Source organism: Oncorhynchus kisutch, linkage group LG7, assembly GCF_002021735.2.
Source record: "Oncorhynchus kisutch isolate 150728-3 linkage group LG7, Okis_V2, whole genome shotgun sequence".
Lineage (NCBI taxonomy): Eukaryota > Metazoa > Chordata > Actinopteri > Salmoniformes > Salmonidae > Oncorhynchus > Oncorhynchus kisutch.
Genome location: NC_034180.2, coordinates 53,825,830 through 53,897,918, shown reverse-complemented (window position 1 = coordinate 53,897,918; position 72,089 = coordinate 53,825,830). Strand labels below are relative to the sequence as shown.

Sequence of the window (72,089 nt, the reverse complement as noted above, 5' to 3'; positions counted from 1 at the left end):
TAACAGATGTCAGGGATTTGGGCCTAGTCTATGGATTTCACATGATATGCATCTGTTGGTAACAGATGGCGGGGATTTGGGCCTAGTCTATGGATTTCACATGATATGCATCTGTTGGTAACAGATGACAGGGATTTGGGCCTAGTCTATGGATTTCACATGATATGCATCTGTTGGTAACAGATGACGGGGATTTGGGCCTAGTCTATGGATTTCACATGACATGCATCTGTTGGTAACAGATGATGGGGATTTGGGCCTAGTCTATGGATTTCACATGATATGCATCTGTTGGTAACAGATGACGGGGATTTGGGCCTAGTCTATGGATTTCACATGATATTCATCTGTTGGTAACAGATGACGGGGATTTGGGCCTAGTCTAGGGATTTCACATGATATGCATCTGTTGGTAACAGATGACGGGGATTTGGGCCTAGTCTATGGATTTCACATGATATGCATCTGTTGGTAACAGATGATGGGGATTTGGGCCTAGTCTATGGATTTCACATGATATGCATCTGTTGGTAACAGATGACGGGGATTTGGGCCTAGTCTATGGATTTCACATGATATGCATCTGTTGGTAACAGATGATGGGGATTTGGGCCTAGTCTATGGATTTCACATGATATGCATCTGTTGGTAACAGATGACGGGGATTTGGGCCTAGTCTATGGATTTCACATGATATGCATCTGTTGGTAACAGATGATGGGGATTTGGGCCTAGTCTATGGATTTCACATGATATGCATCTGTTGGTAACAGATGACGGGGATTTGGTTCTAGTCTATGGATTTCACATGATATGCATCTGTTGGTAACAGATGACTGGGATTTGGGCCTAGTCTATGGATTTCACATGACATGCATCTGTTGGTAACAGATGACGGGGATTTGGGCCTTTGTCTATGGATTTCACATGATATGCATCTGTTGGTAACAGATGACGGGGTTTTGGGCCTAGTCTATGGATTTCACATGATATGCATCTGTTGGTAACAGATGACGGGGATTTGGGCCTAGTCTATGGATTTCACATGATATGCATCTGTTGGTAACAGATGACTGGGGATTGGGGCCTAGTCTATGGATTTCACATGATATGCATCTGTTGGTAACAGATGTCAGGGATTTGGGCCTAGTCTATGGATTTCACATGATATGCATCTGTTGGTAACAGATGGCGGGGATTTGGGCCTAGTCTATGGATTTCACATGATATGCATCTGTTGGTAACAGATGACAGGGATTTGGGCCTAGTCTATGGATTTCACATGATATGCATCTGTTGGTAACAGATGACGGGGATTTGGGCCTAGTCTATGGATTTCACATGACATGCATCTGTTGGTAACAGATGATGGGGATTTGGGCCTAGTCTATGGATTTCACATGATATGCATCTGTTGGTAACAGATGACGGGGATTTGGGCCTAGTCTATGGATTTCACATGATATTCATTTGTTGGTAACAGATGACGGGGATTTGGGCCTAGTCTAGGGATTTCACATGATATGCATCTGTTGGTAACAGATGACGGGGATTTGGGCCTAGTCTATGGATTTCACATGATATGCATCTGTTGGTAACAGATGATGGGGATTTGGGCCTAGTCTATGGATTTCACATGATATGCATCTGTTGGTAACAGATGACGGAGATTTGGGCCTAGTCTATGGATTTCACATGATATGCATCTGTTGGTAACAGATGACGGGGATTTGGGCCTAGTCTATGGATTTCACATGATATGCATCTGTTGGTAACAGATGATGGGGATTTGGGCCTAGTCTATGGATTTCACATGATATGCATCTGTTGGTAACAGATGACGGGGATTTGGGCCTAGTCTATGGATTTCACATGATATGCATCTGTTGGTAACAGATGACGGGGATTTGGGCCTAGTCTAGGGATTTCACATGATATGCATCTGTTGGTAACAGATGACAGGGATTTGGGCCTAGTCTATGGATTTCACATGATATGCATCTGTTGGTAACAGATGACGGGGATTTCGGCCTAGTCTATGGATTTCACATGATATGCATCTGTTGCTAACAGATGACGGGGATTTGGGCCTAGTCTATGGATTTCACATGATATGCATCTGTTGGTAACAGATGACGGGGATTTGGGCCTAGTCTATGGATTTCACATGATATGCATCTGTTGGTAACAGATGACGGGGATTTGGGCCTAGTCTATGGATTTCACATGATATGCATCTGTTGGTAACAGATGACTGGGGATTGGGGCCTAGTCTATGGATTTCACATGAAATGCATCTGTTGGGAACAGATGATGGGGATTTGGGCCTAGTCTATGGATTTCACATGATATGCATCTGTTGGTAACAGATGACAGGGATTTGGGCCTAGTCTATGGATTTCACATGATATGCATCTGTTGGTAACAGATGACGGGGATTTGGGCCTAGTCTATGGATTTCACATGATATTCATCTGTTGGTAACAGATGACTGGGGATTGGGGCCTAGTCTATGGATTTCACATGATATGCATCTGTTGGTAACAGATGACAGGGATTTGGGCCTAGTCTATGGATTTCACATGATATGCATCTGTTGGTAACAGATGATGGGGATTTGGGCCTAGGTCTATGGATTTCACATGATATGCATCTGTTGGTAACAGATGACGGGGATTTGGGCCTAGTCTATGGATTTCACATGATATGCATCTGTTGGTAACAGATGACTGGGGATTTGGACCTAGTCTATGGATTTCACATGATATGCATCTGTTGGTAACAGATGATGGGGATTTGGGCCTAGTCTATGGATTTCACATGATATTCATCTGTTGGTAACAGATGACGGGGATTTGGGCCTAGTCTATGGATTTCACATGATATGCATCTGTTGGTAACAGATGACGGGGATTTGGGCCTAGTCTATGGATTTCACATGATATGCATCTGTTGGTAACAGATGACGGGGATTTGGGCCTAGTCTATGGATTTCACATGATATTCATCTGTTGGTAACAGATGATGGGGATTTGGGCCTAGTCTATGGATTTCACATGATATGCATCTGTTGGTAACAGATGACGGGTATTTGGGCCTAGTCTATGGATTTCACATGATATGCATCTGTTGGTAACAGATGACGGGGATTTGGGCCTAGTCTATGGATTTCACATGACATGCATCTGTTGGTAACAGATGACGGGGATTTGGGCCTAGTCTATGGATTTCACATGATATGCATCTGTTGGTAACAGATGACGGGGATTTGGGCCTAGTCTATGGATTTCACATGATATGCATCTGTTGGTAACAGATGACGGGGATTTGGGCCTAGTCTATGGATTTCACATGATATGCATCTGTTGGTAACAGATGACTGGGGATTGGGGCCTAGTCTATGGATTTCACATGATATGCATCTGTTGGTAACAGATGACGGGGATTTGGTCCTAGTCTATGGATTTCACATGATATGCATCTGTTGGTAACAGATGATGGGGATTTGGGCCTAGTCTATGGATTTCACATGATATGCATCTGTTGGTAACAGATGACGGGGTTTTGGGCCTAGTCTATGGATTTCACATGATATGCATCTGTTGGTAACAGATGACGGGGATTTGGGCCTAGTCTATGGATTTCACATGATATGCATCTGTTGGTAACAGACGACTGGGGATTGGGGCCTAGTCTATGGATTTCACATGATATGCATCTGTTGGTAACAGATGTCGGGGATTTGGGCCTAGTCTATGGATTTCACATGATATGCATCTGTTGGTAACAGATGGCGGGGATTTGGGCCTAGTCTATGGATTTCACATGATATGCATCTGTTGGTAACAGATGATGGGGATTTGGGCCTAGTCTATGGATTTCACATGATATGCATCTGTTGGTAACAGATGACGGGGATTTGGGCCTAGTCTATGGATTTCACATGATATTCATCTGTTGGTAACAGATGACGGGGATTTGGGCCTAGTCTAGGGATTTCACATGATATGCATCTGTTGGTAACAGATGACGGGGATTTGGGCCTAGTCTATGGATTTCACATGATATGCATCTGTTGGTAACAGATGATGGGGATTTGGGCCTAGTCTATGGATTTCACATGATATGCATCTGTTGGTAACAGATGACGGGGATTTGGGCCTAGTCTATGGATTTCACATGATATGCATCTGTTGGTAACAGATGACGGGGATTTGGGCCTAGTCTATGGATTTCACATGATATGCATCTGTTGGTAACAGATGACTGGGGATTTGGGCCTAGTCTATGGAATTCACATGATATGCATCTGTTGGTAACAGATGACTGGGGATTTGGGCCTAGTCTATGGATTTCACATGATATGCATCTGTTGGTAACAGATGACTGGGGATTTGGGCCTAGTCTATGGATTTCACATGATATGCTTCTGTTGGTAACAGATGTCGGGGATTTGGGCCTAGTCTATGGATTTCACATGATATGCATCTGTTGGTAACAGATGACTGGGGATTTGGGCCTAGTCTATGGATTTCACATTATATGCATCTGTTGGTAACAGATGATGGGGATTTGGGCCTAGTCTATGGATTTCACATGATATGCATCTGTTGGTAACAGATGACGGGGATTTGGGCCTAGTCTATGGATTTCACATGATATGCATCTGTTGGTAACAGATGTCGGGGATTTGGGCCTAGTCTATGGATTTCACATGATATGCATCTGTTGGTAACAGATGGCGGGGATTTGGGCCTAGTCTATGGATTTCACATGATATGCATCTGTTGGTAACAGATGACGGGGATTTGGGCCTAGTCTATGGATTTCACATGATATGCATCTGTTGGTAACAGATGACGGGGATTTGGGCCTAGTCTATGGATTTCACATGATATGCATCTGTTGGTAACAGATGATGGGGATTTGGGCCTAGTCTATGGATTTCACATGATATGCATCTGTTGGTAACAGATGACGGGGATTTGGGCCTAGTCTATGGATTTCACATGATATGCATCTGTTGGTAACAGATGACTGGGGATTGGGGCCTAGTCTATGGATTTCACATGAAATGCATCTGTTGGGAACAGATGATGGGGATTTGGGCCTAGTCTATGGATTTCACATGATATGCATCTGTTGGTAACAGATGACGGGGATTTGGGCCTAGTCTATGGATTTCACATGATATGCATCTGTTGGTAACAGATGACTGGGGATTTGGGCCTAGTCTATGGATTTCACATGATATGCATCTGTTGGTAACAGATGACTGGGGATTTGGGCCTAGTCTATGGATTTCACATGATATGCTTCTGTTGGTAACAGATGTCGGGGATTTGGGCCTAGTCTATGGATTTCACATGATATGCATCTGTTGGTAACAGATGACTGGGGATTTGGGCCTAGTCTATGGATTTCACATTATATGCATCTGTTGGTAACAGATGACGGGGATTTGGGCCTAGTCTATGGATTTCACATGATATGCATCTGTTGGTAACAGATGACTGGGGATTTGGGCCTAGTCTATGGATTTCACATGATATGCATCTGTTGGTAACAGATGACGGGGATTTGGGCCTAGTCTATGGATTTCACATGATATGCATCTGTTGGTAACAGATGATGGGGATTTGGGCCTAGTCTATGGATTTCACATGATATGCATCTGTTGGTAACAGATGATGGGGATATGGGCCTAGTCTATGGATTTCACATGATATGCATCTGTTGGTAACAGATGACAGGGATTTGGGCCTAGTCTATGGATTTCACATGATATGCATCTGTTGGGAACAGATGACGGGGATTTGGGCCTAGTCTATGGATTTCACATGATATGCATCTGTTGGTAACAGATGACGGGGATTTGGGCCTAGTCTATGGATTTCACATGATATGCATCTGTTGGTAACAGATGACTGGGGATTGGGGCCTAGTCTATGGATTTCACATGAAATGCATCTGTTGGGAACAGATGATGGGGATTTGAGCCTAGTCTATGGATTTCACATGATATGCATCTGTTGGTAACAGATGACGGGGATTTGGGCCTAGTCTATGGATTTCACATTATATGCATCTGTTGGTAACAGATGACGGGGATTTGGGCCTAGTCTATGGATTTCACATGATATTCATCTGTTGGTAACAGATGACTGGGGATTGGGGCCTAGTCTATGGATTTCACATGATATGCATCTGTTGGTAACAGATGACGGGGATTTGGGCCTAGTCTATGGATTTCACATGATATGCATCTGTTGGTAACAGATGACGGGGATTTGGGCCTAGTCTATGGATTTCACATGATATGCATCTGTTGGTAACAGATGACTGGGGATTGGGGCCTAGTCTATGGATTTCACATGATATGCATCTGTTGGTAACAGATGATGGGGATTTGGGCCTAGTCTATGGATTTCACATGATATGCATCTGTTGGTAACAGATGATGGGGATTTGGGCCTAGTCTATGGATTTCACATGATATGCATCTGTTGGTAACAGATGACGGGGATTTGGTTCTAGTCTATGGATTTCACATGATATGCATCTGTTGGTAACAGATGACTGGGATTTGGGCCTAGTCTATGGATTTCACATGACATGCATCTGTTGGTAACAGATGACGGGGATTTGGGCCTAGTCTATGGATTTCACATGATATGCATCTGTTGGTAACAGATGACGGGGTTTTGGGCCTAGTCTATGGATTTCACATGATATGCATCTGTTGGTAACAGATGACGGGGATTTGGGCCTAGTCTATGGATTTCACATGATATGCATCTGTTGGTAACAGATGACTGGGGATTGGGGCCTAGTCTATGGATTTCACATGATATGCTTCTGTTGGTAACAGATGTCGGGGATTTGGGCCTAGTCTATGGATTTCACATGATATGCATCTGTTGGTAACAGATGACTGGGGATTTGGGCCTAGTCTATGGATTTCACATTATATGCATCTGTTGGTAACAGATGACGGGGATTTGGGCCTAGTCTATGGATTTCACATGATATGCATCTGTTGGTAACAGATGACTGGGGATTTGGGCCTAGTCTATGGATTTCACATGATATGCATCTGTTGGTAACAGATGACGGGGATTTGGGCCTAGTCTATGGATTTCACATGATATGCATCTGTTGGTAACAGATGATGGGGATTTGGGCCTAGTCTATGGATTTCACATGATATGCATCTGTTGGTAACAGATGATGGGGATATGGGCCTAGTCTATGGATTTCACATGATATGCATCTGTTGGTAACAGATGACAGGGATTTGGGCCTAGTCTATGGATTTCACATGATATGCATCTGTTGGGAACAGATGACGGGGATTTGGGCCTAGTCTATGGATTTCACATGATATGCATCTGTTGGTAACAGATGACGGGGATTTGGGCCTAGTCTATGGATTTCACATGATATGCATCTGTTGGTAACAGATGACTGGGGATTGGGGCCTAGTCTATGGATTTCACATGAAATGCATCTGTTGGGAACAGATGATGGGGATTTGAGCCTAGTCTATGGATTTCACATGATATGCATCTGTTGGTAACAGATGACGGGGATTTGGGCCTAGTCTATGGATTTCACATTATATGCATCTGTTGGTAACAGATGACGGGGATTTGGGCCTAGTCTATGGATTTCACATGATATTCATCTGTTGGTAACAGATGACTGGGGATTGGGGCCTAGTCTATGGATTTCACATGATATGCATCTGTTGGTAACAGATGACGGGGATTTGGGCCTAGTCTATGGATTTCACATGATATGCATCTGTTGGTAACAGATGACGGGGATTTGGGCCTAGTCTATGGATTTCACATGATATGCATCTGTTGGTAACAGATGACTGGGGATTGGGGCCTAGTCTATGGATTTCACATGATATGCATCTGTTGGTAACAGATGATGGGGATTTGGGCCTAGTCTATGGATTTCACATGATATGCATCTGTTGGTAACAGATGATGGGGATTTGGGCCTAGTCTATGGATTTCACATGATATGCATCTGTTGGTAACAGATGACGGGGATTTGGTTCTAGTCTATGGATTTCACATGATATGCATCTGTTGGTAACAGATGACTGGGATTTGGGCCTAGTCTATGGATTTCACATGACATGCATCTGTTGGTAACAGATGACGGGGATTTGGGCCTAGTCTATGGATTTCACATGATATGCATCTGTTGGTAACAGATGACGGGGTTTTGGGCCTAGTCTATGGATTTCACATGATATGCATCTGTTGGTAACAGATGACGGGGATTTGGGCCTAGTCTATGGATTTCACATGATATGCATCTGTTGGTAACAGATGACTGGGGATTGGGGCCTAGTCTATGGATTTCACATGATATGCATCTGTTGGTAACAGATGTCAGGGATTTGGGCCTAGTCTATGGATTTCACATGATATGCATCTGTTGGTAACAGATGGCGGGGATTTGGGCCTAGTCTATGGATTTCACATGATATGCATCTGTTGGTAACAGATGACAGGGATTTGGGCCTAGTCTATGGATTTCACATGATATGCATCTGTTGGTAACAGATGACGGGGATTTGGGCCTAGTCTATGGATTTCACATGACATGCATCTGTTGGTAACAGATGATGGGGATTTGGGCCTAGTCTATGGATTTCACATGATATGCATCTGTTGGTAACAGATGACGGGGATTTGGGCCTAGTCTATGGATTTCACATGATATTCATCTGTTGGTAACAGATGACGGGGATTTGGGCCTAGTCTAGGGATTTCACATGATATGCATCTGTTGGTAACAGATGACGGGGATTTGGGCCTAGTCTATGGATTTCACATGATATGCATCTGTTGGTAACAGATGATGGGGATTTGGGCCTAGTCTATGGATTTCACATGATATGCATCTGTTGGTAACAGATGACGGAGATTTGGGCCTAGTCTATGGATTTCACATGATATGCATCTGTTGGTAACAGATGACGGGGATTTGGGCCTAGTCTATGGATTTCACATGATATGCATCTGTTGGTAACAGATGATGGGGATTTGGGCCTAGTCTATGGATTTCACATGATATGCATCTGTTGGTAACAGATGACGGGGATTTGGGCCTAGTCTATGGATTTCACATGATATGCATCTGTTGGTAACAGATGATGGGGATTTGGGCCTAGTCTATGGATTTCACATGATATGCATCTGTTGGTAACAGATGACGGGGATTTGGTTCTAGTCTATGGATTTCACATGATATGCATCTGTTGGTAACAGATGACTGGGATTTGGGCCTAGTCTATGGATTTCACATGACATGCATCTGTTGGTAACAGATGACGGGGATTTGGGCCTTTGTCTATGGATTTCACATGATATGCATCTGTTGGTAACAGATGACGGGGTTTTGGGCCTAGTCTATGGATTTCACATGATATGCATCTGTTGGTAACAGATGACGGGGATTTGGGCCTAGTCTATGGATTTCACATGATATGCATCTGTTGGTAACAGATGACTGGGGATTGGGGCCTAGTCTATGGATTTCACATGATATGCATCTGTTGGTAACAGATGTCAGGGATTTGGGCCTAGTCTATGGATTTCACATGATATGCATCTGTTGGTAACAGATGGCGGGGATTTGGGCCTAGTCTATGGATTTCACATGATATGCATCTGTTGGTAACAGATGACAGGGATTTGGGCCTAGTCTATGGATTTCACATGATATGCATCTGTTGGTAACAGATGACGGGGATTTGGGCCTAGTCTATGGATTTCACATGACATGCATCTGTTGGTAACAGATGATGGGGATTTGGGCCTTGGGCCTAGTCTATGGATTTCACATGATATTCATCTGTTGGTAACAGATGACGGGGATTTGGGCCTAGTCTAGGGATTTCACATGATATGCATCTGTTGGTAACAGATGACGGGGATTTGGGCCTAGTCTATGGATTTCACATGATATGCATCTGTTGGTAACAGATGATGGGGATTTGGGCCTAGTCTATGGATTTCACATGATATGCATCTGTTGGTAACAGATGACGGAGATTTGGGCCTAGTCTATGGATTTCACATGATATGCATCTGTTGGTAACAGATGACGGGGATTTGGGCCTAGTCTATGGATTTCACATGATATGCATCTGTTGGTAACAGATGATGGGGATTTGGGCCTAGTCTATGGATTTCACATGATATGCATCTGTTGGTAACAGATGACGGGGATTTGGGCCTAGTCTATGGATTTCACATGATATGCATCTGTTGGTAACAGATGACGGGGATTTGGGCCTAGTCTAGGGATTTCACATGATATGCATCTGTTGGTAACAGATGACAGGGATTTGGGCCTAGTCTATGGATTTCACATGATATGCATCTGTTGGTAACAGATGACGGGGATTTGGGCCTAGTCTATGGATTTCACATGATATGCATCTGTTGGTAACAGATGACGGGGATTTGGGCCTAGTCTCAGAGAAGCAGTATATCCTTCACGTAGGACTCATTAAAGAAAAAAATCTTTGTCTAATCTGAGGTGAGTTTATCGCTGTTCTGATTTCCAGAAGCTCTTTCGGTCATAAGAGATGGTAACAGCAACAATTATATACAAGATAACTTACAAACTGGTACTATCATTATCATTGACTCAGTACTGGTACTCTGTGTATAGAGCCATGTTATCATTGACTCAGTACTGGTACTCTGTGTATAGAGCCATGTTATCATTGACTCAGTACTGGTACTCTGTGTATAGAGCCATGTTATCATTGACTCAGTACTGGTACTCTGTGTATAGAGCCATGTTATCATTGACTCAGTACTGGTACTCTGTGTATAGAGCCATGTTATCATTGACTCAGTACTGGTACTCTGTGTATAGAGCCATGTTATCATTGACTCAGTACTGGTACTCTGTGTATAGAGCCATGTTATCATTGACTCAGTACTAGTACTCTGTGTATAGAGCCATGTTATCATTGACTCAGTACTGGTACTCTGTGTATAGAGCCATGTTATCATTGACTCAGTACTGGTACTCTGTGTATAGAGCCATGTTATCATTGACTCAGTACTGGTACTCTGTGTATAGAGCCATGTTATCATTGACTCAGCACTGGTACTCTGTGTATAGAGCCATGTTATCATTGACTCAGTACTGGTACTCTGTGTATAGAGCCATGTTATCATTGACTCAGCACTGGTACTCTGTGTATAGAGCCATGTTATCATTGACTCAGTACTGGTACTCTGTGTATAGAGCCATGTTATCATTGACTCAGCACTGGTACTCTGTGTGTAGAGCCATGTTATCATTGACTCAGTACTGGTACTCTGTGTATAGAACCATGTTATCATTGACTTAGTACTGGTACTCTGTGTATAGAGCCATGTTATCATTGACTCAGCACTGGTACTCTGTGTATAGAGCCATGTTATCATTGACTCAGTACTGGTACTCTGTGTATAGAGCCATGTTATCATTGACTCAGTACTGGTACTCTGTGTATAGAGCCATGTTATCATTGACTCAGTACTGGTACTCTGTGTATAGAGCCATGTTATCATTGACTCAGTACTAGTACTCTGTGTATAGAGCCATGTTATCATTGACTCAGTACTGGTACTCTGTGTATAGAGCCATGTTATCATTGACTCAGTACTAGTACTCTGTGTATAGAGCCATGTTATCATTGACTCAGTACTGGTACTCTGTGTATAGAGCCATGTTATCATTGACTCAGTACTGGTACTCTGTGTATAGAGCCATGTTATCATTGACTCAGTACTGGTACTCTGTGTATAGAGCCATGTTATCATTGACTCAGTACTGGTACTCTGTGTATAGAGCCATGTTATCATTGACTCAGTACTGGTACTCTGTGTATAGAGCCATGTTATCATTGACTCAGCACTGGTACTCTGTGTATAGAGCCATGTTATCATTGACTCAGTACTGGTACTCTGTGTATAGAGCCATGTTATCATTGACTCAGTACTGGTACTCTGTGTGTAGAGCCATGTTATCATTGACTCAGTACTGGTACTCTGTGTATAGAACCATGTTATCATTGACTCAGTACTGGTACTCTGTGTCTACAGCCATGTTATCATTGACTCAGCACTGGTACTCTGTGTATAGAGCCATGTTATCATTGACTCAGTACTGGTACTCTGTGTATAGAGCCATGTTATCATTGACTCAGTACTGGTACTCTGTGTATAGAGCCATGTTATCATTGACTCAGTACTGGTACTCTGTGTATAGAGCCATGTTATCATTGACTCAGTACTGGTACTCTGTGTATAGAGCCATGTTATCATTGACTCAGTACTGGTACTCTGTGTATAGAGCCATGTTATCATTGACTCAGTACTGGTACTCTGTGTATAGAGCCATGTTATCATTGACTCAGTACTGGTACTCTGTGTATAGAGCCATGTTATCATTGACTCAGTACTAGTACTCTGTGTATAGAGCCATGTTATCATTGACTCAGTACTGGTACTCTGTGTATAGAGCCATGTTATCATTGACTCAGTACTAGTACTCTGTGTATAGAGCCATGTTATCATTGACTCAGTACTGGTACTCTGTGTATAGAGCCATGTTATCATTGACTCAGTACTGGTACTCTGTGTATAGAGCCATGTTATCATTGATTCAGTACTGGTACTCTGTGTATAGAGCCATGTTATCATTGACTCAGTACTGGTACTCTGTGTATAGAGCCATGTTATCATTGACTCAGTACTGGTACTCTGTGTATAGAGCCATGTTATCATTGACTCAGCACTGGTACTCTGTGTATAGAGCCATGTTATCATTGACTCAGTACTGGTACTCTGTGTATGGAGACATGTTATCATTGAATCAGTACTGGTACTCTGTGTATAGAGCCATGTTATCATTGACTCAGTACTGGTACTCTGTGTATAGAGCCATGTTATCATTGACTCAGTACTGGTACTCTGTGTATAGAGCCATGTTATCATTGACTCAGTACTAGTACTCTGTGTATAGAGCCATGTTATCATTGACTCAGTACTAGTACTCTGTGTATAGAGCCATGTTATCATTGACTCAGTACTGGTACTCTGTGTATAGAGCCATGTTATCATTGACTCAGTACTAGTACTCTGTGTATAGAGCCATGTTATCGTTACTCATTGTGTATTTATTATTACGTGTTTTACTTTTCTATTATTTCTCTATTTTCTTTCTCTCTGCGTTGTTGGAAAAGGGCCCGTAAGTAAGCATTTCACTGTTAGTCTACACCTGTTGTTTACACAGTATGTGACAAATAAAATTCGATTTTGATCTCCGGTGGACCGGTTCGTACTTTAAAAAAATTCTCCATTCAGGCTGCAAAGGAGTCGATTTTCTCCTTAAGTCGATATAATGGTGAGAAGGCGGAAACAAACAAACCAAAAATAAGCATACTTTCTTTATGAAACATAATTTCCCGCCACCATGCTAGGGTGGCTAATGCTACTTCCTTGCATTGCATACAGACCAAGGGTAAACAACAGACACCAGCAAACTGATTGTATGAACACTATCCACAATGACTTTGTGGCTGTGCTATCTAGTCTAAACCCTTTCAAAGCGGCAGTACTGAATGTGTTTACCAGACGCCAGCGGCAAGATCGGTGGGACCATTCTAGCCAATGAGAGGGCGGATACGCGTGTGAACAATAAGCGCAACTCCTTTATTGTGCTTTTTCTCAAAGTTGCCGGGATGACACGTGTTCTACCTATATCATCAGTAAGTTACACTAGTAAAAACCTAAGCGTTACAAAACTTATATTCGATCAAATCATGTAGCAAATAAGCATTTACATTTTTTTTTGCATGCTAGCAGACACCCATAGGTTATCAGTCGTTGCGCTAACGCTAGTTAGCATTGGCTCGCAAAACTACCACTAACTTTCTTAGTGGTAAAAACAGTATCCACGAGTTCATCTGGGAAGAGCCAGGGGCTTGCATTCCAAAGACACACCTTAACCCCTTCAGCCCTCAAATTAAGTGGACACTTCTGATGATGTATCATGACGTCTGATGAGTATATACTTGAAAGAGGAGAGAGGAAGGAATGTTTTTTTAAACGGACCGGCCTTGCCCGGAACTTCGTCACTCCCTCATTGTGTTTTCAGCCACCACTTGCTTGACATGCGCTACAGTCAATTATGAGTGCATGTCTACTTATATTAACTATATGATTATTAATTTACGTCTACTGTATGATAGCTAGCAAATTAATCATCTTTAGCCTGCCTAGCTGGAACTTCTGAAGAAGGGACATTTTTTATTTTCTACAATTTCCAAAAGATAACCAAACAAAAACATAATTACTTTTACGAGACGTGTTTGTGCCATAATGTGCAGATTTAATTAATTAGTAGCACAATTTCTAACCACTTTACATTTGTTTTTACTTACACCTGTATGTTGACTTATCCATATTCACGTTGAGGCTTTAAGTTTCGACTGACTTTTCTTAGCGGATGTACGATCATCGCGAATTGAATTATGGGGCATTTCAGGCCCCGAAGTGAACATAGTTGTACACTCGCAAACTCGATCAAAAACGAGGGCTGAGGTACTTATGTTGTGAACTTCCCTTGTTTTCGAATCGTTTGGGACGATGTCCAAGATGTTGACGGGATTCCCCTAAAGGTAAGTGTCTTTTTTGAAACGCAGCAAAAGCCTCAAAATCCCCAAGTATCACTTTAACCAAATTCGACACTCTCTCATTGACTCCACCTGTCGGAGAAGACAGATTTTGGGCCCAGTTATCCCTCTCGCTTCGCCTCTTCCTCTCTGACCAGACATTTTCATTAGTTGACGTCATAGAGCATTTAGAAAAACGTTTTGCAACAGAAAAGAAAGCAGGTGTTTCTTATTGGACATAAGTAACCAATACTGTTCATAGTACCTCCCACAATTTCAGCTCAACACCCGTTGAATATGGCTGGTGTCAGTAAAGCGTCGTCAAAAAAAACAAATTAAATGATTGCTGTTGTGGAAAATATGTAAAAATAAATACTAGTCAGATACCGGAGCTTGTGAATTCAATTAGACTTTTATTACAGAGAACCACAAAAGCAGAGCACCTCCATGGAAGAACTGCCTCCTCATTCTTAGCGCTTGGCTTTTATACAGTTTCACCTTTACATAATGATGTCATCACCCCATTTGCTTTGTTACATAGTTTCCATTCTCTTATTGGCTCAGATCTTGGGGCATAGATTCTATTGGTGGCATGACATGCCCCTTAGCTAATGTTCCTGTCCAAAGGTTTTTAGAAGTTCAGACCTACAATATCAATGTATGTTTAACTTATATGCGTGTCCAGTAGCCTTCACAAGATCAGATATGGCCCAGACCAGTCACGTCTTGTTAGTTTACCTTGCCTCATCTATACAGATTCTGCTCACGTTCTGTTCTTTGCATGTCCAATAGTCAATTCGATGTTGATCCAGCCTTGTACACTCACATGCCTTCATTCTGCTTACACATGTCTAATATTTAAGCTTATATTGATTATTCTTTCTACTTCAAAGAGAACAGTATATCATCAGACGACTGGAAAATCTCTAACACCAGCAGCACAGTTACAGTCACCAACACTCTGGATAATACAAAAACAACCTAATCAGCTCTGCTGGGGGGGAGTAAAATGGTCAGAGTGAGGTGTTCTCTCATTAGGTTACCCCTGGGGTGGCAGGGTAGCCTAGTGGTTAGAGCGTTGGACTAGTAACCGGAAGGTTGCAAGTTCAAACCCCCGAGCTGACAAGGTACAAATCTGTCGTTCTGCCCCTGAACAGGCAGTTAACCCACTGTTCCTAGACCAGTTAACCCACTGTTCCTAGACCAGTTAACCCACTGTTCCTAGACCAGTTAACCCACTGTTCCTAGACCAGTTAACCCACTGTTCCTAGACCAGTTAACCCACTGTTCCTAGACCAGTTAACCCACTGTTCCTAGACCAGTTAACCCACTGTTCCTAGACCAGTTAACCCACTGTTCCTAGACCAGTTAACCCACTGTTCCTAGACCAGTTAACCCACTGTTCCTAGACCAGTTAACCCACTGTTCCTAGACCAGTTAACCCACTGTTCCTAGACCAGTTAACCCACTGTTCCTAGACCAGTTAACCCACTGTTCCTAGGCCAGTTAACCCACTGTTCCTAGACCAGTTAACACACTGTTCCTAGGCCAGTTAACCCACTGTTCCTAGACCAGTTAACCCACTGTTCCTAGACCAGTTAACCCACTGTTCCTAGACCAGTTAACCCACTGTTCCTAGACCAGTTAACCCACTGTTCCTAGACCAGTTAACCCACTGTTCCTAGGCCAGTTAACCCACTGTTCCTAGACCAGTTAACCCACTGTTCCTAGGCCAGTTAACCCACTGTTCCTAGACCAGTTAACCCACTGTTCCTAGGCCAGTTAACCCACTGTTCCTAGACCAGTTAACCCACTGTTCCTAGGCCAGTTAACCCACTGTTCCTAGGCCAGTTAACCCACTGTTCCTAGGCCAGTTAACCCACTGTTCCTAGACCAGTTAACCCACTGTTCCTAGACCAGTTAACCCACTGTTCCTAGACCAGTTAACCCACTGTTCCTAGACCAGTTAACCCACTGTTCCTAGACTAGTTAACCCACTGTTCCTAGACCAGTTAGCCCACTGTTCCTAGACCAGTTAACCCACTGTTCCTAGACCAGTTAACCCACTGTTCCTAGACCAGTTAACCCACTGTTCCTAGGCCAGTTAACCCACTGTTCCTAGACCAGTTAACCTACTGTTCCTAGACCAGTTAACCCACTGTTCCTAGACCAGTTAACCCACTGTTCCTAGATCAGTTAACCCACTGTTCCTAGATCAGTTAACCCCACTGTTCCCAGGCCGTCATTGAAAATAAGAATTTGTTCTTAACTGACTTGCCTGGTTAAATATAAATAAAAAATACATTAAAATTAAATATAATATATGGATTTCACATGACTGGGCAGGGGCGCAGCCATGGGTGGACCTGGGAGCGCATAGGCCCACCCACTGGGGAGTCAGGCCCAGCCAATCGAAATGCGTTTTTTCATAGTTGCGTTTTTTCACTATGTTACAATGCAACCTGTCTTTTTTATTTATAAATCCATTGTTTAACATTGTGTGTGTATAGAGTGAAATTTATATTTAAAGACATTGTAACCATTGTTTGCACAATACTCAGCCCTGCTGTGGTAGTTCACTAAACTACAGAGGATGTTGTCCTGCTATAGTAGTTCACTAAACTACGGAGGATGTTGTCCTGCTATGGTAGTTCACTAAACTACAGAGCATGTTGTCCTGCTATGGTAGTTCACTAAACTACAGAGGATGTTGTCCTGCTATAGTAGTTCACTAAACTACAGAGGATGTTGTCCTGCTATAGTAGTTCACTAAACTACAGAGCATGTTGTCCAGCCCTGCTATGGTAGTTCACTAAACTACAGAGGATGTTGTCCTGCTATAGTAGTTCACTAAACTACAGAGGATGTTGTCCTGCTATAGTAGTTCACTAAACTACAGAGCATGTTGTCCAGCCCTGCTATAGTAGTTCACTAAACTACAGAGCATGTTGCCCAGCCCTGCTATGGTAGTTCACTAAACTACAGAGCATGTTGCCCTGCTATAGTAGTTCAGCCCTGCTGTGGTAGTTCACTAAACTACAGAGGATGTTGTCCTGCTATAGTAGTTCACAACACTACAGAGGATGTTGTCCTGCTATAGTAGTTCACTAAACTACAGAGCATGTTGTCCAGCCCTGCTATGGTAGTTCACTAAACTACAGAGCATGTTGCCCTGCTATGGTAGTTCACTAAACTACAGAGGATGTTGTCCAGCCCTGCTGTGGTAGTTCACTAAACTACAGAGCATGTTGTCCAGCCCTGCTATGGTAGTTCACTAAACTACAGAGCATGTTGCCCTGCTATAGTAGTTCACTAAACTACAGAGCATGTTGTCCTGCTATAGTAGTTCACTAAACTACAGAGCATGTTGTCCTGCTATAGTAGTTCACTAAACTACAGAGCATGTTGTCCTGCTATAGTAGTTCACTAAACTACAGAGCATGTTGTCCTGCTATAGTAGTTCACTAAACTACAGAGGATGTTGTCCTGCTATAGTAGTTCACTAAACTACAGAGCATGTTGTCCTGCTATAGTAGTTCACTAAACTACAGAGCATGTTGTCCTGCTATAGTAGTTCACTAAACTACAGAGCATGTTGTCCTGCTATAGTAGTTCACTAAACTACAGAGCATGTTGTCCTGCTATAGTAGTTCACTAAACTACAGAGCATGTTGTCCTGTTATAGTCGTTTTAACGTTCAAGGAATGTTCTAAGAATGTTTTTTTTAAACATACATTCCATTCTCAGCATCAACAAAAAACACTATCTTTTATCTTGTTAAGTCTGGGCTACCATTGTACGTTTTGCCACAGTATGCTATGCCTAATGAATTCCAGCTAGCACATTTGGTTCCCTGGACGTTGTGGGAAGTTTTTGGTTTCCCATTGTTTCTGGGAACAAAGTCGTAAGTTTCCAGACTGGTAAAACATAACGTTTTTAAAAAAATACGTTATGAGAAAGGAAGTGACACTTTATCCTGTTCTGGGAACATACATTTTTAGGTTGCATGGAGGTTCTGAGAACATTTTACTATGATTTCCCTTAAAGGTTACCTGGGAGGTTTTAACATTCTGAGATTGGAAATTATTAGGTTATTTTGAAGGTAATTAAATAACATTCTGAGAACATGTTTCAAAAACACTTTTTAATAACACTGCTAGCTTAGTTTGGGTTAAGTATTTTAAACTTGAAGCACAGATAGGACACATTTACATTTATTCTCTTTGGCATTAATCATGCAAACACCTCTTTTTTTAATGTGTCACGGCATCAATCTTCTGTTCTCTATCCATGGAATTATTAGTCCACTGTGCCACCAGGATGGAGAAAGCATGGCAAGTTTGATGTTTTTTTTAACTCATACAAAGTTGTTCATTTTAGTGTATTCAAACAGACCCCATTTCCAAGGAAACAAGCCCTATTAATTAAGATCAGGTGTGGCCAATTAGTGGGCACGGCGAAAAACACCTGAACACACTTAGCAAGATAGAGGATAGAGTTTTGTTGACGCTAAGAATGGAATCTGTTTTTTTTTTTAAATAACATTCTTAGACGTTTTCTTGTCGTTTTTATGGAACGTCTTCTTAACGTTCTCGTAACAATTTAAGAACACAACTTGAAATAGAACCACGAGGAAACCTGTAGGAAACCTTATGCAGAATGTTTTTAAAATATTTATTTATATTTTTTACATTCTCTGATTTCTTAACGTTCTCTGAACTTTTTGAGATCTTTCCCAATGTCAAACCAGTTGGAGAATGTTCCTACAACATTACCAAAATTGAAATTAAATGCAACCATCTTGGATCCTTTAAGCAGCGTTCTGTTAAAGTAACGAAATACCAGGATTATTATTATTTTTTGTTTGTTGTCAAGTTCCTTGCCAAAGTGCTGAGAATGTTCCAAAGCCAAGCATCTATCCTGCACCATTCCCAGAAAGTTGTGGGAAGATTGTATGCAAAATAACCAAAGGACAACCCCACTCTCACCAAACTCTAGGAAACATATGGTTCTCAGAACTTTATGTGTTAGCTGGGAGTCACACTTGGACAAGTTCAGGTACATAAGAATGAGAAGCCTACTCTTTTTTAGGATTGAATGAAATAGGGAGACAAAATATATATATATATTTGACTTAATTATATTTAGGGTTTAGTCTCTGAATAGAGGATTGTGTACATTCCCTTGGCCTCCTGTTGATTAACTCTCGATGCCTTGTCTTGTTTAAAGAGACTGAATACAGCAGGATTATTGATAGATTTATTTTGTCTTCAATGTTTTAATTGACTAGCCAAACTAAACTACCTTTAAGAGCCTCTGTAGAATAACCTCTGTTATTTTTTTGTTAGAAAATAAGAAGACGAAACAAGGATATTTAATTTTCAAATTAAGAGTAGGCTATGCATTTGTGAAATAATCTACTTTGAAGGAATAATGATTTTATTTAATGTAAAGACTATTTTTGTTGTTTTTCTTCTGTTTTTTTTGTGGCAAAATTAAGAAAAGACACTGCATCAAGACCTATTTTGAACATGGACTTATTCTACCATCAAATATGAAGTAAGTGGAAGTGCACTTTAAAAAAAAGAAGGAATTATTCCACTGGCATTCTCCGCTTTAGTAGCCCTCCAGGCGCACCCTCTCCAACTTCTGATTCAGAACCACTGGCATTCTCCGCTTTAGTAGCCCTCCAGGCGCACCCTCTCCAACTTCTGATTCAGAACCACTGGCATTCTCCGCTTTAGTAGCCCTCCAGGCGCACCCTCTCCAACTTCTGATTCAGAACCACTGGCATTCTCCGCTTTAGTAGCCCTCCAGGCGCACCCTCTCCAACTTCTGATTCAGAACCACTGGCATTCTCCGCTTTAGTAGCCCTCCAGGCGCACCCTCTCCAACTTCTGATTCAGAACCACTGGCATTCTCCGCTTTAGTAGCCCTCCAGGCGCACCCTCTCCAACTTCTGATTCAGAACCACTGGCATTCTCCGCTTTAGTAGCCCTCCAGGCGCACCCTCTCCAACTTCTGATTCAGAACCACTGGCATTCTCCGCTTTAGTAGCCCTCCAGGCGCACCCTCTCCAACTTCTGATTCAGAACCACTGGAATTCTCCGCTTTAGTAGCCCTCCAGGCGCACCCTCTCCAACTTCTGATTCAGAACCACTGGCATTCTCCGCTTTAGTAGCCCTCCAGGCGCACCCTCTCCAACTTCTGATTCAGAACCACTGGCATTCTCCGCTTTAGTAGCCCTCCAGGCGCACCCTCTCCAACTTCTGATTCAGAACCACTGGCATTCTCCGCTTTAGTAGCCCTCCAGGCGCACCCTCTCCAACTTCTGATTCAGAACCACTGGCATTCTCCGCTTTAGTAGCCCTCCAGGCGCACCCTCTCCAACTTCTGATTCAGAACCACTGGCATTCTCCGCTTTAGTAGCCCTCCAGGCGCACCCTCTCCAACTTCTGATTCAGAACCACTGGCATTCTCCGCTTTAGTAGCCCTCCAGGCGCACCCTCTCCAACTTCTGATTCAGAACCACTGGCATTCTCCGCTTTAGTAGCCCTCCAGGCGCACCCTCTCCAACTTCTGATTCAGAACCACTGGCATTCTCCGCTTTAGTAGCCCTCCAGGCGCACCCTCTCCAACTTCTGATTCAGAACCACTGGCATTCTCCGCTTTAGTAGCCCTCCAGGCGCACCCTCTCCAACTTCTGATTCAGAACCACTGGCATTCTCCGCTTTAGTAGCCCTCCAGGCGCACCCTCTCCAACTTCTGATTCAGAACCACTGGCACTCTCTGCTTTAGTAGCCCCCCAGGCGCACCCTCTCCAACTTCTGATTCAGAACCACTGGCATTCTCCGCTTTAGTAGCCCTCCAGGCGCACCCTCTCCAACTTCTGATTCAGAACCACTGGCATTCTCCGCTTTAGTAGCCCTCCAGGCGCACCCTCTCCAACTTCTGATTCAGAACCACTGGCATTCTCCGCTTTAGTAGCCCTCCAGGCGCACCCTCTCCAACTTCTGATTCAGAACCACTGGCATTCTCCGCTTTAGTAGCCCTCCAGGCGCACCCTCTCCAACTTCTGATTCAGAACCACTGGCATTCTCCGCTTTAGTAGCCCTCCAGGCGCACCCTCTCCAACTTCTGATTCAGAACCACTGGCATTCTCCGCTTTAGTAGCCCTCCAGGCGCACCCTCTCCAACTTCTGATTCAGAACAACTGGCTTGAAGGAGGGTCGGAAGCAACCGTTCCCAATAGGGCAGTGTCTCGTAATGCGTAAATATCTACGTCAGCCCTGCCAAGCCTCTCCCACATCTGGGCAACCACCCAGGGGGAACAACCCCCTACCCCCCCGGATAGCAGATTCGCATCCGAGGTGAGGCAACTGGGAACATACATCGCCCGAAGTCAGAGAAAATGCACACTGCTCCACAGTTTCGCCACTGTTGCATGATCCAGAGCAACATTGCGCATGGACGACATTGGTTGAAGCAGACAGCGAGCCTCCCGCCAGGTGCCATTGGTTCAAGCAGACAGCGAGCCTCCTGCCAGGTGCCATTGGTTGGTACATCTGAAGGGGCGGGATGCCATCTTGAGGACTGAGAAATAATTTTTATTTTTCCCTTTCCAACACTCTCGACCATTATGTCTGAATATGAAGAAGGGACACTTTTTCATTGCAACCACACGTGTAAGATGCAAATCTTTTGACATACATAAACACTGTGAAACTTTGGATTGACAAAACTGTGTATATATGCACCAAGGTTAGCCTAAAACCCGGTAGCACAATTGATATACTTCTGTCACAACGAAAGGCTCGGTTTAGACGGTAAGATGCGTCCTGGTAACCGCTTGGCACCCAGCGCTGGACTCCACGCATTAAAAATAAACCTGGGGGAAAAACGCTCTCACGAATGTTATCATACCCATCAGTCTTCAGCACCAGTATGGGTACCACAGGACCTTGTAACCCAGCTGGAAAAGGGACAGCTCTGAGAAACTGACCCCTTCTGTGGTATCAGACAGGGGCAATTCATAATTCAATCAAATTCACAGGAATGAAACCAATCGCCTACAGGAATCCATAACCAATATCAACAAGCACCTCAAAGGGACTAGTGAACTTCAAGCAGGAATCAGCAATGAAGGCCAGAAATGAGCCATCCATGGGGAAGGAGTGCCCCCTTGTGGAAAGAGAGCGACTCACACAACTTTTTACTCCCACTCTGGGGAGATTGATATACCTTTTGAACATCATGGAATTCGGGGTGGGGGAGAGGGGGCTTTAAAAATGGACAAGCTTCCAAACTCAGTTGTGCTCCCCCTCCCCTGAAATACAGAGCTTGATAAGAGGAATAGATTAATAGGGAGACCGTGAATGACCTCACACTCCAGTACAATAGGTGACGGTGTATGCACCTTTTGCTATCCTGACCTAAAATACCTTACAATCAAATACCGACTGTACTACCTCCCAAGAGAATTCTCTTCGGCTATCAAAAACAGCCATGTATATTCCACCTCAAGCCGATCCCACGGTGGCCCTAAAGGAACTACACTGAACCTTGTGCAAACTGGAAACCACATATCCTGAGGCCGGATTTATTGTAGCTGAAGACTTTAACTAAGTGAAGGGTTAAAGTTGATTTTGGGGTTTTTCTAAAGACCCCCACCATTGATTATGTTGTTCTTAATTTGCTTACGTGCCATTGTACTTATGGTCACTATATAGCTGAATATTGAGGCTTCTGTCTGTGTAACGCTCTCTGTCAAAACCCGCAGCCCCACGTCTGTGAGAAAAGGGACTGAGGGTGATAGCGAGACACAGAGAGACAGCTTCTGTTTTTCTCTGAAACAAAGGCAGATTTGATGATCTGTTTGTTAACTTGGTTACGAAGACCTTAGAAAGGCAGGGTAGGATAGATATAGGTCTGTAACAGTTTAGGTCTAGAAGAGGGGGATGACCGCGGCTGCTTTCCAATCTTTGGGGATCTCAGACGATACGAAAGAGAGGTTGAACAGGATAGTAGTAGGGGTTGCAACAATTGCGGTGGAACGTTTTAGAAAGAGAGGGTCCAGATTGTCTAGCCCAGCTGATTTGTAGGGGTCCAGATTTTGCAGCTCTTTCAGAACATCAGCTATCTGGATTTGGGTGAAGGAGAAATGGGGGAGGTTGGGCAATTTGCTGTGTGGGGTGCAGAGCTGTTGACCGGGGTAGGGGTAGCCAGGTGGAAAGCATGTCATCGGTGGTGACAGTATTTCCTAGCATCAGTGCAGTGGGCAGCTGCGAGAAGGTGCACTTATTTTCCATGGACTTTAATGTCCCAGAACTTTTGGGAGTTTGTCCTACAGGATGCAAATTTATTTTTGAAAAAGCTATCTTTTTCTTTCCTAACTGCCTGTGTATGTTGGTTCCTTGGAAGGAACTAATGGGGATCCATAATAAACCCCAGGAAGAGTAGCTGCTGCCTTGGCAGGAACTAATGGGGATCCATAATAAACCCCAGGAAGAGTAGCTGCTGCCTTGGCAGGAACTAATGGGGATCCATAATAAACCCCAGGAAGAGAAGCTGCTGCCTTGGCAGGAACTAATGGGGATCCATAATAAACCCCAGGAAGAGTAGCTGCTGCCTTGGCAGGAACTAATGGGGATCCATAATAAACCCCAGGAAGAGAAGCTGCTGCCTTGGCAGGAACTAATGGGGATCCATAATAAACCCCAGGAAGAGTAGCTGCTGCCTTGGCAGGAACTAATGGGGATCCATAATAAACCCCAGGAAGAGTAGCTGCTGCCTGGGCAGGAACTAATGGGGATCCATAATAAACCCCAGGAAGAGTAGCCGCTGCCTTGGCAGGAACTAATGGGGATCCATAATAAACCCCAGGAAGAGTAGCTGCTGCCTTGGCAGGAACTACTGGGGATCCATAATAAACCCCAGGAAGAGTAGCTGCTACCTTGGCAGGAAATACTGGGGATCCATAATAAACCCCAGGAAGAGTAGCTGCTGCCTTGGCAGGAACTAATGGGGATCCATAATAAACCCCAGGAAGAGAAGCTGCTGCCTTGGCAGGAACTAATGGGGATCCATAATAAACCCCAGGAAGAGTAGCTGCTGCCTTGGCAGGAACTAATGGGAATACATAATAAACCCCAGGAAGAGTAGCTGCTGCCTTGGCAGGAACTACTGGGGATCCATAATAAACCCCAGGAAGAGTAGCTGCTGCCTTGGCAGGAACTAATGGGGATCCATAATAAACCCCAGGAAGAGTAGCTGCTGCCTTGGCAGGAACTAATGGGGATCCATAATAAACCCCAGGAAGAGTAGCTGCTGCCTTGGCAGGAACTAATGGGGATCCATAATAAACCCCAGGAAGAGTAACTGCTGCCTTGGCAGGAACTACTGGGGATCCATAATAAACCCCAGGAAGAGTAGCTGCTGCCTTGGCAGGAACTAATGGGGATCCATAATAAACCCCAGGAAGAGAAGCTGCTGCCTTGGCAGGAACTAATGGGGATCCATAATAAACCCCAGGAAGAGTAGCTGCTGCCTTGGCAGGAACTAATGGGGATCCATAATAAACCCCAGGAAGAGTAGCTGCTGCCTTGGCAGGAACTAATAGGGATCCATAATAAACCCCAGGAAGAGTAGCTGCTGCCTTGGCAGGAACTAATGGGGATCCATAATAAACCCCAGGAAGAGTAGCCGCTGCCTTGGCAGGAACTAATGGGGATCCATAATAAACCCCAGGAAGAGTAGCTGCTGCCTTGGCAGGAACTAATGGGGATCCATAATAAACCCCAGGAAGAGAAGCTGCTGCCTTGGCAGGAACTACTGGGGATCCATAATAAACCCCAGGAAGAGAAGCTGCTGCCTTGGCAGGAACTAATGGGGATCCATAATAAACCCCAGGAAGAGAAGCTGCTGCCTTGGCAGGAACTAATGGGGATCCATAATAAACCCCAGGAAGAGAAGCTGCTGCCTTGGCAGGAACTAATGGGGATCCATAATAAACCCCAGGAAGAGAAGCTGCTGCCTTGGCAGGAACTAATGGGGATCCATAATAAACCCCAGGAAGAGTAGCTGCTGCCTTGGCAGGAACTAATGGGGATCCATAATAAACCCCAGGAAGAGTAGCTGCTGCCTTGGCAGGAACTAATGGGGATCCATAATAAACCCCAGGAAGAGAAGCTGCTGCCTTGGCAGGAACTACTGGGGATCCATAATAAACCCCAGGAAGAGAAGCTGCTGCCTTGGCAGGAACTAATGGGGATCCATAATAAACCCCAGGAAGAGTAGCTGCTGCCTTGGCAGGAACTAATGGGGATCCATAATAAACCCCAGGAAGAGTAGCTGCTGCCTTGGCAGGAACTAATGGGGATCCATAATAAACCCCAGGAAGAGTAGCTGCTGCCTTGACAGGAACTAATGGGGATCCATAATAAACCCCAGGAAGAGTAGCTGCTGCCTTGACAGGAACTAATGGGGATCCATAATAAACCCCAGGAAGAGTAGCTGCTGCCTTGGCAGGAACTAATGGGGATCCATAATAAACCCCAGGAAGAGTAGCTGCTGCCTTGACAGGAACTAATGGGGATCCATAATAAACCCCAGGAAGAGTAGCTGCTGCCTTGACAGGAACTAATGGGGATCCATAATAAACCCCAGGAAGAGTAGCTGCTGCCTTGGCAGGAACTACTGGGGATCCATAATAAACCCCAGGAAGAGTAGCTGCTGCCTTGGCAGGAACTAATGGGGATCCATAATAAACCCCAGGAAGAGTAGCTGCTGCCTTGGCAGGAACTAATGGGGATCCATAATAAACCCCAGGAAGAGTAGCTGCTGCCTTGGCAGGAACTAATGGGGATCCATAATAAACCCCAGGAAGAGTAACTGCTGCCTTGGCAGGAACTAATGGGGATCCATAATAAACCCCAGGAAGAGTAGCTGCTGCCTTGGCAGGAACTAATGGGGATCCATAATAAACCCCAGGAAGAGTAGCTGCTGCCTTGGCAGGAACTAATGGGGATCCATAATAAACCCCAGGAAGAGTAGCTGCTGCCTTGGCAGGAACTAATGGGGATCCATAATAAACCCCAGGAAGAGTAACTGCTGCCTTGGCAGGAACTCATGGAGATCCATAATAAACCCCAGGAAGAGTAGCTGCTGCCTTGGCAGGAACTAATGGGGATCCATAATAAACCCCAGGAAGAGTAGCTGCTGCCTTGGCAGGAACTAATGGGGATCCATAATAAACCCCAGGAAGAGTAGCTGCTGCCTTGGCAGGAACTAATGGGGATCCATAATAAACCCCAGGAAGAGTAACTGCTGCCTTGGCAGGAACTCATGGAGATCCATAATAAACCCCAGGAAGAGTAGCTGCTGCCTTGGCAGGAACTAATGGGGATCCATAATAAACCCCAGGAAGAGTAGCTGCTGCCTTGGCAGGAACTAATGGGGATCCATAATAAACCCCAGGAAGAGTAGCTGCTGCCTTGGCAGGAACTAATGGGGATCCATAATAAACCCCAGGAAGAGAAGCTGCTGCCTTGGCAGGAACTAATGGGGATCCATAATAAACCCCAGGAAGAGTAGCTGCTGCCTTGACAGGAACTAATGGGGATCCATAATAAACCCCAGGAAGAGTAGCTGCTGCCTTGACAGGAACTAATGGGGATCCATAATAAACCCCAGGAAGAGTAGCTGCTGCCTTGACAGGAACTAATGGGGATCCATAATAAACCCCAGGAAGAGTAGCTGCTGCCTTGGCAGGAACTAATGGGGGATCCATAATAAACCCCAGGAAGAGTAGCTGCTGCCTTGGCAGGAACTAATGGGGATCCATAATAAACCCCAGGAAGAGCAGCTGCTGCCTTGGCAGGAACTAATGGGGATCCATAATAAACCCCAGGAAGAGTAGCTGCTGCCTTGGCAGGAACTAATGGGGATCCATAATAAACCCCAGGAAGAGTAGCTGCTGCCTCGGCAGGAACTAATGGGGATCCATAATAAACCCCAGGAAGAGTAGCTGCTGCCATGGCAACAGGAACTAATGGGGATCCATAATAAACCCCAGGAAGAGTAACTGCTGCCTTGGCAGGAACTAATGGGGATCCATAATAAACCCCAGGAAGAGTAGCTGCTGCCTTGGCAGGAACTAATGGGGATCCATAATAAACCCCAGGAAGAGTAGCTGCTGCCTTGGCAGGAACTAATGGGGATCCATAATAAACCCCAGGAAGAGTAGCTGCTGCCTCGGCAGGAACTAATGGGGATCCATAATAAACCCCAGGAAGAGAAGCTGCTGCCTTGGCAGGAACTAATGGGGATCCATAATAAACCCCAGGAAGAGTAGCTGCTGCCTTGGCAGGAACTACTGGGGATCCATAATAAACCCCAGGAAGAGTAGCTGCTGCCTTGGCAGGAACTAATGGGGATCCATAATAAACCCCAGGAAGAGTAGCTGCTGCCTTGGCAGGAACTACTGGGGATCCATAATAAAAAGGTACCTAGCCACAATAGAAATATTTGAGCAATTTTTATTTTTTGTGTGATATAGATCTTTCATTCTCATTGAAAGCCAGCCTAAGAAGCGGTAGAGCTAGATCTGTCATTCTCATTGAAGCCAGCCTAAGAAGTGGTAGATCTGTTCTGTGTGTGCTATGTCTATGCTTCCCGTTTTTTCAGTTTTGTTTTTGTGTCTTTTTGTACACCAGCTGAAAATTACAATATTTTTCACAGCAGTTTAGATGGAACAATGATTCTCTACACTATACTTGCTTATTTTGTCATAAACTGAAATTAGGCGATGTATTAGAATTTTAGCAATCAGGAAATGGTGGATCGATTTCTGCATAGTGCATTTTAATCACGAGTGTCACTATTTTTTTAACCACCCCCCAGAAAGTTGAATGCCACTGTGATTGCCACTGTGAATGCCACTGTGATTGCCACTGTGAATGCCACTGTGAATGCCACTGTGAATGCCACTGTGAATGCCACTATGAATGCCACTGTGATTGCCACTGTGAATGCCCCTGTGATTGCCACTGTGAATGCCCCTGTGAATGCCACTGTGATTGCCACTGTGATTGCCACTGTGAATGCCACTGTGAATGCCACTGTGATTGCCACTGTGAATGCCACTATAAATGCCACTGTGAATGCCACTGTGAATGCCACTGTGATTGCCACTGTGAATGCCACTGTAATTGCCACTATGAATGCCACTGTGAATGCCACTGTGAATGCCCCAGTGAATGCCACTGTGAATGCCACTGTGATTGCCACTATGAATGCCACTATAAATGCCACTGTGATTGCCACTGTGAATGCCCCTGTGATTGCCACTGTGATTGCCACTGTGAATGCCCCTGTGATTGCCACTGTGAATGCCACTGTGATTGCCACTGTGAATGCCACTGTGAATGCCCCTGTGAATGCCACTGTGAATGCCCCAGTGAATGCCCCTGTGATTGCCACTGTGAATGCCCCTGTGATTGCCACTGTGAATGCCACTGTGATTGCTACTGTGAATGCCACTGTGAATGCCCCAGTGATTGCCACTGTGAATGCCACAGTGATTGCCCCTGTGATTGCCACTGTGATTGCCACTGTGAATGCCACAGTGATTGCCCCTGTGATTGCCACTGTGAATGCCACAGTGATTGCCCCTGTGAATGCATACTTTGTTTCTCATTTTAGTCACAGGTCCTCTATTTGCTATACTAGAGGGACATGAAGTCTGACTCCTTCCTCAACATGTGGACCTGCCCTGAATATGTTGGACACCACTGTTACACCTTCAGCCTTTGTTGATTTCCTGTCAGACTGGTTGTCTTTGAACTCAAGAGGAACACAATGTTCATCAGACTCTCTCCTCACCAGTGGGAGTGACTACTCAAACTGGTTGTCTTTGAACTCAAGAGGAACACAATGTTCAACAGACTCTCTCCTCACCAGTGGAATGACTCCTCTGACTGGTTGTGAGGTCACAGGAAATAGAATGATCTGTTACGAGGGGACTGCAAGTCTTTATTGACATTCGTTGTATGGGGTTGTGTAACAGAATAACACAGCTATTTTGTAAGGCCATCTGATACCATTGGTTTCTGTTGTCGCAACTGTTCGTGTGTTTTGGACCATATAAAAGGCCTGGGAAAGAGGCCACGCTTTCAGGAATTTACATACAGTTATTTAGGAAAACAGCTAACTTCCTGCATTTCTACACATTTTGCCATGAGGCAGAGAAACAGAATGAGTTTTATAGCTAATCGCATGCTAATTCTATTCTACACATTTTGCCATGAGGCAGAGAAACAGAATGAGTTTTATAGCTAATCTCATGCTAATTCTATTCTACACATTTTGCCATGAGGCAGAGAAACATAATGAGTTTTATAGCTAATCTCATTCTAATTCTATTCTACACATTTTGCCATGAGGCAGAGAAACAGAATGAGTTTTACAGCTAATCTCATGCTAATTCTATTCTACACATTTTGCCATGAGGCAGAGAAACAGAATGAGTTTTATAGCTAATCTCATGCTAATTCTATTCTACACATTTTGCCATGAGGCAGAGAAACATAATGAGTTTTATCGCTAATCCCTAAAGATTGGGGCCCCAGGGCACGTGCCTGGTCTGTAATCTGGCCCTGCTGTTATGTCAGGGGTTCCCAAACTTTTTCTGCAAACAACCACAATTTGAAATCAGAAAATGAAAGAGGATCCCACATGGGAAAATGATCATCCCTAATTACCACGGTGTTCATATTCACTACATTGTAGGTGCCTCAGGTTTGCCCTGACACATAAATTACATGAAGTGCATTGTAATAGTGTAAAATACCCTTAGCTGACACTAAGAAGGTTGTATTCTATAACCCATTTGAATAAAAACAAGTTGCTCATTTGTTTGATAAGATTAGTTTCTCAGGACCCCACATGGGCTGTACGCCCTCTAGCCAAAACCCAATCACAAGGCATATAGCTGTTCTCCCTCTAGCTAAAACCCAATCACAAGCCATATAGCTGTTCTTCCTCTAGCCAAAACCCAATCACAAGGCATATAGCTGTTCTCCCTCTAGCCAAAACCCAATCACAAGGCACATAGCTGTTCTCCCTCTAGCCAAAACCCAATCACAAGGCATATAGCTGTTCTCCCTCTAGCCAAAACCCAATCGCAAGGCATATAGCTGTTCTTCCTCTAGCCAAAACCCAATCACAAGGCATATAGCTGTTCTCCCTCTAGCCAAAACCCAATCACAAGGCATATAGCTGTTCTCCCTCTAGCCAAAACCCAATCGCAAGGCATATAGCTGTTCTTCCTCTAGCCAAAACCCAATCACAAGGCATATAGCTGTTCTCCCTCTAGCCAAAACCCAATCACAAGGCATATAGCTGTTCTCCCTCTAGCCAAAACCCAATCACAAGGCACATAGCTGTTCTCCCTCTAGCCAAAACCCAATCACAAGGCATATAGCTGTTCTCCCTCTAGCCAAAACCCAATCGCAAGGCATATAGCTGTTCTCCCTCTAGCCAAAACCCAATCACAAGGCATATAGCTGTTCTCCCTCTAGCCAAAACCCAATCACAAGGCATATAGCTGTTCTCCCTCTAGCCAAAACCCAATCACAAGGCATATAGCTGTTCTCCCTCTAGCCAAAACCCAATCACAAGGCACATAGCTGTTCTCCCTCTAGCCAAAACCCAATCACAAGGCATATAGCTGTTCTCCCTCTAGCCAAAACCCAATCACAAGGCATATAGCTGTTCTCCCTCTAGCCAAAACCCAATCACAAGGCATATAGCTGTTCTCCCTCTAGCCAAAACCCAATCACAAGGCATATAGCTGTTCTCCCTCTAGCCAAAACCCAATCACAAGGCATATAGCTGTTCTCCCTCTCGCCAAAACCCAATCTCAAGGCATATAGCTGTTCTCCCTCTAGCCAAAACCCAATCACAAGGCATATAGCTGTTCTCCCTCTAGCCAAAACCCAATCACAAGGCATATAGCTGTTCTCCCTCTCGCCAAAACCCAATCTCAAGGCATATAGCTGTTCTCCCTCTAGCCAAAACCCAATCACAAGGCACATAGCTGTTCTCCCTCTAGCCAAAACCCAATCACAAGGCATATAGCTGTTCTCCCTCTAGCCAAAACCCAATCACAAGGCATATAGCTGTTCTCCCTCTAGCCAAAACCCAATCGCAAGGCATATAGCTGTTCTCCCTCTAGCCAAAACCCAATCACAAGGCATATAGCTGTTCTCCCTCTAGCAAAAACCCAATCACAAGGCATATAGCTGTTCTCCCTCTAGCCACAGTCAGAACACACAGAATTAACGTAGATCCTGGTATCCCGGGATGACTCTGGCCACTTCAGAAACAGCGAGATCATCGTCCGTCATCGTATCCATAGCGATGGAATGAGCTCCTTCTTACAAGAGAACGTAGACGACAGGTTGGAATGAGTGTCTGATTGCCAACATGAGAACCTGTTACACACAAAGACCTGGTGTTAAATACTAACCGAAATCATTTCGTATACTGTATCTGTGCTTGATTGAGCTAGCCTGTTGCAATGAAAACCAATAGAGAAGTGTTAAAAGTTCAAACACCGCAGACAGACGGTATAAGAGAGTGGCCAAACCGGCACGTTGATTTTATCCGGGACTTCCAATAATTACTGAAATGGGGAGTCGGGAGCATGTCCTCTTCTAATTGGCTAACGTTTCAGTGGGCCTGTCCAAAAGTTCAAATCATCTGAACATTTTGTTTGTGAAAACGGATATACATTTTGAAGGTTAATAAGGATGCGTCATTTGGTGTCTGTTTTCAACTGATATGTTTGGACGCCCTAAAGCAAACCCTGCAAGTATTTAAAACCAAGTCTTTTACAACCCCCTAAAGATCAAACTAGGCAGCACATCATGTGAATTAGGGACACAGATTCTCATGTCCTCTGTGTTAGCCAGACCCTTTGCTCTCAGGAAGGTGTTGAGTGAAAGGTAGTGTTGACTGAATGGTAGTGTTGACTGAAAGGTAGTGTTGACTGAAAGGTGCTGTTGATTGAATGGTAGTGTTGACTGAAAGGTAGTGTTGACTAAATGGTAGTGTTGACTGAATGGTAGTGTTGACTGAACGGTAGTGTTGACTGAACGGTAGTGTTGACTGAAAGGTAGTGTTGACTGAAGGTGCTGTTGGGTGAAAGGTGCTGTTGGGTGAAAGGTGCTGTTGGGTGAAAGGTGCTGTTGGGTGAAAGGTAGTGTTGACTGAATGGTAGTGTTGACTGAAAGGTAGTGTTAACTGAAAGCTGCTGTTGGGTGAAAGGTGCTGTTGACTGAAAGGTAGTGTAGACTGAAAGGTGCTGTTGGGTAATAAGACAAGCTTATGGCCAAGGTGTGTCTGGAATGCCTACAGGCTGAGTAAACATTAACCTAGACCAAATTCTTATTACGTAAACAATGACTGCCGAAGCACACACCGACAAGGACACAAACACATGTCTTAGTTCACAATATATGTCACGTGTACTCCCTCTCCGGCCTCTAGGTCATCGAGCTGCTGATTATTCCGCACACCTGTCACCATCGTCTCACTTCACCTGCGCCTCATGACACTCATGAGTGAAATACCAAGAGTGTGCCAAGCTGTCATCAAGGCAAAGGGTGGCTACTTTGAAGAATATCAAATATAAACAATATATTTAATTTGTTTAACACTTTTTTGGTTACTACATGATTCCATATGTGTTATTTCATAGTGTTGATGTCTTCACTATTATTCTACAATGTAGAAAATAGTAGAAAATAAAGAAAAACCTTTGAATGAGTAGGTGTGTCCCAATCTTTGACTGATACTGTATAAGTAATTGATTTGGGTTTGAGATAAACCTACTGTAGTTTTAATCATGCGTATCCTTACAATCTTTACATGGCATTTACATAAAATGTATAAAATGGACATAAGATGGGATGAAAGACTCAGTTTGTACGATGACTATATGCTAATGACGGTTAATCAATTCTTATAATACTAAAAATATACAGTAGATGTCTAGATTAAGATTAGAATATTAGACAAGTTAAAGGCTCTATTCAATCCACATCGCAGAAGTTCAGCTTTACAATGTGATTGAAATTTAAAGGCAGTTTTTCCCTCTTTTAGCGGAGGCAGCATTCATGGTAAACGCTGCAGATATCGGGCTCACTTACATTTCTATCTCAGAATCTGTAATGCTTCAGCTTTACAGACTGAATAGAGCCCTAACTCCTCAGATTTACAGACTGAATAGAGCCCTAAGTCTTCAGCTTTACAGACTGAATAGAGCCCCAAGCCTTCAGCTTTACAGACTGAATAGAGCCCTAAGTCTTCAGATTTACAGACTGAATAGAGCCCGAAGTCTTCAGCTTTACAGACTGACTAGAGACCCTTAAATATGTGGGAAACACTAAACAGTGTGAGCGGAGAAGATACAGAAGACCAGGGATTCATCAGGACCACCAATGAGAACACATCAACTCTGGGGTACCATTACTCCTTGCAATTCATGCAACAGAACTTCATGAATGTTTTTTAGTTTTTATTATACCTTTATTTAAGTCAGTTAAGAACAAATTCTTATTTACAAAGACAGCCTACCGGGGAACAGTGGGTTAACTGTCTTGTTCAGGGGGTTAACTGCCTTGTTCAGGGGAACAGTGGGTTAACTGTCTTGTTCAGGGGAACAGTGGGTTAACTGTCTTGTTCAGGGGGTTAACTGCCTTGTTCAGGGGAACAGTGGGTTAACTGTCTTGTTCAGGGGAACAGTGGGTTAACTGTCTTGTTCAGGGGAACAGTGGGTTAACTGTCTTGTTCAGGGGAACAGTGGGTTAACTGTCTTGTTCAGGGGAACAGTGGGTTAACTGTCTTGTTCAGGGGAACAGTGGGTTAACTGTCTTGTTCAGGGGAACAGTGGGTTAACTGCCTTGTTCAGGGGAACAGTGGGTTAACTGCCTTGTTCAGGGGAACAGTGGGTTAACTGTCTTGTTCAGGGGAACAGTGGGTTAACTGTCTTGTTCAGGTGAACAGTGGGTTAACTGCCTTGTTCAGGGGAACAGTGGGTTAACTGCCTTGTTCAGGGGAACAGTGGGTTAACTGCCTTGTTCAGGGGAACAGTGGGTTAACTGCCTTGTTCAGGGGAACAGTGGGTTAACTGCCTTGTTCAGGGGAACAGTGGGGTAACTGCCTTGTTCAGGGGAACAGTGGGTTAACTGTCTTGTTCAGGGGAACAGTGGGTTAACTGTCTTGTTCAGGGGAACAGTGGGTTAACTGCCTTGTTCAGGGGAACAGTGGGTTAACTGCCTTGTTCAGGGGAACAGTGGGTTAACTGCCTTGTTCAGGGGAACAGTGGGTTAACTGCCTTGTTCAGGGGAACAGTGGGTTAACTGCCTTGTTCAGGGGAACAGTGGGTTAACTGCCTTGTTCAGGGGAACAGTGGGTTAACTGCCTTGTTCAGGGGAACAGTGGGTTAACTGCCTTGTTCACGGGGTAGAACGACAGATTTTCTTTTACCTTGTCAGCTCGGGGATTCGAACTTGCAACCTTTCGGTTACTGGCCCAATAACCACTAGGCTACCCTGCCGCCAAATATCTGTCCTCTAATATATTATATATTATATTATATCAACTGAACATACAACATTTTTATTTTTTCTTTATTTAACCAGGCAAGTCAGTTAAGAACAAATTCTTATTTTCAATGACAGCCTAGGAACAGTGGGTTAACTGGCCTAGGAACAGTGGGTTAACTGGCCTAGGAACAGTGGGTTAACTGGCCTAGGAACAGTGGGTTAACTGGTCTAGGAACAGTGGGTTAACTGATCTAGGAACAGTGGGTTAACTGGTCTAGGAACAGTGGGTTAACTGCCTGTTCAGGGGCAGAACGACAGATTTGTACCTTGTCAGCTCGGGATATGAACTTGCAACCTTTCGGTTACTAGTCCAACGCTCTAACCACTAGGCTACCCTGCCGCCCCAACATATGGCACTACACAAAACAAGTCTATGCAACATAAATGAGTAATCTACATACTTTATCTATAAAACTAATACAAGGTCATTAGTTTCTTTAGGAATGTAGTGAAGTCAAATTAAAAGTTGGCAAACATAAATAGTAAAGTAAAGTACAGATACCTCCAAATACTACTAAATTATTTTTACTAAAGTACTTTATACCACTGGGTGGCAGTACAGGTGGCGATACAGGTGAGGCTGTCAACTCCTTTGGGACACTGTGTGAATTTATACAGGTGTGTCAGAATCCGTTGAGTCTGTGCCATACAGTCACCATCTTCTCAGGGTGAGAAATGCTGTCCCTCCACTGCTCTGCTGCTTCCTGTGTTGGGCTGTCGAAGCCAAGGTGAACCTGTAGAAGCAGTTATGAAAGTTATGGAACTGGCCTGATCTTAGAACTCAATTTAAGACCTGCTGGCCTGGGCATCAGTCAGCCTAGTTGGTATTTAAGACCTGTTGGCCTGTGCATCAGTCAGCCTAGTTGGTATTTAAGACCTGCTGGCCTGGGCATCAGTCAGCCTAGTTGGTATTTAAGACCTGTTGGCCTGGGCATCAGTCAGCCTAGTTGGTATTTAAGACCTGTTGGCCTGGGCATCAGTCAGCCTAGTTGGTATTTAAGACCTGCTGGCCTGTGCATCAGTCAGCCTAGTTGGTATTTAAGACCTGTTGGCCTGGGCATCAGTCAGCCTAGTTGGTATTTAAGACCTGCTGGCCTGGGCTTCAGTCAGCCTAGTTGGTATTTAAGACCTGCTGGCCTGGGCATCAGTCAGCCTAGTTGGTATTTAAGACCTGTTGGCCTGTGCATCAGTCAGCCTAGTTGGTATTTAAGACCTGTTGGCCTGTGCATCAGTCAGCCTAGTTGGTATTTAAGACCTGTTGGCCTGGGCATCAGTCAGCCTAGTTGGTATTTAAGACCTGTTGGCCTGGGCATCAGTCAGCCTAGTTGGTATTTAAGACCTGTTGGCCTGGGCATCAGTCAGCCTAGTTGGTATTTAAGACCTGTTGGCCTGGGCATCAGTCAGCCTAGTTGGTATTTAAGACCTGCTGGCCTGGGCTTCAGTCAGCCTAGTTGATATTTAAGACCTGCTGGCCTGGGCATCAGTCAGCCTAGTTGGTATTTAAGACCTGTTGGCCTGGGCATCAGTCAGCCTAGTTGGTATTTAAGACCTGTTGGCCTGGGCATCAGTCAGCCTAGTTGGTATTTAAGACCTGCTGGCCTGGGCATCAGTCAGCCTAGTTGGTATTTAAGACCTGTTGGCCTGGGCATCAGTCAGCCTAGTTGGTATTTAAGACCTGTTGGCCTGTGCATCAGTCAGCCTAGTTGGTATTTAAGACCTGTTGGCCTGGGCATCAGTCAGCCTAGTTGGTATTTAAGACCTGTTGGCCTGTGCATCAGTCAGCCTAGTTGGTATTTAAGACCTGTTGGCCTGTGCATCAGTCAGCCTAGTTGGTATTTAAGACCTGCTGGCCTGGGCATCAGTCAGCCTAGTTGGTATTTAAGACCTGTTGGCCTGGGCATCAGTCAGCCTAGTTGGTATTTAAGACCTGCTGGCCTGGGCTTCAGTCAGCCTAGTTGGTATTTAAGACCTGCTGGCCTGGGCATCAGTCAGCCTAGTTGGTATTTATGACCTGTTGGCCTGTGCATCAGTCAGCCTAGTTGGTATTTAAGACCTGTTGGCCTGGGCATCAGTCAGCCTAGTTGGTATTTAAGACCTGCTGGCCTGGGCTTCAGTCAGCCTAGTTGGTATTTAAGACCTGCTGGCCTGGGCATCAGTCAGCCTAGTTGGTATTTAAGACCTGTTGGCCTGGGCATAAGTCAGCCTAGCTGGTATTTAAGACCTGTTGGCCTGGGCATCAGTCAGCCTAGTTGGTATTTAAGACCTGCTGGCCTGGGCTTCAGTCAGCCTAGTTGGTATTTAAGACCTGTTGGCCTGGGCATCAGTCAGCCTAGTTGGTATTTAAGACCTGTTGGCCTGTGCATCAGTCAGCCTAGTTGGTATTTAAGACCTGCTGGCCTGGGCTTCAGTCAGCCTAGTTGGTATTTAAGACCTGCTGGCCTGGGCATCAGTCAGCCTAGTTGGTATTTAAGACCTGTTGGCCTGTGCATCAGTCAGCCTAGTTGGTATTTAAGACCTGTTGGCCTGGGCATCAGTCAGCCTAGTTGGTATTTAAGACCTGTTGGCCTGTGCATCAGTCAGCCTAGTTGGTATTTAAGACCTGTTGGCCTGTGCATCAGTCAGCCTAGTTGGTATTTAAGACCTGTTGGCCTGTGCATCAGTCAGCCTAGTTGGTATTTAAGACCTGCTGGCCTGGGCTTCAGTCAGCCTAGTTGGTATTTAAGACCTGCTGGCCTGGGCATCAGTCAGCCTAGTTGGTATTTAAGACCTGTTGGCCTGTGCATCAGTCAGCCTAGTTGGTATTTAAGACCTGTTGGCCTGGGCATCAGTCAGCCTAGTTGGTATTTACGACCTGTTGGCCTGTGCATCAGTCAGCCTAGTTGGTATTTATGACCTGTTGGCCTGGGCATCAGTCAGCCTAGTTGGTATTTAAGACCTGTTGGCCTGGGCATCAGTCAGCCCAGTTGGTATTTAAGACCTGCTGGCCTGGGCATCAGTCAGCCTAGTTGGTATTTAAGACCTGTTGGCCTGGGCATCAGTTAGTTCTTGAGAGAGTAACACCTTCTGTTGGCTCTCGCTGTTTATTAAGTACTGAAACAAAGCATTTTATGTGTGTGTTTTCCCTGTTTCCATTAGATCAGGTTTCTATTGACTCTCTCCTTAATTAGTGTGTGGTTTTTGTTTCCTTTAAATGTGGTTTCTATTGTCGTGGGATTTTCTTTTTGGCTTCTCTTCCCCTAGCCACATTTAGTGGGAATCCATTCTGGGAATGTTTTAGGGCACATTTCCTAGTTGCTTGTCAACTTTCAGTGGAGACCCACACGGGTGCCTTTCAGTACCTCTTTCTGTTTTGGTTGTCTGTTAGTTGTTTGTTAGTTCCCTTTGTTGTGAGCAACATTTTGAGTTTGTCTTGTGGGAACGCAACAGATGAAACTGCGTGTCAAATCCACAACGGCTCCCGGCATTATTGGCTGCCCGCAGTCGCATTGAGAGAAATCCTTATGTAGCCTTGTAATCTACACCTTGAGTAGGCTGATAGAAATGATGAAATATTCATTTTTCAATCTGAATGTCATTAATTCTACGGAGCCTAAACTTTCTCGTTCTAAACTTCTATCTCAAGTGAGGAGGGTGTGGCTTCATGACAATGTGAGGAGGGTGTGGCTTCATGACAATGTGAGGAGGGTGTGGCTTCATGACAAGTGGGTTAACTGCCTTGTTCAGAGGAGGGTGTGGCTTCATGACAATGCTCACTGATTTTACACACCGACACAGTTCCACCTCCGACACAGTTCCACACCGACACAGTTCCGACACAGTTCCACCTCCGACACAGTTCCACCTCCGACACAGTTCCACCTCCGACACAGTTCCACCTCCGACACAGTTCCACCTCCGACACAGTTCCACCTCCGACACAGTTCCACCTCCGACACAGTTCCACCTCCGACACAGTTCCACCTCCGACACAGTTCCACCTCCGACACAGTTCCACCTCCGACACAGTTCCACCTCCGACACAGTTCCACCACCGACACAGTTCCACACCGACACAGTTCCACCTCCGACACAGTTCCACACCGACACAGTTCCACACCGACACCGCCAAAAACATCAGCTATGCAGGTGGCAGGTGTCGGCTCTCGCCGGGTCAATGCTTGGTCTGATTAAATCTAGGGGCTCTATTTAATCTGGAAAATCTGAAGCGTTACAGCTTCCCGGGATAGAAATGTAAAGGTCATTTTACGTTGCAGCGTCTACCATGAAAACAGTCTCCGCTGAAGTTGGAACATTGCCTTTAAATTTCAATCTCGCTGTAAAGCTGAACTCCCACTATTCGGATTGAACAGAGCCCTAGGCCTTTCGTCTCACCTGTCCTAGGTAGTGTTTCCGTCTGACAGAACTGCGGCTGTAGAGTTTGACTGACAGCAGGAAGCCCTGGTCCAAAGCGAAGGGGAAGTAGAAAGACTCAGTCCAGGTCAGCTGACCTCCGGAGGACTTTAGGGTGTGAGTCTTCTTCTTCATCACCACCGTGCCCTGCAGCTGCATCAATATCTTCACAAAGAACGCTGATTGATGGACAGGGGAAGCACAAGGGAAATGGAAAAGCACAAGGGAAATGGAAAAGCACAAGGGAAATGGAAAAGCACAAGGGAAATGGAAAAGCACAAGGGAAATGGTTACTTAGTAGACAGTGTGTATACAACTGGCAGATTTTAAAATGGTTCCAGGTTGAAGCTCTCCGACTAAACCTAACCTTAACTAATTTTAGAACTGGTTAAATATCCACATCCTGTTCATGAAAACATATTTTTCTCTGTTACAAAGAATGACATACACGATATATACAAAAGTATGTGGACACTCCTTCAATTTTTGGATTTGTCCCGTTTCAGCCACACATGTTACTGGCAGGTGTATAAAATGGAGCAACGTGGCTTTTCCTACAAGTCAGTTTGTCAAATTTCTGCCTTGCTAGAGCTGCCCCGGTCAACTGTAAGTGCTGTTATTGTGAAGTGGAAACCTCTAGGAGCAACAACGGCTCAGCCGTGAAGTGGTAGGCCACACAAGCTCAAAGAACGGGACCACCGAGTGCTGAAACACTTAGGGTGTAGAAATCGTCTGTCCTCGGTTGCAACACTCACTGCCGAGTTCCAAACTGCCTCTGGAAGAAACGTCAGCACAATAACTGTTTGTCTGGAGCTTCATGAAATGGGTTTCCATGGCCGAGCAGCCACACACAAGCCTAACATCACCATGCACAATGCCAAGCGTTAGCTGGAGTAAACAGATATATAACAGACTATGTAGACCCCTACCCTGGATGAGTGGAGCAGGGAGGTTATAACAGATATATAACAGACTATGTAGACCCCTACCCTGGCTGAGTGGAACAGGGAGGTTATAACAGACTATGTAGACCCCTACCCTGGCTGAGTGGAACAGGGAAGTTATAACAGACTATGTAGACCCCTACCCTGGCTGAGTGGAACAGGGAAGTTATAACAGACTATGTAGACCCCTACCCTGGCTGAGTGGAGCAGGGAGGTTATAACAGATATATAACAGACTATGTAGACCCCTACCCTGGCTGAGTGGAACAGGGAGGTTATAACAGACTATGTAGACCCCTACCCTGGCTGAGTGGAACAGGGAAGTTATAACAGACTATGTAGACCCCTACCCTGGCTGAGTGGAACAGGGAAGTTATAACAGACTATGTAGACCCCTACCCTGGCTGAGTGGAACAGGGAAGTTATAACAGACTATGTAGACCCCTACCCTGGCTGAGTGGAACAGGGAGGTTATAACAGACTATGTAGACCCCTACCCTGGCTGAGTGGAACAGGGAAGTTATAACAGACTATGTAGACCCCTACCCTGGCTGAGTGGAGCAGGGAGGTTATAACAGATATATAACAGACTATGTAGACCCCTACCCTGGCTGAGTGGAACAGGGAGGTTATAACAGATATATAACAGACTATGTACACCCCTACCCTGGCTGAGTGGAGCATGGAGGTTATAACAGATATATAACAGACTATGTAGACCCCTACCCTGGCTGAGTGGAGCTGGGAGGTTATAACAGATATATAACAGACTATGTAGACCCCTACCCTGGCTGAGTGGAGCTGGGAGGTTATAACAGACTATGTAGACCCCTACCCTGGCTGAGTGGAACAGGGAGGTTATAACAGATATATAACAGACTATGTAGATCCCTACCCTGGCTGAGTGGAACAGGGAGGTTATAACAGATATATAACAGACTATGTAGACCCCTACCCTGGCTGAGTGGAACAGGGAGGTTATAACAGATATATAACAGACTATGTAGACCCCTACCCTGGCTGAGTGGAACAGGGAGGTTATAACAGACTATGTAGACCCCTACCCTGGCTGAGTGGAACAGGGAGGTTATAACAGACTATGTAGACCCCTACCCTGGCTGAGTGGAGCAGGGAGGTTATAACAGATATATAACAGACTATGTAGACCCCTACCCTGGCTGAGTGGAACAGGGAGGTTATAACAGACTATGTAGACCCCTACCCTGGCTGAGTGGAACAGGGAGGTTATAACAGATATATAACAGACTATGTAGACCCCTACCCTGGCTGAGTGGAACAGGGAGGTTATAACAGACTATGTAGACCCCTACCCTGGCTGAGTGGAGCTGGGAGGTTCTGGGCAGCGAGGACCTGCAGTTGGATGCGTCCGTTAACAGGCTGGAAACAGGTGGCCAGGTGCAGCTCAGCGTGACACACCTGGAGAAGGAGTGAGAACATCAGACACTGGAGACAGTAGGTTCACATTTCTACAGTTTAAAAATAATGTTCTACCAACTTCATGTTGCTGAACATACTGGTCCCCATCCCAAATGGCTGTACTTGGTTAGGAAGCTACAGTGCCTTCAGAAACTATTCACACCCACTGGCCTTCACACAGTACCCCATGAAGTGGAATTATTTCTACAAATGAATACAAATAAAAACCTGAAATGTCTTGAGTCAATAAGTATTTAACCTCTTTGTTAAGGCAAGCCTAAATAAGATCAGGAGTAAACATGTGCTTAACAAGTCACATAATAAGTTGCATGGACTCACTCTGTGTGCAATAATAATGAAGATGATTTTTTGAATGACTACCTCCTCTCTGTACTCCACACACACAATTATCTGTAAGGTCCCTCAGTCGAAGCAGTGAATTTCAAAAACAGATTCAACCACAAAGACCAGGGAGGTTTTCCAATGCCTCGCAAAGAAGGCCACCTATTGGTAGATAAAAAAAAGCAGACATTGAATATCCCTTTGAGCATGAAGTTATTAATTACACTTTGGATGGTGTATCAATACACCCAGTCACTACAAAGATACAGGCGTCCTTCCTAACTCAGTTGCCGGAGAGGAAGGAAACAGCTCGGGGATTTCACCATGAGGCCAATGGGGACTCTGTTATACAGTTACAGAGTTCAATGGCTGTGATAAAAGAATACTGAGGATGGATCCAACAACATCTAGTTACTCCACAATACTAACCTAATTTACTAAATGAAAACTGAACTGTACTTTATGTCCTGAATACAAAGCATTATATTTGGGGAAAATCCAACACAACACATCACTGACTACCACTCTCCATATTTTTTATTTAACCAGGCAAGTCAGTTAAGAACAAATTCTTACTTTACAATGACAGCCTACCCCGGCCAAACCCTTTGCTAACCCGGACGATGCTAGACCAATGGGACTCCCGTTCACGGCCGGTTGGGATACAGCCCGGGATCGAACCAGGGTCTGTAGTGACGCCTCTAGCACTGAGGTGCAGTGCCTTAGACTGCTGCGCCACTCGGGAGCCCTTATGATCAATCAGAACTATTTAGCCCTTCCCTAACCCAGATGACGCTGGGCCAATTGTGCGCCGCCTCATGGATCTCCCAGACGGGGCCGGCTGTAACAGAGCCTGGACTCGAACCTAGATCTCTAGTGGCACAGCTAGCACTGCGATGCAGTGTCTTAGACCACAGCACCAGTCAGGAGGCCCTTCCATTTGGCAAATCTGACCATAATTCTATCCTCCTGATTCCTGCTTACAAGCACCAAACTGAAACAGGAAGTACCAGTGACACGCTCGACACAGAAGTGGTCCAATGAAGCAGACGCTAAGATACATGACTGTTTCGCTAGCACAGACTGGAATATATTCCGGGATTCATACGATAACTTTGAGGAGTTCACCACATCATTCACCGGGTTCATTAATAAGTGCATGGACGACGTCGTCCCCACAGTGACGGTACGTAGAACCATGTGGTTCAACGTCCGAGCTAAAGGCTAGAGCTGCCTCTTTCAAGGAGCAGGACAGTATAAAGACTAGAACTCTTTCAAGGAGCGGGACAGTATAAAGACTAGAACTCTCAAGGAGTGGGACAGTATAAAGACTAGAACTCTTTCAAGGAGCGGGACAGTATAAAGACTAGAACTCTCAAGGAGTGGGACAGTATAAAGACTAGAACTCTCAAGGAGTGGGACAGTATAAAGGCTAGAACTCTTTCAAGGAGTGGGACAGTATAAAGACTAGAACTCTTTCAAGGAGCGGGACAGTATAAAGACTAGAACTCTCAAGGAGTGGGACAGTATAAAGGCTAGAACTCTCAAGGAGTGGGACAGTATAAAGACTAGAACTCTCAAGGAGTGGGACAGTATAAAGACTAGAACTCTTTCAAGGAGCAGGACAGTATAAAGACTAGAACTCTTTCAAGGAGTGGGACAGTATAAAGACTAGAACTCTTTCAAGGAGTGGGACAGTATAAAGACTAGAACTCTCAAGGAGTGGGACAGTATAAAGACTAGAACTCTTTCAAGGAGTGGGACAGTATAAAGACTAGAACTCTTTCAAGGAGTGGGACAGTATAAAGACTAGAACTCTTTCAAGGAGCGGGACAGTATAAAGACTAGAACTCTCAAGGAGTGGGACAGTATAAAGGCTAGAACTCTCAAGGAGTGGGACAGTATAAAGACTAGAACTCTCAAGGAGTGGGACAGTATAAAGACTAGAACTCTTTCAAGGAGTGGGACAGTATAAAGACTAGAACTCTTTCAAGGAGCGGGACAGTATAAAGACTAGAACTCTCAAGGAGTGGGACAGTATAAAGACTAGAACTCTCAAGGAGTGGGACAGTATAAAGACTAGAACTCTTTCAAGGAGTGGGACAGTATAAAGACTAGAACTCTTTCAAGGAGTGGGACAGTATAAAGACTAGAACTCTTTCAAGGAGTGGGACAGTATAAAGACTAGAACTCTCAAGGAGTGGGACAGTATAAAGACTAGAACTCTTTCAAGGAGTGGGACAGTATAAAGACTAGAACTCTTTCAAGGAGTGGGACAGTATAAAGACTAGAACTCTTTCAAGGAGTGGGACAGTATAAAGACTAGAACTCTCAAGGAGTGGGACAGTATAAAGACTAGAACTCTTTCAAGGAGTGGGACAGTATAAAGACTAGAACTCTCAAGGAGTGGGACAGTATAAAGACTAGAACTCTTTCAAGGAGTGGGACAGTATAAAGACTAGAACTCTTTCAAGGAGTGGGACAGTATAAAGACTAGAACTCTTTCAAGGAGTGGGACAGTATAAAGACTAGAACTCTCAAGGAGTGGGACAGTATAAAGACTAGAACTCTTTCAAGGAGTGGGACAGTATAAAGACTAGAACTCTCAAGGAGTGGGACAGTATAAAGACTAGAACTCTTTCAAGGAGTGGGACAGTATAAAGACTAGAACTCTTTCAAGGAGCGGGACAGTATAAAGACTAGAACTCTCAAGGAGTGGGACAGTATAAAGGCTAGAACTCTCAAGGAGTGGGACAGTATAAAGACTAGAACTCTCAAGGAGTGGGACAGTATAAAGACTAGAACTCTTTCAAGGAGTGGGACAGTATAAAGACTAGATCTCTTTCAAGGAGTGGGACAGTATAAAGACTAGAACTCTCAAAGAGTGGGACAGTATAAAGACTAGAACTCTCAAGGAGCGGGACAGTATAAAGACTAGAACTCTCAAGGAGTGGGACAGTATAAAGACTAGAACTCTCAAGGAGTGGGACAGTAATCCTGACACTTATGAAATCCTGCTACGACCATCAAACAGTCAAAAGGCCAATACAGGATGAAGATCGAATCCTACTACACATACTGCATTATGTCTATATACGGTGTTGTAACAATGTGCAAATAGTGAAAGTACAAAAGGGAAAATAAATAAACATAAATATGGGTTTTATTTACAATGGTGTTTGTTCTTCACTGGTTGCCCTTTTCTTGTGGCAACAGGTCACAAATCTTGCTGCTGTGATGACACACTGTGGTATTTGACCCAGTAGAAATCTTTGTGGCTCTGTGTAATCTGAGGGAAATTCTCTCTCACTCACTCACTCACTCGCTCACTCGCTCACTCGCTCACACACACACAAGCCTGATGGCTTTTTCCAATAAACCTTTCACCTCCAGTTTCTGTTTCCCTAAAACTTCTCAAAAAATTCCCTACTCCCAGATTATGCAACCCCAGAGAGGCTCCGTCAATATATCAATATTGGCATGTTCCTCAATATGCCAACAGCCTGCAATATATCAACAAAGAAAAACATTGTTTCATGACTTGGCAGACGTAACTTTTGTTCTTTACATACTGTTCTGATAAGGAGATAAGGAGTTATAATAGGAAGATATCCAGAGCATAGGCACAGAGAATAGACTACATATTTTAATTACTAAGTCATAGGCTTGTCCCATTCTACAGGCATTTCCTCTTGGCCAGAGACCAATAGACGATGACAACACCAAACTACAGGCAGAATGTGATTTACCTACACTCGGAAAAGTGCCTTCGGAAAGTATTCAGACCCCTTGACATTTTCCATTTTTTGTTTACGTGACGTTTACAGCCTTATTCTCAAATGGATTATATATATATATTTTTTATCCTCATCAACCTACACAGAACACCCCATAATGGCATCACAATTCCCCATTGTGACATCACAATGCCCCATTATGAGATCACAATTCCCCATAATGACATCATAATATCCCATAATGACAAAGCAAACCGGTTTTTAGAGATTTTTGCAAAATATATTACAAATAAACAACAGAAATACCTTATTTACATAAGTATTCAGACCCTTTGCTATGAGACTCGAAATTGAGCTCTGGTGCATCCTGTTTCCCATGGATCATTCTTGAGATGTTTCTACAACTTGATTGGAGTCCATCTGTAGTAAATTCAACTGATTGGACATGATTTGGAAAGGCACACACACCTGTCTATATAAGGTCCCACAGTTCACAGTGCAGGTCAGAGAAAAAAACAAGCCATGAGGTTGAAGGATCTGTACGTAGAGCTCAGAGACAGGATTGTGTTGAGGCACAGATCTGGGGAAGGGTACCAAAAAATATCTGCAGCATTGAAGGTCCCCAAGAACACAGTGGCCTCCATCATTCTTAAATGGAAGATGTTTGGAACCACCAAGACTCCTCCTAGATCTGTCCGCCCGGCCAAACTGATCAATTGGGGGAGAAGGGCCTTGGTCAGGGAGGTTACCAAGAACCCAATGGTCACTCTGACAGAGCTCTAGAGTTCCTCTGTGGAGATGGGAGAACCTTCCAGAAGAACAACCATCTCTGCAGTACTCCACCAATCAAGCCTTTATGGTTGAGGGGCCAGACAGAAGCCACTCCTCAGTAAAAGACACATGACAGCCCGCTTGGAGTTCGACAAAATGCACCTAAAGACTCTCAGGCCATGCGAAACAAGATTCTCTGCTCTGATGAAACCAAGATTGAACTCTTTGGCCTGAATGCCAAGCGTCACGTCTGGAGGAAACCTGGCACCATCCCTACGGTGAAGCATGGTGGTGGCAGCATCATGCTGTGGGGATGTTTTTCAGCAGCAGGGACTTGGAGACTAGTCAGGATTGAGTCAAAGATGAACAGAGCAAAGTACAGAGAGATCTTTGATGAAAACCTGCTCCAGAGCACTCAGGACCTCAGACTGGGGTGAAGGTTCCCCTTCCAACAGGACAACAACCCTAAGCACACAGCCAAGACAACACAGGAGTGGCTTCGGGGCGAATCTCTGAATGTCCTTGAGTCTGAACTTGAACCCGATCGAACATCTCTGGAGAGATCTGAAAATAGCTGTGCAGCGACGCTCCCCAACCAACCTGACAGCTTTAGAGGATCTGCAGAGAAGAATGGGAGAAACTCCCCAAATACAGGTGTGCCAAGCTTGTAACGTGCCAAACGTGCTTCAACAAAGTTCTGAGAAAATTGTCTGAATAATTACTTAAATGTCATATATATATATATGTTGAAGCAGGTGTATATATATATATATATATATATATATATTTAAGTAATTATTCAGACAATTTTCTCAGAACTTTGTTGAAGCACGTTTGGCACGTTACAAGCTTATATATATATTTTTTTTTTATAAATTAGCAACAAATTCTAAAAACCTGTTTTTGCTTTGTCAATATTGGGTATTGTGATGCCATTATGGGGTATTGTGATGTCATTATGGGGTATTGTGATGCCATTATGGGGTATTGTGATGTCATTATGGGGTATTGTGATGCCATTATGGGGTATTGTGATGCCATTATGGGGTATTGTGATGTCATTATGGGGTATTGTGATGCCATTATGGGGTATTGTGATGTCATTATGGGGTATTGTGATGCCATTATGGGGTATGGTGTGTAGATTGACGAGGGGGAAAAAACTATTGAATCCATTTTAGAATAAGGCTGTAACGTAACAAAATGTGGAACAAGTCAAGGGGGTCATACCATATGTCCACATTATCTCAACATTATGTGTTTAAGCATAGTCTTTAGCATAGTCCCGCACCTCTCTGATTCAGAGGGGTTGGGTTAAACGTGGAAGACACGCCTCTCTGATTCAGAGGGGTTGGGTTAAACGTGGAAGACACACCTCTCTGATTCAGAGGGGTTGGGTTAAACGCAGATGACACACCTCTCTGATTCAGAGGGGTTGGGTTAAACGTGGTAGACACACCTCTCTGATTCAGAGGGGTTGGGTTAAACGTGGAAGACACACCTCTCTGATTCAGAGGGGTTGGGTTAAACGTGGAAGACACACCTCTCTGATTCAGAGGGGTTGGGTTAAACGTGGAAGACACACCTCTCTGATTCAGAGGGGTTGGGTTAAACGCAGATGACACACCTCTCTGATTCAGAGGGGTTGGGTTAAACGTGGTAGACACACCTCTCTGATTCAGAGGGGTTGGGTTAAACGTGGAAGACACATATACATATACATTCAGTTGTACAACTGACTAGGTATATCCCCCTTTCCCTTTCATGAGTACAAAGCTCAGGTCGCTCCGGCTTCAGAATCGCATGATTACTGCATCCCAAATGGCACCCTATTCCCTATGTAGTGCACTACTTTAGACCAGGGTCCATAGGGCACCCTATTCCCTATGTAGTGCACTACTTTAGACCAGGGTCCATAGGGCACCCTATTCCCTATATAATGCACTACTTTTAGACCAGGGTCCATAGGGCACCCTATTCCCTATATAATGGACTACTTTAGACCAGGGTCCATAGGGCACCCTATTCCCTATGTAGTGCACTAATTTACACCAGGCCTCTGATCAAACGCAGGGGACAGGGTGCCATTTGGAAGGCAAAAAAATATTTATACAGAGAGTGAGTTGTTACGGAACATTGGCATGACGTTACCATTGTAAGGAACATTGGCATGGTACCAGTCAAAATGACCCATTACTGCTGCTTCTCTTTTTAGAGGACAGCTACTGGCATTTCAGCCAGGTGTATGATCACAGACCCATTTCAGCCAGGTGTATGATCACAGACCCATTTCAGCCAGGTGTATGATCACAGACCCATTTCAGCCAGGTGTATGATCACAGACCCATTTCAGCCAGGTGTATGATCACAGACCCATTTCAGCCAGGTGTATGATCACAGATCCATTTCAGCCAGGTGTATGATCACAGACCCATTTCAGCCAGGTGTATGATCACAGACCCATTTCAGCCAGGTGTATGATCACAGACCCATTTCAGCCAGGTGTATGATCACAGACCCATTTCAGCCAGGTGTATGATCACAGACCCATTTCAGCCAGGTGTATGATCACAGACCCATTTCAGCCAGGTGTATGATCACAGACCCATTTCAGCCAGGTGTATGATCACAGACCCATTTCAGCCAGGTGTATGATCACAGACCCATTTCAGCCAGGTGTATGATCACAGACCCATTTCAGCCAGGTGTATGATCACAGACCCATTTCAGCCAGGTGTATGATCACAGACCCATTTCAGCCAGGTGTATGATCACAGACCCATTTCAGCCAGATGTATGATCACAGACCCATTTCAGCCAGGTATATGATCACAGACCCGTTTCAGCCAGGTGTATGATCACAGACACATTTCAGCCAAAAGATGGACATGTTGAGGCATTGGGTGTTTATAGATGTTTACAAACCCCTGGACAGGACACTAGTCTATACCCTGTTTCTGTAGTGAGACAGCTTGATGTTCAGGACACCCCCTGGACAGGACACTAGTCTATCTCCTGTTTCTGTAGTGAGACAGCTTGATGTACCAGGACACCCCCTGGACAGGACACTAGTCTATCTCCTGTTTCTATACTGAGACAGCTTGATGTTCAGGACACCCCCTGGACAGGACACTAGTCTCTCTCCTGTTTCTGTAGTGAGACAGCTTGATGTTCAGGACACCCCCTGGACAGGACACTAGTCTATCTCCTGTTTCTATACTGAGACAGCTTGATGTTCAGGACACTAGTCCATCTCCTGTTTCTGTAGTGAGACAGCTTGATGTACCAGTATACCCCCTGGACAGGACACTAGTCCATCTCCTGTTTCTGTAGTGAGACAGCTTGATGTACCAGTACACCCCCTGGACAGGACACTAGTCTATCTCCTGTTTCTGTAGTGAGACAGCTTGAGTCCACCCCTAGACAGGACACTAGTCCATCTCCTGTTTCTGTAGGGAGACAGCTTGATGTACCAGTACACCCCCTGGACAGGACACTAGTCTATCTCCTGTTTCTGTAGTGAGACAGCTTGATGTACAGGACACCCCCTGGACAGGACACTAGTCTATCTCCTGTTTCTGTAGTGAGACAGCTTGATGTTCAGGACACCCCCTGGACAGGACACTAGTCTATCTCCTGTTTCTATACTGAGACAGCTTGATGTACAGGACACCCCCTGGACAGGATGCTAGTGTATCGCAGGGCCTTACCCCCAATTAATCTCTTTAATGCTGAGTGCCAAGCAGGAACGAATCGGGTCCCATTTTTAGAGTCTTCGGTGTAGCGGTTAGAGAGGCTATTCCGCAACCGGATAGTTGCCGGTTCGAATTTCGGGTCTGACGGGAAAGATCTAGCAGGAAGTGAGCTGGAAACCAGAGGGTTGCTGGTATCATATCCTAGATGCCATTGCCTGCCGTTGTGCCCTTAAGCAAGGCACTTAACCACGTAGCCCCCCCCCCCCCCCCCCACGCCTTTCCAAAACCTCTATGTGTCTTTTGGAGGGGTTGGGTTATAAGTGGAAGACAAATTTCGGTTGGACCTTTATGCACAATTGACCAATAAAATTATCTTAATCTAAACGACTCGGCCAGGGATCGAACTCCACAACCTTCCAATCTCAGGGCGGACACTAACCACAAGGCCTCTGAGTTGGAATGTACATTCTAGACATTCTATTTCTATGCTGTATATATATATATCCATACTTACTGTGGTCTTGGAGGGGGGGCTGAGCTCCATCCAGTGCTGTGTCTCCTCAGGGCCCAGCTGTCTGAGGGAGAGGACACACTCTGCCACCGTTCTCTTCCTGGGGTGATGGGTCTGCAGCCGGAATACCAGAGCACTGCAACGCAGCTGCTGCAGCCGCAACGTAAACACAAAGGTCTCCATGAAGACTGTGTCCTAGGAGGGAGGGAGGGAGGGAGGGGAGAGAAGGAGGGGAGAGAAGGAGGGAGGGAGGGGAGAGAAGGAGAGAAGGAGGGAGGGAGGGAGGGAGGGAGGGAGGGAGGGAGGGAGGGAGGGAGGGAGGGAGGGAGGGAGGGAGGGAGGGAGGGAGGGAGGGAGGGAGGGAGGGAGGGTAGAGAAGGAGTGGAGGGAGGGAGGGGAGAGAAGGGAGAGAAGGAGGGAGGGAGGGAGGGAGGGAGGGAGGGAGGGAGGGAGGGAGGGAGGGAGGGAGGGAGGGAGGGAGGGAGGGAGGGAGGGGAAGGAGGGAAGAGAAGGAGGGAGGGAGGGGAGAGAAGGAGGGGAGAGAAGGAGGGAGGGAGGGAGGGAGGGATTGAGGGAGGGAGGGAGGGAGGGAGGGAGGGAGGGAGGGAGGGAGGGAGGGAGGGAGGGAGGGAGGGAGGGAGGGAGGGAGGGAGGGAGGGAGGGAGGGAGGGAGGGAGGGAGGGAGGGAGGGAGGGGGAAGGAAGGTTGGGAGGGAGGGAGGGAGGGAGGGAGGGAGAAGAGATAGAAGATAAGGGCTCAATTCAATCCCCGTCGTGGGAGTTCAGCTGAACAGCGTGATTGAAATGTAAAAGCCGATGTTCCAGCTTAAGTGTAGACAGCATTCACGGTAAAAACGTTGCGAACGTCGGCTCAATCTGAAATGACCTTTTCATTTATATTGTAGAGTCTGCAAGGCTTGAATACAGCCCTTAGACAGTATTCCACTCTGGCTCTGTCTGATAGTCTGCTACAAGAGAATCACTTTGTTTCTTGACTTATTTTATCCACCTCCTTGTCGCTCCTGGCGGATCAAAGAGCCTCAACAGAGCAAATGAATGAACCCCGTTCTCACTTAGATTCCCTGGGCTATAACACTTTATTCACTGGTACTAACTCGTTCTAGGCCTAATAAATCAGTCTGACTCTTCAAGGGCTGCAACAGCTCAACAACAGAAACACTACGTCAGACAAGAGGATAAAGTGACAACTATAAAAAAGCCAGTGATGTGGTTAAGGAATATAAGAGCTTTGAGGAGATCTTCTCTCTCTATCTTCCTTGGCGGTGGTCAGATCTGGGCATGTATCCACAAAGCATCTTAGCGAAGGAGTGCTGATCTAGGATCTGTCCATATCATCTCATTCATTCTGATCTAGGATCTGTCCATATCATCTCATTCATTCTGATCTAGGATCTGTCCATATCATCTCATTCATTCTGATCTAGGATCTGTCCATATCATCTCATTCATTCTGATCTAGGATCTGTCCATATCATCTTTCATTCATTCTGATCTAGGATCTGTCCATATCATCTTTCATTCATTCTGATCTAGGATCTGTCCATATCATCTTTCATTCATTCTGATCTAGGATCTGTCCATTTCATCTCATTCATTCTGATCTAAGATCTGTCCATATCATCTCATTCATTCTGATCTAGGATCTGTCCATATAATCTTTCATTCATTCTGATCTAGGATCTGTCCATATCATCTTTCATTGATTCTGATCTAGGATCTGTCCATATCATATTTCATTCATTCTGATCTAGGATCTGTCCATATCATCTCATTCATTATGAACTAAAAGGCTCAACTGATCCTAGATCAGCACTCCTACTCGTAGACACTTTGTGGATACAGGCCCTGAGCAGGTAATATAATGGCCAGGGGAGAGGAAGGAATGAGATCAGCTGCCAGAGACCTTTCCTCTCTATTCAACACACGTTGCCTATCAAACCGAGCACCAATGTCTAGAATGGGAGAATACTGTTATCAGAACTTCTACTTGGATTGGATGTGAAGCTATTAGTTAACTGACCATCAGTGGTCCAGTGTTTTAGATAGGTGAGGTCATGCTACAGTAGCCTGGTCCAGTGTTTTAGATAGGTGAGGTCATGCTACAGTAGCCTGGTCCAGTGTTTTAGATAGGTGAGGTCATGCTACAGTAGCCTGGTTCCAGTGTTTTAGATAGGTGAGGTCATGCTACAGTAGCCTCTTCCTGTGGTCCAGTGTTTTAGATAGGTGAGGTCATGCTACAGTAGCCTGGTCCAGTGTTTTAGATAGGTGAGGTCATGCTACAGTAGCCTGGTCCAGTGTTTTAGATAGGTGAGGTCATGCTACAGTAGCCTGGTTCCAGTGTTTTAGATAGGTGAGGTCATGCTACAGTAGCCTGGTTCCAGTGTTTTAGATAGGTGAGGTCATGCTACAGTAGCCTCTTCCTGTGGTCCAGTGTTTTAGATAGGTGAGGTCATGCTACAGTAGCCTGGTCCAGTGTTTTAGATAGGTGAGGTCATCCTAGAGTAGCCTGGTTCTAGTGGTCCAGTGTTTTAGATAGGTGAGGTCATGCTACAGTAGCCTGGTTCTAGTGGTCCAGTGTTTTAGATAGGTGAGGTCATGCTACAGTAGCCTGGTTCCAGTGTTTTAGATAGGTGAGGTCATGCTACAGTAGCCTGGTTCCTGTGGTCCAGTGTTTTAGATAGGTGAGGTCATGCTACAGTAGCCTGGTCCAGTGTTTTAGATAGGTGAGGTCATCCTAGAGTAGCCTGGTTCTAGTGGTCCAGTGTTTTAGATAGGTGAGGTCATGCTACAGTAGCCTGGTTCTAGTGGTCCAGTGTTTTAGATAGGTGAGGTCATGCTACAGTAGCCTGGTTCCTGTGGTCCAGTGTTTTAGATAGGTGAGGTCATGCTACAGTAGCCTGGTTCTAGTGGTCCAGTGTTTTAGATAGGTGAGGTCATGCTACAGTAGCCTGGTTCCAGTGTTTTAGCTAGGTGAGGTCATCCTACAGTAGCCTGGTTCCTGTGGCCCAGTGTTTTTTAGATAGGTGAGGTCATCCTAGAGTAGCCTGGTTCCTGTGGCCCAGTGTTTTTTTAGATAGGTGAGGTCATCCTAGAGTAGCCTGGTTCCTGTGGCCCAGTGTTTTTTAGATAGGTGAGGTCATCCTAGAGTAGCCTGGTTCCTGTGGCCCAGTGTTTTTTTAGATAGGTGAGGTCATCCTAGAGTAGCCTGGTTCCTGTGGCCCAGTGTTTTTTAGATAGGTGAGGTCATCCTAGAGTAGCCTGGTTCCTGTGGCCCAGTGTTTTTTAGATAGGTGAGGTCATCCTAGAGTAGCCTGGTTCCTGTGGCCCAGTGTTTTTTAGATAGGTGAGGTCATCCTAGAGTAGCCTGGTTCCTGTGGCCCAGTGTTTTTTTGATAGGTGAGGTCATCCTAGAGTAGCCTGGTTCCTGTGGCCCAGTGTTTTTTAGATAGGTGAGGTCATCCTAGAGTAGCCTGGTTCCTGTGGCCCAGTGTTTTTTAGATAGGTGAGGTCATCCTAGAGTAGCCTGGTTCCTGTGGCCCAGTGTTTTTTAGATAGGTGAGGTCATCCTAGAGTAGCCTGGTTCCTGTGGCCCAGTGTTTTTTAGATAGGTGAGGTCATCCTAGAGTAGCCTGGTTCCTGTGGCCCAGTGTTTTTTAGATAGGTGAGGTCATCCTAGAGTAGCCTGGTTCCTGTGGCCCAGTGTTTTTTAGATAGGTGAGGTCATCCTAGAGTAGCCTGGTTCCTGTGGCCCAGTGTTTTTTAGATAGGTGAGGTCATCCTAGAGTAGCCTGGTTTCAGATGTCTTTGTGCTGTCTTTTCAACTCCAAACAACTATAGACGTTTGCTATGGGCCAACAAACACAAAGAGGTATGGGACCACCAGGCTGAAGATAGTCTGGATGTGACTGGAGTTATAGTATTGTACAGTACAACCACATCTTAGCCCGGTACCAGATCTGTTTGTGTTGTCTTTCCTACATCACTGATCATAGGAGTTGGTATGACAGAGCCAACAGATCTGATACCAGGCTAAGATGTGGTTGGGATGTGCTAAATAACTTACCGGAGAACCTTCCTTGACGGAGCTCTTGAACTGTACTGGCTTGGTCATAGTGATGATGCCTTTAAAGCTAATCTGCTGCTGCTCACTGCTGTTCTGGACGAGGGACACATCCTTACACTGAGAGAAGGAGAGAAAGAAGACTTAGATGTCTGGCTACAGAGTTAGAGTCCCGGCTACAGAGTTAGAGGCCCGGCTACAGAGGTAGAGGTCTGGCTACAGAGTTAGAGGCCTGGCTACAGAGTTAGAGGTCTGGCTACAGATCTAGAGGTCTGGCTACAGAGTTAGAGGCCTGGCTACAGAGTTAGAGGTCTGGCTACAGATCTAGAGGTCTGGCTACAGAGGTAGAGGTCTTAGAGGTCTGGCTACAGATCTAGAGGTCTGGCTACAGAGCTAGAGGTCTGGCTACAGAGTTAGAGGCCCGGCTACAGAGTTAGAGGCCCAGCTACAGAGTTAGAGGTCCTGCTACAGAGTTAGAGGCCCGGCTACAGATCTAGAGGTCTGGCTACAGATCTAGAGGTCTGGCTACAGATCTAGAGGTCTGTCTACAGAGTTGAAGAGCTGGCTACAGATCTAGAGGTCTGGCTACAGATCTAGAGGTCTGGCTACAGAGTTGAAGAGCTGGCTACAGATCTAGAGGTCTGGCTACAGATCTAGAGGTCTGGCTACAGAGTTGAAGAGCTGGCTACAGATCTAGAGGTCTGGCTACAGATCTAGAGGTCTGGCTACAGAGTTGAAGAGCTGGCTACAGATCTAGAGGTCTGGCTACAGAGTTGAAGAGCTGGCTACAGATCTAGAGGTCAAGCTACAGATCTAGAGGTCTGGCTACAGAGTTGAAGAGCTGGCTACAGAGCTAGAGGTCTGGCTACAGATCTAGAGGTCTGGCTACAGATCTAGAGGTCTGGCTACAGATCTAGAGGTCTGGCTACAGATCTAGAGGTCTGGCTACAGAGCTAGAGGTCTGGCTACAGAGCTAGAAGTCTGGCTACAGAGCCAAAGATCTGACTACAGAGCTAGAGGTCTGGCTACAGATCTAGAGGTCTGGCTACAGAGTTGGAGGTCTGGCTACAGAGTTGGTCTGGCTACAGAGCTAGAGGTATGGCTACAGAGTTGGGGGTATGGCTACAGAGTTGGGGGTATGGCTACAGAGCTGGAGGTCTGGCTACAGAGTTGGAGGTATGGCTACAGAGTTGGGGGTATGGCTACAGAGTTGGAGGTCTGACTACAGAGTTGGGGGTATGGCTACAGAGTTGGAGGTCTGGCTACAGAGTTGGAGGTCTGGCTACAGAGTTGGAGGTCTGGCTACAGAGTTGGAGAGCTGGCTACAGAGTTGGAGAGCTGGCTACAGAGTTGGAGAGCTAGCTACAGAGTTGGAGAGCTAGCTACAGAGTTGGAGGGCTGGCTACAGAGTTGGAGAGCTGGCTACAGAGTTGGGGGGCTGGCTACAGAGTTGGAGGGCTGGCTACAGAGTTGGAGGGCTGGCTACAGAGTTGGAGGGCTGGCTACAGAGTTGGAGGGCTGGCTACAGAGTTGGAGGGCTTGGTATCATAGTGTATTTATTATACAGGGACTTGTGTCGCCATTTACTTGTTAGTGTATCTACATTGTGATCGTTTTGTTATATGATCAGAAGTCTATGACCATTTTAAGTTTTGCTTGGATAGGAAATATTTGCTCATCATTATTCCTCTTGAGTGAGGAACCTTTCAGAAGTTAACAGAGCAGTGACTTGTGAAGAGAGAGGAGATATTGAGATGGAGATTCTGGGCCCTGGTTTCTGTTGCAACAGTCTGAGACAGAGGCCCCATTCAGCCACCTAGAAGGCAGGTACAATGGGCCCTTTAGTCCCCAAAACCCTCATCCTCACCCCTCCTCCCGGCCTGAAACCGTACCTGTACCAACGTGATCCACACCTGCTCCAGGGCCTCCTGGTAACTCAGCCGGACACACACCATCCCCAGCTCCCTCTCATCGCCTGACAACGTGATGGACTCTACAAGACAAGCACAACAGAGACATACGTTAGCTCAACGGAAAACACAACGTCGTAGCCTACACTCCAAGAAAAATAGGGTTCCGAAAGGTTTCTTCGGCTATCCCCATAGGAGAACCCTTTTGGGTTCCATGTAGAACCCTCTGTGGAAAAGGTTCTACATTGTATTTTGAATGATTTAATTTATTTCTGTATAGACAGGAGTAATTATATAATTTCAGCAAGTGTACTTCCATTTACTTACCTATTGGACCCACTGTTCTGCCGTTTCTCTCCTGTTTATCACTCTTAGAAACAAATGGTGCTATCTAGAAACTGAAATGGTTCTTTGGCTATCCCCATAGGAGAACCCTTTGAAGAACCCTTTTTGGTTCCAGGTAGAACCCTTTTTGTTTTCATGTAAAACCCTTTTCCACAGAGGGTTCTACATGGAACCCAAAAGAGTTCTACCGGGAACCCAAAGGGGTTCTACCTGGAACCAAAAAGGGTTCTACCGGGAACCAAAAGGGGTTCTACCAGGAACCAAAAAGGGTTCTACCGGGAACCCAAAAGGGGTTATTCTATGGAGACAGCCAAATAAAACCTTTTTGGGAAAAAACTCTAAGAGTTTATTGGTTTTCATATCACCTTTCTTTCGTTGTCCAGAAACCAAAGGCACAATCCTAGACATATTATCAACCCATCCTAGTTGCATCTTTAGATTCCCCCACTTTCTAAGTTTCTAACATCACATATGGAATAGCTATCACATGCTCTGTTCAGAATGGTGTTTTTCCAGGTGTGATGTTTGAGAATGGTGTTTTCCCAGGTGTGCTGTTCAGAATGGTGTTTTCCCAGGTGTGCTGTTCAGAATGGTGTTTTCCCAGGTGTGTTATTCAGAATGGTGTTTTTCCAGGTGTGATGTTTTAGAATGGTGTTTTCCCAGGTGTGCTGTTTAGAATGGTGTTTTCCCAGGTGTGATGTTTAGAATGGTGTTTTTTTCAGGTGTGATGTTTAGAATGGTGTTTTTTTCAGGTGTGATGTTTAGAATGGTGTTTTTTTTCAGGTGTGATGTTTAGAATGGTGTTTTTTCAGGTGTGCTGTTTAGAATGGTGTTTTTTCAGGTGTGCAATTTAGAATGGTGTTTTCACGTGAATTGCATTTTGACAAATGTTTGAAATTGACTGCTTCATTACATGAGTTGCATGTTCTGTTTCGGAATCATTACCATAATTGAAATGTAATTTATGTTCAACCCTGGTGTGTGTGTGTATGTGTGTGTGTGTGTGTGTGTGCGTGCGTGCGTGCCTGCGTGTGTGTGTAATGGTGTAATGGTTACCAAGACTACGGCTGCTCCCCAGGGAGTCCCTCGTAGAGGACGAAGCACTGCTGCTCTGGACGTTGGACACACTGTCATACCGCTGCAACACACAACGTAAACCACTGGACGCAAATGTCGCAACAAAACACAGAGACAACATTGCATGATGTCAAGAGAAAGTCAACAGGACGTGAACAGGATACTCAAACAGCCTCTGTTTTATTATCTTCCTGTATGCATAATTACACTACACTAAACACAGCAACAGCTGTAATAAGGTAGTTTCCCCAATAAGGCGTTGTAAAAACAATACAACACACTAAAGACAGCCAAACAACTACTTGTGCTACTTTTGACCAGGGCCCATAGGTCAATATAAAAGGCAATATAATACCATTTGGAATACAACTCAGGAGTACTATTCGTTCAGACGGAAGCACGCGCAGCACTGGAGTTTATCGCGTTATTTATGACGAGATTCAGTACGAGAGCTTGTACTGTTTCTTTGTGGTTTTGGGGGCGAGACACGAGATACGGAGTATTCATAACGGCTTCACTATCGATATATATATATACACCTGGTAACCAATGCGTTGTTGATGACACGCGAATACGATACAGAACTACGCGATATCCTTTACTAATGCAGCGAAGAGAACCCCACCCGGACAGCCCTAACCAGACCCTTTGTAAAACACTACATATAAATGTTTTTGATTGATTTCCACTTCATTTAACACAATCAACAGAGATTTGCTCCGTCTTTTACCAGACAGAGCGTCGAGTAACGGTCAATGAAAACACTGATGGTACAAGTGACGCACAATGATTTAAGAGGTTCAGAAATAGGTACGGCAGCTCATAGGTTAGGCGTTAGGCTTGGTTTACTGTGGCTTCACAGGTGCTGAGTTAAATAAATATGACAATAAACATAAAACCTCACCTGTATGTGGCTGTGAAGGCTGGGGTTAGACAGATTAAACATAGATTTACTCAGACTCTGTGTTCCAGTCTTCATATTCCCACCTGAAAGCCAAGCCAACCAAGAGGATTTATACCAATGTGAAAGCCAAGCCAACAGTTAACGGTACTTAAAAGAAACAAGAAGATCTCAATCTAAATTAAACACTGTGAACCTTTCTTAGTGTAATGATTTTCTATTTTATTTTTCTGATATTCTAGTTATACACCTGATTCAGAGGTCCTGGTCTCTCCTCACACTATATCCATAATGCTAAAATAATGGGAATGGTAGAGAACCGCAAACTGTCGAAAATGTTGAAAAATCCAAAAACTGAAGCTCGGATACAAAAATATTGCAAACCAGTACTTAGGGTTTCCATCCAATTGGCGATTGATTTTTATGCTAATATTCAAACATCTGCAGATTTAAAAAATAAAAATCTGTGCGTGATATAGTGCCAACAAAATTAACTTTTTTTTTAAATGTACCGAATACAACATGTTTTAAAAATTCCATCGCGGTTTCAACTCTAGGAATAGTTTTGTTACGAAAACTGTTCCGTTAAAATAGCAAATGTTCCTACTCAGGTCTTGGTACACACGCTCTAGACAACAATTCCCAGAAAACGGTAGTCAGTCTGAATGATGAGATTATTATAGTCAGAGCGAGAACATTTTTCTTTGTCAAATGGCAGTCAAGCATCGATCATCATGTCACTAGAATCAGACCCTCAACATTTATTGGAAAGGAGCATCGAGCCCATACCGTGCACTTTTTACAGTACAGGGTTAGTGTGATTTTACAGTACAAGGTTAGTGTGATTTTACAGTACAGGGTTAGTGTGATTTTACAGTACAGGGTTAGTGTGATTTTACAGTACAGGGTTAGTGTGATTTTACAGTACGGGGTTAGTGTGATTTTACAGTACGGGGTTAGTGTGATTTTACAGTACAGGGTTAGTGTGATTTTACAGTACAGGGTTAGTGTGATTTTACAGTACAGGGTTAGTGTGATTTTACAGTACGGGGTTAGTGTGATTTTACAGTACAGGGTTAGTGTGATTTTACAGTACGGGGTTAGTGTGATTTTACAGTACAGGGTTAGTGTGATTTTACAGTACAGGGTTAGTGTGATTTTACAGTACGGAGTTAGTGTGAATTTACAGTACAGGGTTAGTGTGATTTTACAGTACAGGGTTAGTGTGATTTTACAGTACGGGGTTAGTGTGATTTTACAGTACGGGGTTAGTGTGATTTTACAGTACGGGGTTAGTGTGATTTTACAGTACGGGGTTAGTGTGATTTTACAGTACAGGGTTAGTGTGATTTTACAGTACAGGGTTAGTGTGATTTTACAGTACGGTGTTAGTGTGATTTTACAGTACAGGGTTAGTGTGATTTTACAGTACGGTGTTAGTGTGATTTTACAGTACAGGGTTAGTGTGATTTTACAGTACAGGGTTAGTGTGATTTTACAGTACAGGGTTAGTGTGATTTTACAGTACAGGGTTAGTGTGATTTTACAGTACAGGGTTAGTGTTAGGGTGACATCACAGTACACACCTGATCCACGGGGAGTCTTTTTCAGGGTGCTGTGTGGTGTTGTCCTGGGACACATGTTGGGGGAGGAGTCCGGGTTATAGATGATATGACTGTCCCCTGACAGCTCAGCCTTCCTCTCTGCATAGGCGCTACTGGCTGACACGGGGGTCAACAAAGGTTAGAGGTCACAGCTCAGAAGTTACAGAACACTGCAACACAGATCACCTAAACCTGGGGTACACACAGAGTTTATCAACATAAGCAATGCACAGTTGGTACATTATTGTGATAGTTTGACCCTGGTCAAAACCATTCATCTTGGGGTGGTGTTCACACAATTTTACCATTTATAAAATGGTCATATACACTGAGTGTACAAAACATTAAGAACACCTTCCTTATCTTGAGTTGCACAGTTTTGTCAAGTCGGTTGGATGACATTTGGTGGACCATTCTTGATACACAGGGGAAACTGTTGTACAACAACAAGCGCAACAAACAACCAGCGCGCCTGGCACCGACTACCATACCTCATTCAAAGGCACATACATACTTTGTCTTGCCCATTCACCCTCTGAATGACACACACACACACAATCCATGTCTCAATGCTTAAAAATCCTTCTTTAACCAGGTCTCCTCCGATTCATCTACACTGATTTGAAGTGGATTTAACAAGTGACATCAATAAGAGATCATAGCTTTCACCTGGTCAGTCTATGTCATGGAAAGAGCAAGTGTTCTTAGTGTTTCCTATACTCAGTGTATATCTTTTTTTTAAATACAGAGTAGCGAAAAAAAAAAAGTGAAACATGACAAATTATCCAAAGGATTATTATAATTTGCTAGTGAAAAAAAAAAGTTGAAGAAGCCAAGTGTAGACTACGGCTATAACATGTAGCCAGAGAAGGAAGAGGAAGCGAGACACCCCACTCCAGCTGTTTTTTCCCCCCCTGGTTCAATGAAAGTCAATTCAACTAAGTAGACCAGACCCCAGCTGCTATTACATTGGTGTCTATGGGAGACCCGCCCCTTTAAAAAAATATTGAACGGTAAAAGGCCTGAGTGAACTATATTCATTCATCTCCCATCTTTGCCGTAGCCAAAGAAGATCTGTTATGTTGCTCGACTCAGTCGCGACTCGACGACTTTGCAGGTGCACCTGATGAATTAATAAACAACGCCATGCTAGTGGGTGGTACCATTAAAATAAAACCCAGCCCTGAAACTAAATGTACTGTGAGCTAAAAAAATATATAATGTACGCGTTATTTCATAGGAAAAAAGACTCACGTTTGGCAAGAATTTACACGAAGCTGACAGTTCCCGGTGTCACTTCAAGGCCAAATACGTCATACTTTGACTAAGCTTGAAAAAAAATAGATTTCTACTGGTGTGGCCATTTAAAAGTTAAACGACAAAATATTTAGGCTGTATTGAAACGTTATATTTAGGAATAGCCGCTCGGATCAGAGAAGAGGCAGGACGGAAGTTAAGCTACCCCTGGATAACTGAGCCTGCTGGATCCATAGGTCTATGTGTCTACACTATATAGGACGACTTGGGAGAATGATGGTCTGCAACAGACAACGCAACAGTATCAGAAGTTTAAAAAAAATACAGACAGACGGTCCTGTTTACTGTGCCTTTCTAGACCTTATAATCTGTCGAGAGTAGACCCACAACTGATCCAAAATGGAACGAAACATTCAAAAATTGCATTATTTAAATGGTGTTTTCACTGCAGTTTACAGCCTAGAGTAGAATTGCACTCACTTGAAAAAAAAAACAATAATGGAAATATTAATTGGAATGTGGTGTTGTTGTCTAGGTAGGATAGTTTTACTGTCCCCTAAGGCCATTAAAAAAACATGTCATTAACTGTATAAGGGATTTATTTTTTGAGGGAAAAGTGATGCGAGCCAGCGAGAAAAATAACTGTACCCTTTTGTAGTAGTACTAAACAACACCTAACGACCAAGAGATGTTTTAGCCTTTTGGTATTGTAGCGAAGGCTGAGGCAAGGAATATAACTCGGGTCGCCGGATGTGAAAGACAAAACAACAACAACAACAACACCCTATACATCACCCCAGTAGGGTACCGTGGCTCATATAGCGAGTTCTGCTACACTGCCCCCTCTGTACTTGAAGGTATGTCCCGGTGCTTCGACTACTCAGCCCGCTAGAACCGTGCGTTCCAAAGGCCGCACGACCGCCATTCTCACTTCTGACACCAATGTAGCAAACGGCAGGACAAGGAAGTGAAACCGAGTCAATGGCATGTAAGGTAAACACCCTATGTAAGGCAAACACCCTATGCAAACACCCTATGTAAGGCAAACACTCTATGTAAACACCCTATGCATATATAGTACATTAAATGTGTAAGGCGTAATCAACATCAATAGGGGAGCTTTTTGTTGTTGTTGCTGTCTCTCTCGTGTTTCGACCGTTCTTAATTAGTCCTCTACCTGGCCTTCTCCCACTGCCTATCAGCTAGTCCTCTACCTGGCCTTCTCCCACTGCCTATCAGCTAGTCCTCTACCTGGCCTTCTCCCCCTGCCTATCAGCTAGTCCTCTACCTGGCCTTCTCCCACTGCCTATCAGCTAGTCCTCTACCTGGCCTTCTCCCATTGCCTATCAGCTAGTCCTCTACCTGGCCTTCTCCCACTGGCTATCAGCTAGTCCTCTACCTGGCCTTCTCCCACTGCCTATCAGCTAGTCCTCTACCTGGCCTTCTCCCACTGCCTATCAGCTAGTCCTCTACCTGGCCTTCTCCCACTGCCTATCAGCTAGTCCTCTACCTGGCCTTCTCCCACTGCCTATCAGCTAGTCCTCTACCTGGCCTTCTCCCCCTGCCTATCAGCTAGTCCTCTACCTGGCCTTCTCCCCCTGCCTATCAGCTAGTCCTCTACCTGGCCTTCTCCCACTGCCTATCAGCTAGTCCTCTACCTGGCCTTCTCCCCCTGCCTATCAGCTAGTCCTCTACCTGGCCTTCTCTCACTGCCTATCAGCTAGTCCTCTACCTGGCCTTCTCCCACCGCCTATCAGCTAGTCCTCTACCTGGCCTTCTCCCCCTGCCTATCAGCTAGTCCTCTACCTGGCCTTCTCTCACTGCCTATCAGCTAGTCCTCTACCTGGCCTTCTCCCACCGCCTATCAGCTAGTCCTCTACCTGGCCTTCTCCCACCGCCTATCAGCTAGTCCTCTATGTTCTATGTGGAGTTCAAATAGAAAACATGTGCATATTTGAATGATTGTATGTGTGGTATGATTGCCAGTTAACCTATTGCAGATCGATCAGGACCAACGATCCACCGACCACTATTGTCACTATGGATACAGGGCATGATAGAGATGGCTGTAGAGTTAATCGTGGTGTATAAGGTAAGTACCAAACTATGGATACCGGGCAGGATAGAGATGGCTGTAGAGTTAAGCATGGTGTATAAGAGAAGTACCAAACTATGGATACAGGGCAGGATAGAGATGGCTGTAGAGTTAAGCATGGTGTATAAGAGAAGTACCAAACTATGGATACAGGGCAGGATAGAGATGGCTGTAGAGTTAATCGTGGTGTATAAGAGAGGATACAGGGCAGGATAGAGATGGCTGTAGAGTTAATCGTGGTGTTTAAGAGAGGATACAGGGCAGGATAGAGATGGCTGTAGAGTTAATCGTGGTGTAGAAGGGAAGTACCAAACTATGGATACAGGGCAGGATAGAGATGGCTGTAGAGTTAATCGTGGTGTAGAAGGGAAGTATCAAACTATGGATACAGGGCAGGATAGAGATGGCTGTAGAGTTAATCGTGGTGCAGAAGGGAAGTACCAAACTATGGATACAGGGCAGGATAGAGATGGCTGTAGAGTTAATCGTGATGTTTAAGAGAGGATACAGGGCAGGATAGAGATGGCTGTAGAGTTAATCGTGGTGTATAAGAGAGGATACAGGGCAGGATAGAGATGGCTGTAGAGTTAATCGTGGTGTTTAAGAGAGGATACAGGGCAGGATAGAGATGGCTGTAGAGTTAATCGTGGTGTATAAGAGAAGTACCAAACTATGGATACAGGGCAGGATAGAGATTGCTGTAGAGTTAAGCGTGGTGTAGAAGAGAGGATACAGGGCAGGATAGAGATGGCTGTAGAGTTAATCGTGGTGTATAAGAGAGGATACAGGGCAGGATAGAGATGGCTGTAGAGTTAATCGTGGTGTATAAGAGAGGATACAGGGCAGGATAGAGATGGCTGTAGAGTTAATCGTGGTGTATAAGAGAGGATACAGGGCAGGATAGAGATGGCTGTAGAGTTAATCGTGGTGTAGAAGAGAGGATACAGGGCAGGATAGAGATGGCTGTAGAGTTAATCGTGGTGTAGAAGAGAGGATACAGGGCAGGATAGAGATGGCTGTAGAGTTAATCGTGGTGTATAAGAGAGGATACAGGGCAGGATAGAGATGGCTGTAGAGTTAATCGTGGTGTAGAAGAGAGGATACAGGGCAGGATAGAGATGGCTGTAGAGTTAATCGTGGTGTATAAGAGAGGATACAGGGCAGGATAGAGATGGCTGTAGAGTTAATCGTGGTGTAGAAGAGAGGATACAGGGCAGGATAGAGATGGCTGTAGAGTTAATCGTGGTGTATAAGAGAGGATACAGGGCAGGATAGAGATGGCTGTAGAGTTAATCGTGGTGTAGAAGAGAGGATACAGGGCAGGATAGAGATGGCTGTAGAGTTAATCGTGGTGTATAAGAGAGGATACAGGGCAGGATAGAGATGGCTGTAGAGTTAATCGTGGTGTAGAAGAGAGGATACAGGGCAGGATAGAGATGGCTGTAGAGTTAATCGTGGTGTATAAGAGAGGATACAGGGCAGGATAGAGATGGCTGTAGAGTTAATCGTGGTGTATAAGAGAGGATACAGGGCAGGATAGAGATGGCTGTAGAGTTAATCGTGGTGTATAAGAGAGGATACAGGGCAGGATAGAGATGGCTGTAGAGTTAAACGTGGTGTAGAAGGTAAGTACCAAACTATGGATACAGGGCAGGATAGAGATGGCTGTAGAGTTAAACGTGGTGCAGAAGGTAAGTACCAAACTATGGATACAGGGCAGGATAGAGATGGCTGTAGAGTTAAACGTGGTGCAGAAGGGAAGTACCAAACTATGGATACAGGGCAGGATAGAGATGGCTGTAGAGTTAATCGTGGTGCAGAAGGTAAGTACCAAAACAACTTGATAGGGAAGGAGCATGTAAGAAGACTAGGAAAATATGGCTATGTGGAAGACAATATATAATAAAACCTGAACGCTTAGAACCTCTAGTAATAAAACCTGGTTTTATATGGATTTATATCTCTATAAATATATATTGTATGGATTTATATCTCTATATATATATATTGTATGGATTTATATCTCTATATATATATATATATAGTAAATAACTGTCCTCTAGTGATAAAACATAGTTTATATGGATTTCTGCTCTTTAAAAAAAAGCTGTCTGGTCGGTAAAAAACAAACAGCAACAAAAAGACATTGATTGATTGGTTCGTACTGTGAAGCCACGGTGTCTGGTTGCCGAGGTAACGTGAGCCTGGCGGTTGGATGTAGGAAGGTTTGAACGTGGGGATGACAAAGGGAACCTCTTTCCCACCCGGGGGGAGTTTAGAGAGGAGATAGTCCTCCGATACCCCTACACTCTTCCTGGGGTCACCTGAGATGGCTCTGGGAGGGGACATCTTCACCGGTATCACTACAGAGTAGGACATACATGGATCAGTTAATGTATACTGAACAAACATATCAAAACGCAACATGCAACAATTGATTTTACTGAGTTACAGTTGATTTAAGGAAATCAGTCCATTTAAATAAATTCATTAGGCCCTAATCTATGGATTTTATATGACTGGGCAGAGCCAGCGATGGCCCAGCCAATCAGAATGACTTTTTTTTCCCCCACAAAAGGGCTTCATTACAGACAGAAATACTCCTCAATTTCATCAGCTGTCTCGGTGGCTGGTCTAGGACGATCCTGCATGTGAAGAAGGCGGATGTGGAAGTCCTGGGTTGCCGTGGTTACGCGTGGTCTGCAGTTGCGAGGCCAGTAGGACATACTACCAAATTCAGGCGACTTATGGAACATTTCTGGGATCTTTTATTTCAGCTCATGAAATATGGGACCAACATTTTACATGTTGAGTTTATATTTTTGTTCAGTATAGTTCAGTATAGTTTATATCCCACGTATTGAAAGAGATAATTCCACTCCCAGGGGGCATTTTCAATGTGAACTCTACAGAGTACAGGACATTCATCACATACTAATCACGTATCACATGTAATTTGGGCAATATCCTATATTTGACTATATTGAAATGGAAAAAAGGAACAACTTACATGAAAAGTAAAACAAAATGGTATTTTGTTCTGAAATCTATTTTATTAAAAAAAAAACAATTGTCAGAAGGATATAAGGCTATAAAACACGGAATAATCCAGTAATAGTTGACAATATATATATATATTTTAAATATTTATAAAGTTAATAATTTACCTTGCTGTTTGATTGCCTTATCTTTGCCTTGGAAGCTTTTGCAGCAGTTCCTGATGCACTCCATTGCCATCTCCTTATTGGCGAAAGAGAAAACAAGTTAACAAAAGTCTTTTAAAATTCATAGTGCGGAATCAATTAGTCATTTTCTGTGGTTCGTTTTCGGTTTCGAGTTATATATTTATTTATTTATTATAAAATAAAAATATCACCGTTTTCAAATTTTTTGTTTGCTTCATTTTTTTTATTTTTTATTTTTTTACATTAATTTAAACTTTGCATTTTTGTGACTTGAATCCTGTAACACAGCTGTAAATCGGGGTCAACATTTAAGCAACATTAAGCACAGGACAGGATGCAAACGACCTCTGAAAGAATCTCATAACGACACTCTCATTCATTTCTAACGGACTGTTTTTCTTTTCTCTTTTTTTTGGACCACAAAATACTTCATGAAATGAATAGACAGTAGTCATCTATAACTTATGATGAGAATAGATCAATATCTAGAAAACATAGTAACAATAAGATACCTATAACAATAAACACCTATTATAATCTCTCAATAATCGGATCAACCAGAAAAAAAACTACTTCTAAATTACCTGCAAAGCGCTTATCTCGCCGGGAAGACGCAGAACTTCTATCTTTCTCTATAGAACAGGTCGAATAGTGGGAATTCTCCCAGTCTGTTTTGATCTGGGAAGCCTCCTCTGGAACCACAGACAGTGTTGGGTCTTAGTGCCTGTCTATTATAGTGCTGGCTGACCAGTGTTGGCACGCACTCTCTCTCGCTCACACACACACTCTGTCTCAAGGGGAATGCCCTTTAACAAGACATTCTCGGAAGAACACCACAAGCTTCCTTCTCTGAACAAAGAGAACAAACAAGCAGTAGACTCAATTGCTTCCTTAATAAAGAACATACAATAGTCTTCAACTTAATCTCTCTACATACAGTTGAAGTCGGAAGTTTACATACACCTTAGCCAAATACATTAAACTCAGTTTTTCATAATTCCTGACATTTAATCCTAGTAAACATTCCCTGTCTTAGGTCTGTTAGGATCACTTTAGTTTAAGAATGTGAAATGTCAGAATAACAGTTGAGAGAATTATTTCTTTCAGCTTTTATTTCTTTCATCACATTCCCAGTGGGTCAGAAGTTTACATACACTCAATTAGTATTTGGTAGCATTACCTTCACATTTGTATCTTGGGTCAAACGTTTCGGGTAGCCTTCCACAAGCTTCCCACAATAAGTTGGATGAATTTTGGCCCATTCCTCCTGACAGAGATGGTGTAACTGAGTCAGGTTTGTAGGCCTCCTTGCTCGCACACACTTTTTCAGTTCTGCCCACATATTTTCTAGGTGGCGGCCACTCCAATACCTTGACTTTGATGACCTTAAGCCATTTTGCCACATCTTTGGAAGTATGCTTGGGGTCATTGTCCATCTGGAAGACCTATTTGCGACCAAGCTTTAACTTCCTGACTGATGTCTTGAGATGTTGCTTCAATATATCCACATAATTTTCCACCCTCATGATGCCATCTATTTTGTGAAGTGCACCAGTCCCTCCCGCAGCAAAGCTCCCCCACAACATGATGCTGCCACCCCTTAAAGGAACCCAGATTGAAGGAGTCAATGTGATTCTTACCTCTCTGAAGACTCGTATTAACTCCTGAGATTCCTTCATCTCTATTTTTTTTTCTCCCACTTTTAAGGGTTGGCTCTCATCTCTCCTTTTCCCATTGGCTCTCATCTCTCCATCTCTCCTTGGCTCTCATCTCTCCTTTTCCCATTGGCTCTCATCTCTCCTTGGCTCTCATCTCTCCTTTTCCCATTGGCTCTCATCTCTCCATCTCTCCTTGGCTCTCATCTCTCCTTTTCTACTTGGCTCTCATCTCTCCTTTTCTACTTGGCTCTCATCTCTCCTTTTCCCATTGGCTCTCATCTCTCCTTTTCCCATTGGCTCTCATCTCTCCATCTCTCCTTGGCTCTCATCTCTCCTTTTCTACTTGGCTCTCATCTCTCCTTTTCCCATTGGCTCTCATCTCTCCTTTTCCCGTTGGCTCTCATCTCTCCTTTTCCCGTTGGCTCTCATCTCTCCTTTTCCCCTTGGCTCTCATCTCATCTCATCTCTCCTTTTCCCCTTGGCTCTCATCTCTCAATCTCTCCTTTTCCCCTCATCTCTCCATCTCTCCTTGGCTCTCCTCTCTTCTTTTCTCCTTGGCTCTCATCTCATCTCTTCTTTTCTCCTTGGCTCTCATCTCTCCATCTCTCCTTTTCCCCTTGGCTCTCATCTCTACATCTCTCCTGGTCTCTCATCTCTCCATCTCTCCTTGTCTCTCATCTCTCCATCTCTCCTTGGCTCTCATCTCTCCTTTTCTCCTTGGCTCTCATCTCTCCTTTTCTCCTTGGCTCTCATCTCTCCTTTTCTCCTTGGCTCTCATCTCTCCTTGGATCTCATGCCTCCTTGGATCTCATGCCTCCTTGGATCTCATGTCTCCTTGGATCTCATGTCTCCTTTGGCCTTGGCTCTCATGTCTCCTTCATAAGATTGAAATGTTCCACTTGAGTTGTGTTTACAACTTTAAATGTTCCACAAAACCGACCCTGTTTTCAGAATGGGCCTCAGTGGGGAAGTCCCCTCCCCCCTACAATCCCTCTCCCCCTTCCATTACAGCTTCCCAGCATTTCTTCATTTGTTTAGTTTTGTAGTTCAGGTCGCCAGTGTAGAGTAATCCTACGATTCTTAGTTTTCCCGCCTCTTGCCATTGATTGTTAACAGTGTTTTGGACCAATCGCTCAGTGAATATTACACAAGGTGTCTGTGACTCAACACACATTTCTGTAGGCATCTTTCATGGTTGGGACTGTGTTTTTTGGCTTGCAAACCTCCCCTTTCTCCTCCGAACATAACGATGGTCATTATGGCCAAACAGCTCTATTTTTGTTTCATCAGACCAGAGGACATTTCTCCAAAAAGTACGATCTTTGTCCCCATGTGCAGTTGCAAACTGTAGTCTGGCTTTAGTATGGCTGTTTTGGAGCAGTGGCTTCTTCCTTGCTAAGCGGCCTTTCAGGTTATGTCGATATAGGACTCGTTTTACTGTGGATATAGATACTTGTACCTGTTTCCTCCAGCACCTTCACAAGGTCCTTTGCTGTCGTTCTGGGATTGATTTGCACTTTTCACACCAAAGTACGTTCATCTCTAGGAGACAGAACACGTCTCCTTCCTGAGCGGTATGACTGCTGCGTGGTCCCATGGTGTTTATACTTGCGTACCAATGTTTGTACAGATGAACATGGTACCTTCAGGTGTTTGGAAATTGCTCCCAATTATGAACCAGCCCTGTGGAGGTTTACAAATTGTTTTCTGAGATCTTGGCTGATTTCTTTAGATTTTCCCATGATGTCAACAAAGAGGCACTGAGTTTGAAGGTAGGCCTTGAAATACATCCACAGGTAAACCTCCAATTGACTCAAATGATGTCAATTAGCCTATCAGAAGCTTCTAAAGCCATGACATCATTTTCTAGAATTTTCCAAGCTGTTTAAAGGCACAGTCAATGTAAACTTCTGACCCACTGGAATTGTGATACAGTGAATTATAAGTGAACTAATCTGTCTGTAAACAATTGTTGGAAAAATGACTTGTGTCATGCACAAAGTAGATGTCCTAACTGACTTGACAAAACTATAGTTTGTTAACAAGAAATTTGTGGAGTGGTTGAAAAACGAGTTTTAATGACTCCAACCTAAGTGTATGTAAATTTCTGACTTCAACTTTATTCAGTGCATTTATTAGGCTACCCTTCTCACAAGTGATCTCACTCTGTCTCTCTGTGCCAGTGTATATATCCCTGTGTTTCCTGTCTCTCTGTGCCAGTGTATTTATCCCTGTGTTTCCTGTCTCTCTGTGCCAGTGTATTTATCCCTGTGTTTCCTGTCTCTCTGTGCCAGTGTATTTATCCCTGTGTTTCCTATCTCTCTGTGCCAGTGTATTTATCCCTGTGTTTCCTGTCTCTCTGTGCCAGTGTATTTATCCCTGTGTTTCCTGTCTCTCTGTACCAGTGTATTTATCCCTGTGTTTCCTGTCTCTCTGTACCAGTGTATTTATCCCTGTGTTTCCTGTCTCTCTGTCCCAGTGTATTTATCCCTGTGTTTCCTGTCTCTCTGTACCAGTGTATTTATCCCTGTGTTTCCTGTCTCTCTGTCCCAGTTCGTCTTGTATGTTTCCAAGTCAACCAGCGTTTTTCCCCATTCTCCTGATTTTTGCACCTTTTTCTAGTCCTCCTAGTTTTGACCGTTGCCTGTTTCTGGACTCTGTACCTGTCTGACCATTCTGCCTGCCTTGACCACGAGCCTGTCTGCCACTCTGTACCTCCTGGACTCTGATCTGGGTTTGACCTTTTTGTCTGTCCTCGACCGTTCTCTTGCC

The 72,089-nt window shown here is 44.5% G+C and overlaps 1 protein-coding gene across 1 annotated transcript; it reads right to left on the bottom strand.

Moving 5' to 3' along the window:
- Nucleotides 1-35,389: 35,389 nt before the first annotated feature.
- Nucleotides 35,390-68,349, bottom strand: LOC109904371 (tandem C2 domains nuclear protein). Its single transcript, XM_031829342.1, has 12 exons — nucleotides 68,244-68,349; nucleotides 67,642-67,714; nucleotides 66,640-66,837; nucleotides 61,105-61,239; nucleotides 59,522-59,604; nucleotides 58,597-58,678; nucleotides 57,178-57,278; nucleotides 55,289-55,405; nucleotides 51,209-51,400; nucleotides 42,044-42,149; nucleotides 39,751-39,947; nucleotides 35,390-36,113 (listed from the first exon to the last, which is right to left on the bottom strand). Exons 2-12 carry the CDS (start codon nucleotides 67,709-67,711, stop codon nucleotides 36,003-36,005), a joined length of 1,392 nt encoding a protein of 463 aa, XP_031685202.1. The 5' UTR covers nucleotides 67,712-67,714; nucleotides 68,244-68,349; the 3' UTR covers nucleotides 35,390-36,002.
- Between the last annotated feature and the right edge of the window lie 3,740 nt (nucleotides 68,350-72,089).

Excerpts from the sequence above, each read along its gene's own strand:
- LOC109904371 (XM_031829342.1), bottom strand. The coding sequence starts at position 67,711 with ATGGCAATGGAGTGCATCAGGAACTGCTGCAAAAGCTTCCAAGGCAAA. Across the intron at positions 61,240-66,639 it reads CCAGACACCGTGGCTTCACA|CCAGTAGCGCCTATGCAGAG; the intron begins GTACGAACCAAT and ends CCCCCGTGTCAG. Across the intron at positions 36,114-39,750 it reads GGAAACACTACCTAGGACAG|GTTCACCTTGGCTTCGACAG; the intron begins GTGAGACGAAAG and ends CTGCTTCTACAG.